At 45.5% G+C, this 72,089-nt stretch overlaps 1 pseudogene; it reads left to right on the top strand.

Annotated features, from left to right (window-relative positions):
• Window positions 1–16,599: 16,599 nt before the first annotated feature.
• On the top strand, window positions 16,600–45,039 carry LOC115327056 (annotated as a pseudogene).
• The last annotated feature ends 27,050 nt before the right edge of the window (window positions 45,040–72,089 follow it).

Genomic DNA, 72,089 nt, shown 5'->3' with positions numbered 1-72,089 from the left:
AATAAGTTGTCTGGTCGCTGAGGCTGGAAAGGTTTCCGCGATCTATGAGAACGGCGGCAAGCAGACAACCGGCGAACACAACACTCTGGACAGCTACCGCTATCTATGAACGACGGCGGCAACCAGGGTGTTGTGTCGATCACGGGTGTCGACATTTGCTTGGTGCCGGACACGATCCTAGGGAAACTAGCCCTTAACAGCTCCGCTGTAAAAAAAAAAGAAAGAAAAAGATACAGACCTTATAGGTTCATGTTTTGCTGCTTCTTTGTGGATATTATGGCGTCGCCAGCGATATGGGTCTATCATGACCGCCAACGGGAACCGCCGATGTACGCGTCTATGCGCCGCCTTTTACAAGCCAATGCATGGGACCTTTCCCTCTAGATTGTGAGATTACCTCTGTGAATGGAAGGTGCGCTGATTGACGTCAGAACGAAGACGATCACAAGCCTGTTCGCACTATCTGAATCAGGCGCAACGAGTTGGCCATTTCTAACAGTTATAATGTTCAACATCAACTTCTCTGTACTGCTTTACCCCTGACATCTTTCAAGTGTAGATGTTTCGGAGGCCTACAATTACTTGGCACGGCAATTAGCATAATGATGACCCGTACGCCGCCGACGTGAAGTGTGGGCCGTTGTCATTTGAAAGCGAAAATGCTCGGAACAAATTTCGAGTGGTCCTGAGCCCTGACCACTTGACTATATCCCCGCCTTCTTGTTAGAAGAAAAGAAATACATCTCATGGGCACCGAGTCTCTCTGAATTCAACTGTAGCAAAGCGTTTACCGCCCAGGCGATCGTGGTCTGAAGGTGTCTACTGGCGACGAGATGTTTCGGTGGCGCCCTCTTAATGTTCCTATCACTGACGTCACGACCAAGATTATTAGTAGCGAGTGACAAGTTCGATAATGCGTAAAAAAGTGCGGTGGAAGACTGGTCGTCACGTTCCTAAGTCCGAACCGTAAAAGTGGAGAGCCTGACTCTGCTGTTATTTCCGTCGATGAGAGCACAACTCATCCTGCTAAAGACGACATAGTGAGCGTTTGACCAATCGTGGAAGGCTGATTACAGCGATGCTTTTGGCCGCGCACGTCGCCAATAGGCCTTTCTAAAAATCGCCTTCTGCTGCTGACATCTTTGCTGGGCTGTGGAACGCCTTCCGAGCATGCGCCGTTGCTCCGTTGTGCGGTACGTCAGACGCTGCGCATGCGTCCGCAGCTTTGTGACTCGGCGTTTTTGCCCAGGCGACAAGCGCTGAAGTGTCCGTGCGCAGAGAAACTGAAAGAGAGAGAGCGAGAGTGAGGGAGGATTCGAGAACGCGTGGGGACGTAAGAACACCTAACTCCGGGGCCCTAATCTGGACTCATGGCGAGAAAGTCGGCGAGAAATCTGGCGGCCGTGATTGGCAAACGCCATACTTGACCTTGACGCCGGCCAATCATAGCTGCCACCTTTGCCTCCACCGTACTCGTCAACACGTACGAATGCGAGGGCCAAACGACGGACGCCGGAGTTCGGCGTTCTAAGGAGTTGGACGACCCTAGTGGAGACAAAGGCAGCTGTAGCTTTAGGTCCAGCCAGTAATCGTTGGAACCAAGGCTCGGCGTTCTGACGTCCCCTCTCGTCTCCTCCTTTCCCTCAGTTTCTCGGCGCATTCTCCGTTCCCCATGAAGTTCAACCGCAGCCGACGCTACGATTCGATGGATCCCACCAGGCAGCGACAAAAGTGCATCGTCATGGGGCTTCTTGTCTTTTGAGTATTCAAGAACGAGGTAGAGAGGCTTACCACTCATTCACACTGGAAGTGGATCCGCGCTCGCAAAGCGGTTGCGAACGCAGTTGTATAAAGATCCAGCACAGTTTCACGCGCACTCGATGACATCAAGTGCGCGTGAAATCGTACTGGTTCTTTATACAACCGCGTTCGCAACCGCTTTGCGAACGCGGATCCACTTCCAGTGTGAATGAGCGGTCAGAGCGATAAACTGGCCCCAGGCAAAGGTTACCCCCGCCCCCCACTCCTACCCCCCTGGCTTTCGCCATGTTGTACAATTTTGCCCACTAGACACGTGACCGTATCGAATCCCGAGGCTTTAACGCAAAACTGAGCCGAGATTTCTATTCTGATCGCTGTAAAATAAATGATGAACTATTTTTTCAGTACTGTTAGCCCCTGAAAGCAGCGTCTAGCTCCAATAAAATCCCGAAATACAGCGCTGCGGCTGATAGTATAGAGTGGAGCCTTTGCGAAGCTATACGAGTGTTTGTCTTAAAATCATATTTTAGACTTAAAACGAACGAAACCTAACTTATCTCATCGGTACTGTTATTAAAGATGAATGAGATCAATTATCCGTGCGCGGTGCTTCGTTAAAGTCTAGACGTAAAGCAATAAGGTCACGTGTCTAGTGGTTAAAAATGGGCAAGGTGGCGGCGCCCGGTTGGGGGTCACTTTCAGCCGGCAGTTTATCGCTCTGAGCTACTTTACTTCTTTGGTGTTCTGTCACCGGCTAAGCCAATAACGCAAAGGAAAAACAAAAACAATGCACCCGATCGCGGGTATTCATTGTGCGTGATCGATTTAGTCGGTGATATAAAAAACGCACAAAAACGACCGAACGGCATGACGATTTACTTTTGGCGCTGAATAATTGGCACCGCCCAATCATAGCGTCGTCCTCTGTCAAACATAAAAAAAAAAAAAAAAACCGGAATGTACCGACGTTTTTAGGCAGATTGGGCAAACACAAAACAGTTTAACAACTGAAATCGAAACTTTCTATGCGTCTTTTGGTGCAGTCCCACTTTGCGTAACGCTGCTGCGGCGTTTTGATATGAGGTCGAGTTTCTACCGAATTCTATCGAAACAACGTGGAAATCCCTAATTCGCCCGACGTTCTTTTTCCCCCCTCCGGAAGTGCGCCCGAAGCGCCAGCGCCGTGGCGGGATGAAAGAGGGATGAGTTGGTGTATAGGATTTTACTTTTATTCATAAGTTAATTAGTTCGTTAATCGCGAACACCGTTCGCAGGAAGGACGCGCTCGAACGCTCTTTTAATTTAGGCAAACGTGTATAACAGTTTCGGGGGTTTCAGATCTGGTTTAGAGTTTTGAAGATCGAAGTAACCAGACGTCAGACAGAGTTAGCGTATTGTATAGTATGTTCTAAGGCAGTTTTCCTATTCGAATAATTGTAGCGTGACCGCTGTCTATTCATTATTTCGGAAGAAGCCTCAACGGCGAGCTTCGGATTCACGAACCGGGCTTTGTGAAAAATAAAGAAATAACAAAGAAGGCGGAGAGGAAAATCGAGCGCGTGTGGACAAAAGAAAGAAAAAAGGACCACAACAAAACATCTTGTTTTACACGCAACGGAGGCCGAGACAAGCCGAGAAATGCATGCACGAGGAGAACATTTGGCGTTCATGTTTTAAACATGCAACATCCTCGCGCGTATTTTGCTGATGTGTCCTTTCTCGCTACCAGAAACCTGTTGTACCTTTGCGCCTTTTTAGTATTTTCATAAAGATGCCAGAGACAAGTCTTTTTATTTATAGATATGTATCTTCTTTCCAAGTTTCCATTATTCCGCCTATGTGTACACGCGCTGGCACGACCCACGGACTGTATATGCGTAACCTTGTTGCATTTTTATTTTATTATAATGTCGAGGTGGCGCTTATCTTTTAACGTATATATATATATATATATATATATATATATATATATATATATATATATATTTATTTATTTATTTATTTATTTATTTACAAGCTCAGTTTATGTTGCCGGTATATTTTTACATTCAGGAAACATGAGCGCTTTCTTCAAATCAAAGTTGAGGTGAGAAATAAATTTCGAAGCTAAGCCATACCCCGAAGAAGTCACTTAGGGACTCTTATACGTCGTATATGAAATATCAAAAAAGAAAACAGATATGACAATAGAGTAACATAAATGAGCGTGGAGTTATTTCTCAAGATACGGCCGCCTGTACACTTCGGCCACATTAGCTGTACACACGTTTTTAAGATACTCAGATGTCACCAGAATGTGGTGCAAAAAAATGCAAAATGCTGCGGAAGGAAAAAAAGATTTATTGTAAATGTGATGAGGCTAACCAGGCTCATTAATTCTGACTTGTTATTTAGTGCTGAAAAAAGGGGAGGATAGTAAAAAATAATGCAGTATTATATACAAAAATAAACTAAAAGAATGCGCAGAAATAAACACACCAAAACAAATAAATGTAAAAAAAAGAATTGATGTCAGGCATAACATTATTATTGGGCTCATCGTAAGCTTAACTCAGGGACATTTCCTTTTATTTTCTTGGTGCTGTTTATTAAACATGCAAATAAATGTGACAAATATACATTCCCTCGAATTGAAAAAAAAAGAAAAGAAACGCGTTTAGCGTTGCTAAGGACAAAAGTGAAAATACGCAAGCGAGCTGGTGAATTTTGAGACGTATTGTGTGCTTCAGTTTTTTTTTTTTTTATCGATATCCAGTCTGGGGTTTTTCATTATAAAGTTTGGCACTGAGTTGTTGCTTAAAGAGAGCTGCGGCCTCAGTACCCTTTACCCTGCCGTGGGCACGAAAGAATTTGCCTGTAAGAACTTGGATACTTATACAGCTGTTTATAACAAGCGAGCGGTGGACATTCGGTCTCCTAGCGTCCCATGCTCCCCGAGAGGGGCAAACTGTCTGGCTTTCTCTCGGAGTTTGATTTTTCTTCCACACAAACCCACTAGGTCGTCTGCTAAGCGCGAAGAATGCAGACGGCTCCGCAATGCTCGCCGATGACATAGTCAACTCTGTCCTGGATAGTACTCGTCCAGACACCAAACTCGGCCCTAGTCGAGGTCAATGATTAACACATTTGATTATAGTGCAATTAAATGCAAAGGTGCAAGCGAGCTGGACAAGAGTGACGAAAATAATCCCTGGAGAGGTCCCGGGTTCGATACCCGGGCCAGGCGGATTTTTTCGGTCACATTCCGTGCGACGCGACTGGCCTGCCGCCGCGCGGCCGTTACCGAAGGTAGGCAGTGAGAACGCCAGAGAAAATGAAACCAAAACCACGCCGCGTACGTTGGTATGCATTGAAGTTGGAGCGGTGCGGTTGCGCTGGTTTCAAAGCATGAAGTGCTGCCGGTGCTGCGTCGTTAAGTACTTCAATAGTTATGCGTCGTATCTCGTGGGGCCAAAGTTTCACAGTTTTTCACCTCGCCGATGTTTTGTGGGACAGCGACAGCGATGGACCCGTGCCGTACGACGCGAGAAATTTGGTCTTCCGATCATGTCTGCCACTGTGTCGGCACACCTGACATATTCTACACTGCATCTTTGCGCTCTGCGTTTGTTTTCGTACCAGTAACGCCTACATGTGTTTGCGCCGATGGGACGAACTAAAATGCCATCCCACACTCGCGGGTATGCAGTGCCAATTTCGTTGGAGGAATACCCTCCAGAGACGTTTCGTCCCCATCGTACGTGATGATGATATTTTCGGACTAGTATGACACGCAGTCTGTACTTTATGAAGAAAGATTCGGACGGTAAAAAAAAAATTACAAATATGAATCTAAGGAAAACTACAATGAAACTTGGAATTACTGGACAATAAACGTTTGAAAATGGAAGTTTATGTGGTGTGCTTTCTTTTTTGATCAGCGTCGCTTTGGATGTGGAAACGCTGACACTCCGAGTCTTGTAGACAACAATTTTTATACTTGGCTTTACAGCCACCTATCGCAAAGTTGTTCGATCTGGGAGTACCGTCTACTGGTCCCTTTCTACCTGTAAAGTGTGCACCTCCCGCGATGAGTGGTATTACCTTGACAGCCTTTGACGGTCAAAACCGGTTCCCATTTAGTTGCGCCGCCCAAACTAAATTTCCACCTGGTCTCGCTGTGCCACCTCTTTTTGGTATAATAAGTGCTGTGTCAAGTTTCGGTCATGTCAAAGTACCCGTGTGCCAAAAATCAGCACCTCGCACAACAGGTTACTACACAGCAGCTGACTGCTAAAGCCTCTGACGGCCAAACCATGTGTTGGCCGACAACTATGTTTTCTCGGCTTTGGAACCACCTCTCGTAAAGTTGTTTCAATTGTAAGTACAGTTCACTAGTCCTTTCCTACCTGAAAAATCTCCACCTCCCACGACGAGTTGTATTCTCTTGACAGCCCTTTCACGGTCCCTGCTCCCATTGAGTTACGCCGCCCAAACCAAATTTCCACCTGGTTCCCCTGTGCCATCTATTTTGGTATAATAAGTGCTGTGTCATGTTACTGTCATGTCCAAGCACCTATGTGCCCAAATCTGCACTTCGCACAGCCAGGTTATAACACAACTTTTTGGGTCCAATATTGGATATCTCGTAAAGCTTTATTTCTTTATTCGTTAGAAACATAACTTTCACACCTGCTGTCTTAATGAAACTTGGCACACTTCGTGCACAACCTTGGTGAACATCTCACTCGCCTCCAAATATCATCGTTCCATCAGTCCTACGTTTACAGCGACGAGCGAAATGAATTTCCCCCTCAGAGCAGTTATGATGAAGGCCCTCTTGTTTTTCGGAAAATTGCTCCAACTCCTTTTTTGGCCGCAACTAGAGAAAGTACCCCTAATAACGACTCAAACTCAATACATAAGACGTAGAGAACAGCTAAGTGCCCTTCTTAGGTCTGCCCCAGCACTCATGCAACGTCACCCTCAACGTATCGGCTCAAAAAGCAAAAGTTCCGTCCGTGCGCGCTTCCGCCGCCACAGCTTGGCATGCGAAAAGGCGCCGCAAGCTTCCGAACGCGCCTCACTGTCGAACGCCAGCTCCTCCGCTAGCGGCGCTACGCGCGTTTTTCAAAGCGCCCCCTATAGTTCCCGCACGGAGCGTTATCCCTCTTGTTCCACTTCTCCAGGGATTATTTTGGTCATTTTTGTACAGCTCGCTTGCACCTTTCCATTTAATTCCATTGTAATCATAACCTTATATTGCAATCTTTCGCCCTTGTTGGTGTTAGACTGGTGGTGTTAGACTGGTGATGTTGTTGGTGTTAGACTGGTCTCTTCTTCACTTGTCTCTGTCCCTTCTACTTTTAAGTTTCTGTTTCTACCCCAGTCTCGGGTTAAGTTCCATCATGGCAATAAAACCTGTTTGCTCTACTGACGTCTAACCCCCGGATAGCTCAGTTGGTAGAGCGCTCCACTGGAAATGGAGAGGTCACTGGTTCGATACCAGGACCAGGCGGATTTTTTCGGTCGCGCACCAGTCACCTAGCTGTGTTTCAAAATTTGTGTTTGTCCTTTGTCGCTCTTGTTCCCCTTCTCCATGGATTATTTTCGTCATGCTTTACAGGACGGTACAAGTAAAACACAAGAGTACACAGTGCGACTCTGTTAACGCCAACAAGCAATCGACGTTGTTTTTTTTTTTAGTTTTTTTTTTTTGGCTTACAATTGAAGGGCTGTTATCAAAACTACCAAAGTGGTGGAAAGTGCTTATCGGGGGCAGGAACCTAAGCGGTAAAAAATGATGCCGACTGATGCATTTTTTAAGTAAAATACAAAAAAATGATCGCCGATTTTTTGTTTGTTCCAAAAGTGTCGCGCAGTGTACAGTGCCCTCCAAACTTCTACGGAACATTCAAACTGTTTCTTATCTACTGGGAACACTATCCGGGTGACAACCGAAGAATTTCCCTATGACATTGCTCTCAGTGGTGCAGACCGATCGGGGGAGGCCGCTCACTCAACGTCGTAAGAGCGGTTGGACTGAGGACAACGCCTTGTCTGCAGTCACATACAAATCGCTGTGCGATGGGGTGGCGAAAAGCGCAGATCGCCATGCAGTAAAGCTTTCTGCATTATCCCCGTTCGATTCGCGATTTGAGACTCGAGCTAGTGGCTTCCCTCGCTCGGGCTGTTGCACTGAGAACTACGTCACGAAGGAAGTTCTTCGGCTGCCTGCAGGATATTGCTCCTATAAAATAAGACTCAGTTCGCGTATTTCGTAAACGTTTGGACTGTATTTTACTACATGCCGCAAACCTCCCCGCCCCTACCCGTACCTATATATAGCTTCCGAGAACTGGAAGCTATAGTGATAACCTCAATTTCGGACGTTTTTCTCGCGTAGAAGGTTACTCAAATTGACCAATGAGGTTCAAATTTTGCCTCTTCGCATTACACGAATCGCGGTACACGTAGTGCAGGGGTGTGCCCGATATCAACAAGGTGCGCGCTCTCTTTAAACAGGCGTGCCGGCGGACCGTCACCGCGAACGAACTGCCATCGCACGAAGTCGGCGCGACGCACTTCTCAGCCCGGGGGGACAGAGCGGAGGCGCGGGCCCCGTGGTCCCGGTCAAACAAAGCGCCAGGAAATTCCGTGGGGAAATTACCGAGTTGCAGCTATCGCACCGTGCCCCGTCCCGTACCACTCTTGGGCTTGTCTGTGTGTTCTTTGTGTCACGCGCTGTGGTCTTCTCGCTTCCTTCCCTGCCCGGTCTACCACTCGGTTTTGGTTGGGCTTCTTCGAACGTTGGACGAACGCGTGCTTTGAATGTTTGGGGGGAAAACGCGCGCGTTACGTATCCCGTGTTTTAATTCGTTTTAGGTGGCCATTGTGTCAGCTTGAGTGCCGGGGACGGGGAGCTGGCTCGTGAACCTCGTTTGATAGGCCGGACTGCCATACGCTACGAAAACACAAAAAAGACGGAATAAAAAACAAAACAAAAAAACGAGCAGAGACTGTTTTTTTAAGCTACTTGGCGTCGTATGCTATGGAATTTCGTGACTGCGATCACTGAAAATTCTACTATAGTACAACGTGTGACACAGCTAATGTCAACAAGCACGAACATTGAACGTTTATTCGGCGAAGAATCTGGTCGTAATAGGAGAAGGAGGGAGGTGGGAATGGGACTCAGGAGTTTGATACCATTGTCACGTCGAGTGAATGTGTTCCTGCAAAGTTTTAGTGGACTTTCTTTGTCACAAATACAACCTCAGACGCGTTATACACGAGACTGTACCGGCACGAGTCGTTCTACGCTAATATCATTGTCAGAAAAAACAAAGCTATTAAAATTATTCACTGTCTGGGAGGGGCACTGCCTTCACTTCAGACTATATACCGCGAACCAGTGTTTAGTAGTTTAAATGAGAAACGCGCATCTGTTCGTAAATATATATAAAAGCAAACGGGTGCCACTAGAAAAAAAAGTCCACTAATAAAACGTAGCTCACTCTGGTTCCACAAAGCTAACATGAAATTGATTTTGACCCTAAAGAGGTCCACCATGCAGCGCCAGCCGCAAGTCCTCCGTGCTGGTCAACGGTGATGTAAGAGTCGAAGCATACACATGTGTGAAGCAAACGTCCTGCGAACATGCTTAGCCCCTCCCGGCTTGTTTTTGTTTTAATATTCCACGAATTAATATTTCGACATCTGGGCTGGTTGACAAGTGTGTAAAGTGATACCAATTTTGGATGCTTGTAGACAAGGCCAACATATGAGGCTATGTCTTTATGGTCTAGCTTTTCGCGCCGTTCTCCGTTTAGGTATAAAAGATTAGTTGTTTTGTATAAACATCTGCACAAGTCTTAGGAACGTCTGTGAGAACTGGGAATACAATTTAGCGCTCAGAACATAAGGACACAAAGACGAGAATCAGACACCACAGTGCACTTTCGTCTTTGTGTCTTAGTGTTTTGACCGCTAAAATCTGTTCCAAGTTCCAAAACAAACTAACCCAACAACCTACTCGTCTGTAAAAATTATTGTACAGTCGCCGGCCATATGAGCTCCCCCAGCCGAACGCCGACCAAAGCAGCGAAAATCCCGCATGCGGCGCGTCGAGCGCTGCCGCGTTCTGGGAGCCGGGCTATTGGGACCAGACCATTCCGTTATCGAAGGGGTGGACGCAGGAAGTTTGATAGCATTCCACGTTTCGGAACGACAATTTGAAGCGCGGCCGATAACACACCCACTTGCGGTTGTAGTTAAACGCAGACGGCTTATCGAAATTCTTCACTGCATAATAAATCTGACGTGTTCTATGCGACTTTTTTTATTTGCAAAACCGGTTAGTCATTTGGAAACTTTCCTACCCGAAGATTGATCCTACGCACGAGTTTTCTTACAATCTTTCTTAAACCTAGACTACACAATGACAAGCGATTTCGAAATAATTTATTCAATCTATACGGATATGCTATAGATAACGAAAAAATAATTTTTGTCGGAGCAGATTAAAGGTGCAGGCGCTTTTTATAAGCCCGTTTTGTCGAGGAGAGACTACTGTTCTGGGCTCAGTAGCGTGTTGCTTCGCCAAGAGTTCTAAGAACGTCTCGCAGGCGTTCGGGTAGAGAGTCATATAAAGTTGGGCACAGCTCTGGGCTCTCTCTCAGCTTGTCCCATTCTTCGCAGACGGCCTCCCAAAGTTCCTCTTGAGAAGCGTGGTGCAGCTGACGCCTCGAGAGATTCTTCTTCATAATTCCCCAGACGTTTTCAATTATGTTTAAATCTGGGGACTTGGCGGGCCACGGAAGCTGGGAAATACACAGGTCCTCGAGCGTCTCCTTGACATGTCTCGACGTGTGCACTGGGCAGTTGTCGTGCTGCAAAATGAAGAGTCCGTCCGGAAATGGCCCATCCAAAAAAAAATGGCAGCATGTCGTGACCTATGATTTCGCCATATTTCTCTGCAGTCAACCTGCCGCCAATTTTAACCAGTGGGCCAAGTCGCTGGGAAGTGACGACGCCCCAAACATTGACAGAGGAGCGCCCGCTCCGTTCGACCGGCAGCGTGTATTCGGCGTCGTGGCTGTGAAGTAAAGGACATAGCAATTAACAGCAATAATATTGTCCCATAGTTTTTAAAAACAGTAGAAAAACACATTAAACTCCACCGTAACTCAAACATGTTTGATCGTTGCATTGTTAGCGTCTTTCATGCTTTGCTTTTACGTTACGGGCACATCGGTTAAGGACACCGACGTGTACGGAACTTTTAGTATAAACTAAAGCACGTGAAATAATGGTTTCACGAATTTAGACATTTTACATACACTTAAAAACTGATAAGAGCAATGTAGCAATAATATTTGTTCACTTACAGCGGCTCCCAGCAATGACCAACATTTTTATGGTTTCGGTTTAGTTCAGTCTCTTATATGATCGGGTATATTCTTAGGATATTACGGTAACGAGATCTCACCGCCTGAAGTCTGGCCGCCAAACATGTCGTTGCTGGTACCATACAGTGCAAAAGGCGCACTCGTCGGTGAACACGACCATCTTCCAATGATCCAGTGTCCATGTGGAATGCTCCTTAGCAAACTCAAGGCGCAGTTGCTTGTGCCTATATGTCAAAAATGGTTTCTGGCGTGCCACGCGCGAACGAAGTCCAGCTTGTCGGAGTCTTCTTCTTATGGTTTTTTCGCTCACCCGAAGTCCGAGCTCCTGCTGTATCTCCTTAATTGTAATTGTGGGTTTGTCAACCACCGCTGCAATTATCCAATGATCCTCATCCGGAGTTGTAGATGATGGTCGACGTGCGTGCGGTGCATCGTGAATACGGCCTTCGTCGCGGAAAGCGTGGACTATCCGAGTGACCGTTTTTACATCGCATCCAACTCTCGAAGCAATGTCTCTCCTGCTTTGTCCTATTTCAGCAAGCGCGATTATTTTACGTCTTGTCTCCTGCGGAATACGTGACATAGCACTGCAACTTTGTGGCACCCGGAATAATGCTTTCGCCTTTTATACCCCAACACATGTCTAAAATAGGCTTTTCACACGGAACGTGAATCATAAGCGACCAATAGGGTTGCACCTTTTATTTAAGCTCTTTGTGAATCATCTCGGTGATCAGAGCAATCCGTGCTTATCTGTGTCCATGACAGCAAAATAGCATGACGATATTCATATGCACAAAGGTGTGTAAAATCTAGCCGAAGTGACATGGTCTTTTGTGCTTATAACAAAAAATAAAAAAACAACAAATGTTTGTTCCTAGAGGGAACAAGTTGCATGATCTAAGAAAATTAAATGAAAACAATTAATGCGGTAGGCACGATAATATTTTTATGCACATCGTGGTTACCAAATTATTTTATATTAATCCCAATTATTACCGCTTCCCCCTTCCTCCGAATCAATCCGATCATGACCGTCACGTGCCGCTGTTGCGAGACATTCTCTACACGATGACTTTGCAGATGGCTTCCTGTTCGGCCACTCCCTCCCGCTTGCCGAGGGATCATTGTTGTCTCATGCCCGATATAATATCAAACATACGGTTCTTACATTGGTATGCATTGCCCGAAAACTGCTGCTTTATGTACGCCTAAAGATAGCTCCAGTTTATCAGCAGCTTTAACATCATCTCCGAACACTTTTGGCCAACACCCGAAGGCGGCAATTCTAATCGGCCGTGCTTTTGTGATTAACACTTATAAAGGCTGGAATCCCGATAAAAGCTAAACGTCCACCCCTTTGATAAAGGAATGGTTTGGTCCCAATAGCCCGGCTCCCAAAACGCGGCCACGCTCGACGCGCCGCGTGCGGGATTTTCGCTGCTCCGGTCGGTGCTCGGTCGGAGGAGCTCATATGGCCGGCGACTGTACATTGTAAAATACAAAAACAAAAAAAAAAAATCGTATAAAAGAACAAAAAAAATCTTGTCAACTCTCTTGCCATAAATGTTTTGTTTCTGTCTGTTTCAATATTATATTCTGTTCATTACCTTTCTGCAAAGGACCTACGTTCTGTTTGGAACTTCTTGAAAAACAGAGTTTCCAGACAAAAAACCATTAAGAAAACAGTTTGTTCTTGCAAATACGAGGCAGCTAGAGTTACGGAACTTAAAAAAAGAAAAAAAGAACTACGTTCAATTTAAGAACAATATGATATAGAGTAGTGTCAAGAGTAGTCTTTCTTCCTCAACGTGTGACAGACTAGAAAGTATTTCCATAAGGGAGCTGGCATTTAGGAAGTGAAAATATTACATCACGAAAAACCCCAAGATTAGGGTAGAATAAATACAAAAAAAAAAACAGAAACACGAAGTCAAGAATTTTTGTTTAATATTATGTTGAATTTACAGCACCTAGTTTTTGCACACTGACCTAGTTTTTGCACTCTATATTCACGACCTTGCACACTGACTTTTTGTTCAAACATATTACCCCACGTATAGCTGTCCACTCTATATTCACGACCAGTACCAAGTTAGTTAACGGTTTGATAAACTTGCGTTTCCCTCCCGTGCCCCGAATTATATCCTTCCGTAAGTTTGGGAGAGGCTTGATTAATATCCAACTTTTTGTGAAAGTAACATTTGGCCTTTGTTTATCGTTTCTTTATGACGCGGTCTTGCAGGAATAGCGTCAGTTGTTTCTTTTACATTTACTTTCAGTTTATTTACTATGTTTATTTACCGAATAGCTATGTTTCTTTATAAATGACGCAAGCTCTGTTTTTTTTTTTGTTGTTGTTGAAAATTTGTCACTTTCAGTGGCTTTTTAAGGAGTACATTTTTTATTTTTTTTATTTTCTGCCAAAGTTTGGCCTATATATTTGAGCAAGTATGTCTGTAATATAAGTTAACAAAACAATTCATATATTTTAGCGGAATGTATCTGCGCGTTTCTTGTTGTGATACGTACATTTCTACAGTGCACGCAAACTACGTTCAAGAATTTTGCACCGAGTCAACAAATTTTGTTGAATTTATCAGCCAAATTTAGCGGACGGTGGTCACGTGACTGAGGTATTTAGCTCGCCTTTTTTCTTAATCTTTTCCTACGTAGGCAGCTTAATAACATATTTCAACTTTAAACCTCCCCTCCTCCATCTTCAACCTGTTTTCAATATCGCGAAGATTTCTACAATCTCACCAGACCACGCTATTTCAGTAGCATTTTTTCTACTTGTTTGTAACGATCGTTTAGTCGTGACCGGAGTTTCCGATGCGGCTGCGTCTGAGCAGGTGCAAGGAACAAATAAAGTCAAAATCACAAACGATAAGTGATATGCATTCTAACAATGCATTTCTGTAGCGATCACCAGAACTAGTATAAAAGAGTGTGAATAATAAAAGACATTGCGTTCTTGTTCGCTTTCGAGCTTTAGTAAACCCGGAGGTCCCCTACAGTATCGCCAGTATCGCTGTGTAAATCCCAAGCCTCCTGGAAAAAAGAATGTCGAAAGCTATGCGGCAACCGTTATAGAAGGATGGGCGATAATGAGGACGCTCCTCCTAAGCAGTCGGTAGCGATTAGACGATGTCTCCAGGAGCAGGTGTTCTGGCGAAACCTCCGATTTATTTTAAAAAAACTTTTAATTCCGGTCAAAAAAAAAAAAAGGGGCTCGCTAAGGCACATATTTAGAGAGTAGAGGACGAGTTCAGAAAAAAACTTCTCTCACTATGGCGATGAAGATAAACAAAGAGAAAAAAAAAAACGCCCAATATGGCAAAACTAAAATTCACGGAGTGATTTTTTTTAATTATTATTTAAGCGATGCTGGAGTGACAAACACAACTTGTTCCGAATTCCGCGAGTGGTAAACTTTGTTACGTAGTTTGACTTCAAAACACGTGTAGAAACATTTTCGCGAGCAAAATTTCTGTTCGATTAAAAAAAAAAACTTCGTCGGAAGTGTGCCAGCGCGTGTACGTCGTTGGCATGCTTCTTATGTTTTGTCAAAACCGATACGTTCATACGTTGAGCTTGAGTGATAACTTAATTTTTTTATTGTGTTACAGTAAACATATGCAACTACGGAAGCATGTCGCCTTGAAAGAGCAGGAAGTTTATAGCATAAAAAAGAACACGTGACTTATTAGCTCCTCGATGTTCTCTTTACGTTCTTCGGCGTTCTTATTTACTAACTGTCATAGGCCGCAATGATAAAACGCTTGCGGGACTCACTTTGTGTTTCGCTCTCAGTGTCTATTGGCCACTCTTACGGCTATACATGTATTTATTTTGCCTACCAACAGCCTATGACGCCCTATAGATAGCGATATGGTAGTCCCACGACGGCAGACGGGAATAGATTCTCCAGAATTTCCCGTGCACCTGCTTGCTGACGCCTGGTCTGGGTTCTAAAATTAATTTATTTGGCTACAAAGTGTTCAGTGCAGGAGCAGATCACAAATGACAGAGATATTTACGTGGAATAAAAAAAAATGAGCGTGTTGATTTATTAAAAGTTGCGAAGCGGAACACTATCAATTGCTCTATTGGCGCATTCGTTTTTTTCCGTCTTAACTGCATGATGTACGAACACCCCGACCAGAAGCATGCGGTAACAGCAGCACCAAAGCCGATAGTCCTTGCCACCGTCTCAACCACCGTTTCCGTTCCTCTGGTGTTTGTATGCCGCCAATGTGGGCGGTACGCCGGGTCCGGTCAGTCACCACACAGACTGAACCGCGTACTTCTCTTTATACTTATTTACGACGCTTGCCTCGCATTTTGCTAAAATACCAACAAACTCGAAGCTTTCATTTTATCCGCGCGGCAGCTCTCGCGAAAGTTCCAACTTTCCGATCGTTCGAGCTTCTTGAAGGTCGTCGTTGCTATGGTTACAGCGCCAACCGCCCACGCGTGGATATCGGCGAACACCCGGAAATGAAGTCAGGAGCAGCCTCCGTCGGTTCTTGCGGATCTAAGGTTTTTACGGGGGCAACCACGGCCTGCGCCGTATTTTCGCACTACGGCTTTAGCAGGCTGCATACATACATATCTTCCACAGACATAAACGCCAACTCGGTATCGAAAGGCAGCTCCGAACGCAGGAAGTTCTGATTATAATGCAATTAAATGCAAAGGTGCAAGCGAGCCGGAGAAGAATGTCGAAAATAATCCCTGGAGAAGGGGAACAATAGGAACAAAGGACAAACACAAATTTCCAAACACAACTGGGTGACTGGTGCGCGGCCGAAAAAATCCGCCTGGTCCGGGTATCGAACCCGGGACCTTTTCATTACAGGTGGAGAGCTCCTGGGCTCGATACCCGGACCAGGCGGATTTTTTCGGCCGCGCACCAGTCACCTAGCTGTGTTTGGAAATTTGTGTTTGTCCTTTGTCCCTCTTGTTCCCCTTCTCCGGGGATTATTTTCGTCAAAGAGTTCTTTCGACGGTCGCTAAACAATTCGTCGCAATATTAATTAAAAGGTGTTCGCCGTAAACTCGGGTAGACGTCTTACATTCAAGACAATACAAAAGCCACTGGATCCTGTGAAAGTAGCGCCATTGCCTTCCCTATCTGCTTGCCGGAAACAAAAAGATACCAACATAAAGATGATCACACCTAGCAAAATAAGATTTGTCTCCGTTGCCATGGAAATTGCCATTTTTTCCATTAAAATCTTCGAAGCTTGAAAATAATGGTCATTCTGAACCAGTCCTGACAAGATCGCCATGGAGCATCATTGTTTTGAAAGCGTTCCTCGCCAATATACCCGTCCTTGGCACTGTGCACGCACTCAACTTATCAATCCTGTGTATCTCCACAGATATCGTACAAGTATATTGCTCTTCTTGCGTATTTCAAGACAAAACCAAATATCTTTCCATGCCTCTGTCGGGATCAAAGAAAAGAGCGACCTACCAGCTGGTGTTCTTTTTGTTCCCAACAAGTGGTGACTCGGACGTGCCTGCGACTTCGAGCATAACCGACAATTAAACCCCGGCTTCCACTCCAGCTTCAGTTCCGGCTGTTGCAGTGCGGCTCCCACCGTACTGGGACCGCAACCCGCGAGTCTGGTTTCTGCAAGCAGAGTCGCAGTTCCATCTCACACACATTACAAGCCAGCAACGTATGCACCATCACGTCGTATCGGTTCTTTCTCCAACTGCAGCCGATGAAGTGTACGACATGCTATCCAACCCGTCAACCACGAATCCCTATGATCAGCCAAAGGCGGCCCTGCTGCAGAGGACCGAGGCCTCCGAACGCACTCGCTGGCAGCAACTACTCTCCGCAGAAGAACTCAGGGATCGACGTCCCTCACAGTTGCTGCGGCGAATGACGCAGCTTCTCGGAGAGCGTGCTAGTACCATTGACGACGTTTTTCTCCGAGAACTTTTTCTTCAGAGACTCCCACCGAACGTCCAAATGGTACTAGCAGCAGCCGCGCCCCTCAACCTCACGGGACTCGCCGGCTTGGCCGACGCGGTAATGGAAGTCTCCACCCCGTCCACCAGCAACATCGCTGCCACAACCATACCACCGGCAAGCGATGCCCCTAGCACGGCACAAAATGTCCAGATACCGAACATGTCACAAGGATACGTTGACCAGCTCTGCCAACGTTTGAAACAAGTGGTACTCGCTGCAACAAGCCGTCGAGTCTCAGCGCGCTCTCCAAGCCGTCGACGACACTCTACATCGCGCCGACCTGAAAACGACCGCACGGGCAGAGACCACTCTTCCGGTTTGTGTTACTAGCACCGGCGTTTCGGTCCCAACGCACGCCGCTGCAAACGCCCCTGCGCGTGGCCGGAAAACCGGCCGGCCGACCGCTACAGGCGACGAGCGGTCCTAGCCAGGGGCGGATCCAAGGGGGCGGGGGGGGGGGGGGGGGGAGAGGGGCGGCCGCCTTTCCCCCCCTCCTCCAAACAAAGTCGACCCCCTCCCTCCCCCCTTCTCGGAGGGCAATTAGACATGGGTGGACCCCCCCCCCCCCCCCCCCCCTTGAAATAAAACCGACTACCGGCCTGCCAAGTGGTAGAAGGCTTGGTACTCGGGACGAAAGTTCAAAATAGGGTATGTCGCACCCTAGCGGGCACACTTTTTACTCTGAACTTGGAGAACCACTCCGTCGAATAAGAGAATAGTGTCCTTACAAATTTTTCCACCCCCCCCCCCCCCCCCCCAAAAAAAAAATGGAGTTCTGGATTTGCCCCTGGTCCGAGCCCACAAGAGAGTCGCCTTTTTTCTACGCGTGACAGAACGAGCCACCGGAAACCGCCTACTCATCGACACAGGGGCCGAGATCAGCGCCATTCCTGCGTCTCGTGCCGACCGTTCATGCAAGCCCATCTCCTGTTTACAGGCCGTGAACGGCGCGAGCATCCCAGTCTACGCAGAAGGCTCCATCTCACTGAATCTTGGCCTTCGACGAGTTTTCCGGTGGATATTTCTGGTGGCACACGTTCGTCAGGCGATCCTCGGAGCAGACTTTTTGAAATACTACTCGCTGCTGGTCGACCTCAAGAGAAAGCGCCTCCTTGACTCAACTACACAACTGTCCGTGCAAGGCGTCGCAACGACGGAAGCTCCAGTGGTCGTCTCCACCTGCACTCAAGTGTAACGAGCGTTCGGAGCACAGCTCGGCGAGTTCTCCTCACTTACGCGACCTCGATTCCGACTGGAAGAAACCTGTTGAGCATGATGTCATACATCACATGCCAACAACAGGCCCACCAGTTTTCTCTCGGTCACGTCGTCTAGCTCCGGAGAAACTCCAAACTGCTCGGGCAGAGATCAAACACATGCTCGAACTAGGGGTCATACGACCACCCTCCAGCAGTTGGGCATCTCCGCTGCACATAGTCTCTAAAAAGAACACGCGCTCTGAGCAAAAATACTGTTCCAGACCGGTACTCGCTCCCAAACATCCAAGATTTCACGGTCAGTCTTAAAGGCTCTACCATCTTCTCGAAGATCGACCTAACCCGAGCCTACCACCAAATTCCGGTAGCCCAAGAGGACATCCACAAGGCAGCCGTCACAACGCCGTTTGGCTTATTTGAATCCCTCCGCAAGCCTTTCGGCCTCAGTGATGCGGCGCAATCATTCCAACGATTTATCCACGGTGTGACTTGAGGCTTGCCCTTCATATACTCCTATATCGACGACCTACTGGTCGCGAGCTCTACTGCAGAAGAGCATACCACCCATCTCTGACTTCTCTTCGAACGGATCGCCAAACATGACATCATCATCAGCGCCGCGAAGAGCGAGCTTGGAGTGCCCGAAGTAGACTTTCTCGGCCACCGTCTAAATAGCTCAGGCCTTCTACCTTTGCCTGCTAAAGTCAGCGCTGTTCAAGACTTCCCGCCGCAAACATCACTCACCAAGCACCGTCAGTTCATCGGTCTCATAAACTTCTACAGACGCTTTATTCCACACTGCGCCAAGCTTCTTCAACCACTCGACATTCTCCTTGGCAAGAGTGGGCGACCCACTGCTCCTCTTCCCTGGAACGAAGCCGCTGAGAAAGCGTTTTGTGAAGCGAAACGAGCGTTGGCAGAGGCTACCCTTCTGCAACATCCCATGCACGACGCTCCGACGTCGATCATGACGGACGCCTCGGCTACCGCTGTCGGAGCCGCACTCCAGCAACACATTGATGGTCAGTGGCAGCCACTCGCTTTCTTTTCCAAGAAGCTGAAACCCGCAAAAACGTGCTACAGCGTGTTTGGGCAAGAATTGCTGGCTGCATACTTGGCTGTCCGCCACTTCCGACACTTCATCGAAGGAAGAACATTTATCATCTGGACAGATCATATACCTCTGACAAATGCCATCTCCAACACTGGGTTCCATTACACACCACGGGAAATTCGTCAGCTCGCCTTTTTGTCAGAATTTTTGACAGACATCCCACACGTCAGAGGCGTGCACTACGTATCTGCCGACGTCCTTAGCCGCATTGATGCAGTTTCCTTGCCTTCACTACCGGACCCTGCAGAACTTGCCCGTCTACTGGTGAACGACGAGGAACTAAAAACGTCACGTGCGTAATCGTCTCTGCAGCTGCAGGACGTCACCTTTCCAAGAAACATAATCGTCACGTGCGGCATGAAAACTGGAAAGCCACGGCCTTTTATTCCCGCTCCTTTAGGTCTAAAACTCTTCGACGCCGCTCACAGTCTGTCAAACCGGGGCGTTCGGGCAACGCAGAAGCTTATGACTAGCAGATACGTATGTCCCCGTATCAAGGCAGACGTCCGGGACTGGGCATGCTCCTGCGTCCCCTGTCAACAGGCCAAGGTACATCGGAACCCTGTGCCCCCGGCCAGGACCTTTCTCCAACCAGATGCGCGTTTAGACAAAGTGCATCTGGACCTGGTCGGGCCTCTTCCATAGTCACAGGGACACCGATACCTCTCACCTGCATAGACAGATTTACAAGATGGCCAGAGGCAACACCCATACCTGACATCACTGCCTCCACCGTCGCAGCCGCATTCATCTCGACCTGGGTGTCCAGATTCGGATGCCCTTCCAAGATTGTCACAGATCGCGGACGACAGTTTGAGTCCTCACTCTTCACAGAGATCAACCGCATTCTCGGAACGACAAGACTATGGATTACAGCCTATCATCCGCAGTCCAACGGTCTTATCGAGCGCTTTTACCGCCACCCAAAATCGGCACTAACAGCACATGACAACCCAAACGAGTGGGCTCTTCAAGTACCGCTCGTACTCCTTGGCATACGCACGGCCCTCAAAAAAGACCTTGGATGTCCCACCGCAGAGCTCGTGTATGGTACCCACCTCAGGTTACCATCAGACTACTTTGAGGCCAATCCAATATCTTCAACAAGACCGAAAGATTACGCTAATACACTGCGGCAAGTCTTCGAGAACCTTTGTCCCATTCCAACTCGGACAGGTCAAACCAAGTCGCCCTACGTTACCGAAGATTTAAAAACGGCCACCCACGTCTTTGCACGCCAAGATCACCACAAGAACCCACTACGCCCTCACTATTAAAGGGGTACTCCGCCGATTTCTTCAAGATCCCCGATTTGCTTGAAATTTTGCTAAACTCGCCAAACAACATCGCCAAAATAGTATCCCAAATATTAGGTCAAAATGATTTTTTTTTCACGAAGTTATTGAATTTACAATTTTTGTCCTCACCGTGTTTTTCAAACTGAAAGTCTCTACTGGCAACAATGAAAAAGTGACGTCAGTGGAAGTGCAGGGGTTCACTCTTTGGACTGTAGAATTTGTTCCCAACTGATTCGAAGGAGTTTCATGGTGTCAAATGAATGCTTTGGAAGCTCGCTCCAGTCCCCGCGCTCCAGCACGGAACAAATGATTGGCATATTCTATTTTTTAGACTGCTCGCCCGACTGGCAAGCTTACCTTCCACTGACGGCACGGCCCTGAAAAGGGCGGGTATATTTGAATGTTTGTTTTTGCATCATTTTCATTTGCCGATTCTGCAATAACTATTATGAATTTCACGATACTAAATAGCATACCAGAAAGGGTAAAGGCCGGGGAGTCAGAAAATATAGTTAGTTGAGGTAGCTCAAAAATCGGCGGAGTACCCCTTCAAGGACCGTTCCCTGTGGTTCAAAAAAGAACCGACACCTTTGTGCTTCGTATGAACGGCAAAGACGATACAGTTGTTCCACACAGCCTCAAGCCTGCACACCTTGACGCCGCACCCGTAAACCAGGTCAAAGCACAAAAGGGCCTTCAATGGAAGCATATAACAACTCCAACGTAAACCCTCCGAAAGGGGTGGGGGGGGGGGGGGGGGGGGGGGGCAAGCGCTAGCCTATTAAAGAAATAAAAGTTGATGTGCCGGTGGCGCGTGACACTCGCACGCCTCGGACACAGAGAAAAAGAACACCAACTGGCCGGTCGCTCTTTTCTTTAATCCCGACACCTCCAAGCATTGACGCCGCATGTGGTGACGATACGAAGATGTACGCTTGTTTCGCCGGTGTGTGAATAGCAAAACCTCGGTATATGAGAAACGTCCCTATAAACCTACCCGTCACCAGCCAATTTAGATAGACTCACCAAGAATGAAAAAGTAAGGGGAATATTGCTCATTCCATAAACCAAAATGGCGAGCTTGGGGCTACTTTAAAGAGGATCTAATTATTTCAGGCAACACACTGCTACGAATATTTATAAAGATTTTGCATTTAGTTAGGGTTCCGCGTCTTCTGTATATACTGATAAACCGCAAAAATTAACCACCGAACACGTTTTTATTAAAATCAGGGAAAACAGAAAGAAAACCCAAACTAAAACAATCCCTCGAAAAAAAATAAATAAATAAAACCGACGACAAAAACAAAATTCTAAGATACTTTTTTTAATCTTCAGCTTTTTTTTTGTGTTGATCAGGAAGAGTCACCACTAAACTGTCCGTGAGACTGTTTTTAGAGCGCAGCTCTTAGGCGCCCGTTTACGGGTTGAGCGGCGTCGGCGTCGTCGTCGTCGTAACCGCGTGCGTCGCATTATGAAAAAATTTCCCGCTAAATTAAGCGAAGAAGTTTTCCGCTAAATCTATCCGGAAAATTTTCGCACTAAATTTAGCGAAGAAATTTTCACAAAATTTAGCAAAAACTATTTTCGCAAAATTTAGCGAATTTTTTTTTTTTGCTAAATGGGAGAGCAGCAGGCGAGGAGGAGGGGAGAGTACAGAGGCGGAGGGAAAGGCACACCCTCCTCTCTGTTGCCTCCCCTTCTCCTCCTGAAGAGCTGCGCTCTAATTCTGAATTACAGAGAATTGTAAACGTCTTCAATTTTTATTCTTCATTCGTATGCGGAGGGCAAGTCGTCTGCTACTTGCGCAGGAGTTGCGGTGACGTCAGAACAACGCCGAGCTCTGATTGGCTATGATTGGAAGGATAGTGGGTGGACCTGGATGCTAGATGACTCGTGATCTACCCACTATATTTTTGGAACAGGGGATAAGGAGCTCAGCGTTCCAACATTATCGCAAACCTTGTGCAGGGTGTAAGATAGACAGGTGGGGAAACGGCCCATAGAAGCCTACTGCAGCGCCCTGACCGGATTGTGTACTCGTCTGCTTGCGGGTACCCCCGACGTGCGACAGATGGCGCTGCGGCAAGAGGAAAAAAATCGGAATCGGATTTGCGTGGAACTCTATGGGTGAGTGCACAAAATAAACCGAGAGCACGAAAGTCCTCCATTAAAATCCATGAGAAACCATCTCCGTCAGTTTAGCCGGTCGCGATCGGTCGCCCACCCGGAGCGAGAGTTCGTGGTGCTCCACATAGATGGCGCCACAGAAGAAGAGAAACCCCAGGGGGACACAATGCGGTCGCTCATTTGGCTCTCGGTTCCCCACCTGTCTATCTCACACCCTGACCTTGTGCAAGAAGCAGACGAACTTCCGCTCCGCATTACCACAATTCACTGTCCTTCTCTTACCGGCACCGGAACGTTTTACGAGTGTTCGGGTCACGTAAAGTACTGTTCACGCTACTCAAAAAAAAAAAAAAAAAAGGATTATAGTTACAATTACTGCGGTTAAAATTATTCAATTATATTACTCGATCGTGTATTTGAGATATGAAGAGCAATTGACCGTTACTTGAAAAAGTAACCGTTACTTTTCAGATTGCTTCGCATCTTCATCTTCAACAACAGATTTTTCTGCCGATTTAAAAAAAAGCAGGCCTTTGTATTTGTGGACATCGCACGTCTAGTTTCGGTTTCGCCACACGTCTAGTTTCGGTTTCGCCTCCGGCGTCTGGCAACTAGAGTCTGCTGAGGTATGCCGCCGGAGGGCGCGGTAGTTCGAGTAAACGGTTTCGAGTTACACTTTCGGGATCAGAGAGACACGCCCGCACTGGGGCCAACGCGCTCATGTATTGCTGTACCTTGTCTAGTCAAGTATAATAAATAGTTTTATGTACCGGACATCTCCACTACATACTTTCCATCATTGAATTAGAATCACCAAATTACGAGCTATTTTTCTTCTCAATCCACCACCTTTGATAGACCATCCTCCTGTCGGAGACATATAGTTCGAGGATTCGTTGATATGAAACTTGTAGAAAAATGGACGACAATATAAAAAAAAAATGTAAGTAAGACTAATAGCGGCTACAAGTAATTGTACTTCCAGAGGTAATAGGATTACTCTCGTGATTGCGATGTAAAAAGTAATAAAATAATTACCAAATTATTTTAAAAAGTGATCAATTACAATAATTTAAATACTTGTTATGTGTACTGTACAAGTCTGGGACTCACGTGCATGTTCCCGGAAAAAAAAAAAGGGGGGGGGGGGGGGGGTTAAAAGTGCCATGTTCGCGCCGTGTTTTTTTTTTTCATAAAGGGTTTTAATAAACGCAGAGTTCTACAGCGAAGCTGTTATGCGCCAGGATCTGGGAAAAAAATTAAGCAAATTGGGTTATGGGGATATTTATACAGAGTCTAGTTGGTCAGCCATTTAAAGTTGCGACGAGTCACTCGCTGTAGATGAGCGATTTAGCCAGTGCAGTAGAACCGCTAGCCTGGGGTCTTTAACGTGCACCACGCAGTAGTGATACACGACCGCACGCCGGTGCGATGCCCATCCAGATCGATACGGGCAGGGGTGCGGCTCGAGCCCAGGATCCCTGGGTTTTGCAGCGCGAGCTTTCGCTCCACGCGCGTGGAGCTGGGTGTGCGCTTTAGCCAACTCGGCCACCGATCCCCCCTAGGATCTGAGAAAAAAATGCGTCCACGGATGTTGACAGTAAACTCCTTATTGGTCGTGGCAAGTATGAATAAAAAAATAAGAGAGGACAGCCAGCGTGAGTCAGCCTTCCTTGGCATTATTATAGTGAGGTCCTAATCCCTTGTCATCATCTCTGGGCATCGTCCTCGAGGTCGCCCCAGAAGTCGTCGTTGCGGTCGTCCGAGAGGTCCTAAGTGTCGTCCTCGAGGTCGTCCTAGAAGTTGAGCTTGAGGTCGTTCGAGCCGTCGTCCTCGATGTCGTCCGAAAAGTCATCCTCGAAGTCGTCCGAGAGGCCGTCCGAGAGGTTGTCCTCAAGGCGTCGTCCTAAAAGTCGTTCATTCATTCATTCATTCATTCAATGCTTTATTTTCAAACTTGCTTTCAAAATACACAAAAACTGTTTGGATCGATAGCCGTTCAGGCTAGTCCGGGGTCCAATCGTAATATAGGTTCAAAAAGCGGCAGAATACAATAGACTCATACAATGCGCAAAAAAACAAAAGAAATCACGTTCTAGAAAGTAATTAGCTTAACAGCATTTCATAATCACGAAAGAATCTCTTTAAGGAGGGCAGACAGTTGTTTTCCAACTTTATAATAATAGCTGTATCTCATTCCAAACTAGAGCACCACAAAATTCTATCAGCCTTTGTCCATATGCATTATGGCATGGCGGTAAATTAAACCTATAATTCGCTGCAGCCCTTGTTTGTCTCCTGGGAGATCCAAATAAATTCAAAGAAAGGGGTTCATTAGACTCTATGAGTTTACAAACTGTTTGAGCTATTTTTAATTTGTAAATACAATTAAATGGCAACACGTTTAGCGATTGGAAAAGTGGTCTACTAGGGTTAGTGTTTTTTGAAAATGTTATAAATCGTATCGCCCGTTTTTGCAAGCGAGTTACCGGATCTAAGTATGTAGCGTAAGTATTACCCCAGGATTCAATACAATAGACCAGCTGACTGTGGACGAATGCAAAATAGAGTATGCGCAAAATAAATAAATCGAAACATTCGCGTGCCTTTAATAATGTATAACAACCATACGCAATTTTCGAACACATGTGCTTAATTTGGCTTTTTCAGTGCATGCATATCAGAATCAAACAGAACACCTAAATATTCATAACAAGTAACGTGTTGTAATTCCGTATTATCTAATTTTATAACTATCTCGTCGTAATTAATCACCCTTTTCCTGGAATGAAACACCGTATACTTAGATTTATTTAGGTTGATTGTAAGTTGATTGCTTGTGAACCATGACACTACCCTAATCAATTCCTCATTGATTTTATCCTGCAATTCGCCTAACGTATCCCCAACAAAAATCAGTGCCGTATCGTCGGCGTACATTAATGCTTCTGAATATTTTAAAATCGATGGAAAATCATTTACATAAAGAGAAAAAAGAATGGGCCCAAGAACTGAGCCCTGGGGCACACCAGTTAACACCGTTCTTGAGGTCGTCCTACACGTTGTCCTCGAGGTCGTCCTTGCGGTCGTCACAGACGTTGTTCTCTAGGCATCGTTCTAGACGTAAAAATAACAGCTTCGCTGGTTCTCCATCTTCGCGTAAAATGGAAGGGCTCTACAATATTTTTACAACACCGAAAGAAGACTTAAAAAAATCACCAAACCTGTGGGGGAAAAGCATTTGAAGAAGAATAAATTCCGAAAATCCGCAACTCTACTTATTTGTTTTAACTAAGTCGTAAAACTTTCCAATAATTCTTAAAAAATAAACAGAAGAGAAAAAGGTCGGCGGATGTTTATTTCAACGTTTATTTATGTTTCAAAAATATCGGTGTGTTTCGGATACTTGTTTCATCTAAACGCCGAAAGGTGATTATCGGCGAAAGAAAACTGCATAAACTAAGAATTAAAGGTTAATTTACAATTTGTGTGACACCCTTATTCCACCTACCGTAACATGACAGTGGTTGCAAACGACGGACAACGGGTCCGAACACGGGCCAAAGTCTCGATACTCTTTAAAGCTATCATCAGCAGTTTTTCGTTTTCGTTATATCCTATTACCCTCGTCCGTCCGGCGACAAAAACTGTACAACACTTCTCATTAAGACTGGTTCACAAAGTTCCGGTTATTTTACGTTGCATTACGTTACGAAAGCTTACGTACAAGTCACCTGGACAGCTGTGCTTCATATTAAGCGTAGTTACCAGTTCAACGAGATAGCCTGGCTCACGACATTCAAAACACCAATGTTTCAGTGACTTGTACGCAACGTAAGAAAACAAAAGAAAAGGGTGCTGCGTGAAGCGACCTTTTCGCTCGATCGGTGATAAACATCTCGTATTTTCATTCCGAACACTGCAAAAGGAGGTACCCGTTGAGAGCTTTCCATGTGACTCGACTGGCCTACATTAGTCATTCATTAACCAACACCGAAGAGGCACGTGCATGGGCTGCACAAACAACCGAAACATGATTCGGCTTACTCTTTTTGTGGGCCGAATTCGGCTTACTCTTTTTTGTGGGCCGAACGTGCCTTTTCGGAGACTCCCCGCTCCCTCTCTTTTTTCTGATTGTGGTGTCCCGTTTCCCCTACTTCCGGAGGCTCCCTACCCCTCGTACTCCTTTCAGCTCTGAGCGGGCACTGCGATGGAAGCTACGTGCCCGTTTGACCAGTCATGCGTCTGCCTTTCGCCACGTGATCACGCTCTCGATCATACTCGCGCGCAGAGATAGGGAACAGTTAATGCGAGGGAGGCTGTTGATTGGTCCGGCGAGTGCGTAGCTTCCAGCGCACTCTCGGCTTGGCCTAATGGTGAGCGGGGTATAGAAAGAAGTTGTATAACAAAGCGACGAACGTCGCAATCATGCCTCGACAAAAGATGGCCGCTGTGCTGCGCCTCGACGTTCGGCCACTTCGACCCGCCTCTTTGATCAGAGTCAGATGGACGCAGCCCTCATTAGGCCTCATCTGCGGTGGCCCAAAGTGTGCTGCGAGTTATGACGGCGAGGAAATAAAAATAATAAAACAAAACCGAGTTCCAGCACGATGGGTCAAGGATACCCGCGAAGCAAGTTGCAGAGGACAACAGAGAAAGCATATAGAGCGAGCGCAACGACGATGGACGAGTCACCGCGAATAATGGTGTGCGGCACCAGTGTGAACCGATGCTCGTTTGTCGAAAGCTTCGAGATGTCGTCTGCTATGTCTTCGTGTGTTATTTGTACACACTCTGAGGTTTACTGAAAAAACGCAGTGCAGTTTTGGTTAGGGACTTAAACTGTAAACATAAACCGAACCGAAAACTATGTAGGAGCGAATATTTTTGGATAGCAGGATAAGGGACGGAACCATTATTTTCATTTGACACTAACCGTAACCGAAAACTGAACCGTTAAAATTAAGTGAGGGCAGTGAGCGCTGAAAATTAAAGGGTAACTAATATATTATATTGGTCACACATGTAAAATTGATACGTCGAGGCGAGATGGCTCAACTGACATGCGACGGTCTAGAAGGTACACGGTGTCGGCCAGTGTTGTTTCTGGTAACAAATTCAAGTAAAGGGTGAAACGTAACTAAAAGATTAATTGGAAGTTTATTTTTGGCGGACATGCATTGACATAGGAGACCCTTTTTTTCTCTCGCTCAGATGTTTGTACAAAAAAGTACGTGAAATGTGTTTTATAACTCTTCGTTTACAGTCTACTTCTGAGTATAAACTTTTAAGTGACAATCAGGAGATGTTAAGACAACTTCGTCATATTCAACTGCCAACGTTCTTGCACGACATAAAGTGTGAACGATTTAGCTAAAGTAACCTTCCAGGTCTGGTGGTCAACGACATGTCGCATTTAACATCACTTTACTGCTACAAGAAATGACGGCCTTTCAATAAAATAGAAACGAGTAAAAAGTGTAAGAAGTTTGACAATTCTGGTTACATATAAAAGCACTGACTGAGCTTCCTTTTTTATGTTTTGCTATACCAAACATAGTTGTGTTCGTATTATTTATCCGTCATTTTTTCCAGTGTAACCGATGAAAGGGTACACCACTTGGGTTATTTCGAGTGTAGTATAATATGAAAGTTTACGAGCACCAAGGTGCAACGAACAACCAGAAGAAGCGAACAGCGCTCGAGGATTATTAGTTTCTTTTCCTACCCCGTAGTTTCTTGGCGTTGCTATAAATGAGTGAAAGCAGTGAGCGCTGTACAGCAAACACCACAAGCTACGGGCCCGGTGAGATAATACGAGCATCGAAGTGAGACATACGAACACGTGCCGGAGAAAAGAACTCTAGTAGGGCGCCGCCATCTGCCTTGCGTCGATGTTTTTATTCACCCACAGTGGGATCAGAGCTTTAGGATTGTTCCAAGGTAATGTTCTCGCTATGTTCATGCTAAGGTCGCTGCTAGATCCGCTGTAGTGATTTATCTCTGGTGAGAGTAATACGTGTCGGCTTCAATCATACTCCCTTTAAAGTTCCCGCGCGTCTACTTGCCCATAAAATACTCGAAGAGCCAGTCTCTGCGATCTACTAAATGAGCTCAGCGAATTATGAGGCGGAACATCTGTTTAGGTCTCAAAATGAAGTCTGCGCTGAGGCATTACGCAATGCAAGCATGACACTGCATTGTGTAATGCCGCAGCGCAAACTTCATTTTTAGGTCTAAACTGATGTTCCGCCTCATAATTCGCTGAGCCGGTTTTGTAGGTCGCAGAGATTGGCTCTCTGAGCGTTTTGCGGGTAAGTAGAGGCGCAGGCATTCTTTAGAGTGTAAGGCAATAAAATCGCGGCCTCACACATAACTTTGAGCACAAACAGACGCCGTTTACGTCATTCTGACGTCAGACCGACGAAGAGCCATCAAAACAACATATCGCCTAGCCAGTGTGGCCGGAGCGATCGCGGGTAGGTTGCTTTGTGTCGCCATTTTTAGAGTAATTGGCGAGCAATTTTGGAGGCGCGGAACGTTGTCTGCTCATAGTTGTGATGTTCCGCTATATTATTGATTGGTTGCATTTGTTTATGGTACGTAACAATTTACGCTTCGAAGTATTCAAACGAATACGGTTGTCGGAATAACAATAGAAAAAGAAATAAGAAAGTCACCGCTAGAAGGATCGTTTACAAAAACCTTCGTACCATCAGAAAGCAATGTTTTTGAAAACGTTAAAAAGCGCGAACTGAAACAAAACTAAAAGAGGACGCACGTACAACAAGGACAAGAGCCAACATTTAACTGATTTAATGTAACAGCCTCTCCAACATATTCTCAGATTTTTTTTTACTGTGAGTCACCCAAATTCATTTAAAATTGCCGACTCATTGTTTGGTATCTAATATTTATTTTAAAAAAACAAATATCTATTCTTGAAAAACAAAAGGACTTTTTGAGGGCAAAGACAGTTTAAAGCTAGATTAACGGTATTCTTGATACCTATACCGATATTCTAATAATCACATTTCAACTTCCTCCTCGAACCGAGAAAAAACATGTTTTGAAGGAACTGTTATAAAACAACGCACAAACCTGGAATGTAACCGATTTCATAAATAAAGGATAGCAGTAACCGGTAACCGAACCGTTATTATTTTCGGTTAGAGCCCTTGGGCCTTGGCTATGATAACAGTTGCAAAAGGTCGTCAAAGCTGGCTTCCCCTCCAGCGGTATTATAATGCGGCAGAGCCTCCCCCGTTTTGAACCGAAAGACACGGTGCTTTTGCAAACATTCCATATTTTAGGAGAAGGAGAACACGGGGAACAAAGGACAAACACAAATCTTTAAACACAGCTAGGTGACTGGTGCGCGACCGAAAAAATCCGCCTGGTCCGGGTATCGAACCAGGGACCTCTCCAGTGGAGCGCCCTACCAACTGATTAACCAGGAGTTAGATATCGTAGAGCAAACGGGTTTTATGAGCTGCCACCAGTCTAACACCAGCAAGGGTGGACGGCCTGCATTTTAAGGTTATGATGATAATGCAATTAATGACAAGGTGCAAGGCAGCTGGACAATAATGACGATAATTATTTCTGGGGAAGGGGATGCCAGGACCAGTCAGATTTTTTCGGTTGCGCACCAGTCAACTAGCTGTGTTTGGTGATTTGTGTTTGTTCTTTGTCCCCCTTGTTTTCCTTCTGCAGGTCTAATTACCGTCCTTGTTGTTCCTAGCAGCTTTGAATTAATTGCATTATCATCATAACCTTAAAATGCAGGCCGTTCACCCTTGTACGTGTTATACTGGTGGCAGTTGTTAATAGCCGTTTGCTCTACAGATGTCTAACTCCTGGTTAGCTCGGTTGATAGAGCGCTCCACTGGAAATGGTGAGGTTCCTGGTTTGATACCAGGACCAGACGGAGTTTTTCAGTTGCGCACCAGTCACCTAGCCGTGTTTGGAGACTTGTGTTTGTTCTTTGACCCCCTTGTTTTCGTTCTCCAGGTCTAATTATCGTCATTCTTGTCCAGCTTGGTTGCACCTTTGCATTAGTTGCATTATCATCATAACCTTAAAGTGCAGGCCGTTCACACTTTTTGGTGTTATACTGGTGGCAGCTGTTAAAAACCATTTGCCCTACTGACGCCTAACTCCTCGTTAGTTCAGTTGGTAGAGCGCTCCACTGGAAATGGAGAGGTCACTGGTTCGATACCAGGACCAAGAGGATTTGTTTGGTTGCGAACAGTCACCTAGCGGTATTTGGAGAATTGTGTTTGCTTTTTGTCCCCCTTGTTCACCTTCTTCAGGAATAATTATCGTCATTCTTGTCCAGCTCGCTTGCACTTTGCACGAATTGCATTATCATCATTTCATATTTATTAATGATTTTCCTGTAAACCGCGTTACAAAATACGGTTATAAAATTTTTTCTAAATATTAGATGTACCGAATGATAGGTTAAAAAAACTATAAAATGAAACTGTTTTGCTCATAGAAAAACTAAACTTCGCACCGGCGAACTTTTCGTTTCCACCAAAATGTATTGCCAACGGCCGTTTCGGGATTAAACATTTACAGGCGATTCTCGCAAATTAATAATGAGAAAACTGCGGTCAACAACGCCCATAAATACATAGAGATGAAAGTCGTGAGCTACCCCGAAAGGACCCACCCCTTGCTCGCGTTTCAAATTTCGGAAAACCGCGCATGCGCCGAAAACCGATGGAGTGGAGGAGATGTGGGTGCCTGGAGACGTCAGTGAGGGTGCCCGGAGCTGTAATTGGAACGATTAGTGGGTAGACCTAAAGCTAGCTGCCTTTGCCTCCACTGCACTCGTCGAACGCGTGAAAACGTGAAACGCCGCGTCCGGCGTTTGGTTTTTGCATTCGAACGGGTTCGACGAGTGAAGCAGACACAAAGGCAGCCTTTTCTCCACTGCGCGGGTCGAAAACGTTGAAATGAGGAACGCAGGGATCCGGAGTTTGTTCTTTCGCATTCGAATTCTTTCGTCGAGTGTAGTGAAGACGAAGGCAGCTTGCTTTAGATCTCCCCACTATATATTCCAATCAGAGCTCTGCACGTTCTGACGTCTCCGGGCGGTTTCGTCTCATCCTCTCCATTATTTCTCGAGAATAATTTTCGAGTCAGGTAACGGAAGGTAATGAAACTTTAAAAATCTGCTACAATTCGCTATAACTATATCTGGTCGAAGGAGTGCTCGGGAAAGCGTAGATAATTTTTCTGCGAGAAAAATGCGGTTCATTTTTACCCCAAACACCCGGTACTTGAAAATGTTTTCTTGTCTTTCTTTTAATTTTAATCTGACTCGTTTCAATTTGTCCAGTCGGAAACAAAAATATTTTGCGGCATAAGAATGAGCAAACGGAAACTCCCCAATGTGTACCCAATACATCGAGGCACACTGGAAATGGGAGGGAGCCTTGTTTTTCTGGACGCAAGTCTTGAAAAAAGTCCACTGAAGAATCCTTTTTCATTTCCGCGACGGCCAGATAAATAATGTTGGCTTTAAGCTGCGTTTGTTATGGCACCGATCTCTGGCGATTCGAGGGGTGGAACCTTGGATACAGTTCTTATGTTTGAACAGAGCATAGTTACGTCCAAAAAGGAGTGTTGTTTAATAATGTAGAGATCTGGTTTATCTCAAAGTTTCTTTATTTTTTTATTATTGAATGTACGAATAGACTTTACTGAAGTTGAATGTAACGGTAATTCCAGTGGTTATCCGTAAAGTCATTACAAAAACCTTTGATAAAAATGTTGCGTAAGGAAACTGTCTAGAAGACCGCCTTGAAAGGTCTGACGACACCAACATCGATATGCTGCGTAGTTTCAAACGACTCGAAATGAACCTTAGCCACCACCTTTAAAATCGTAAGCGTTGATAATGATGCCTCTGCAGCGAAAAATAATGGTAAAAATACATATTCGAAACTACCCCCTAAATCTAGAACGTAGATGGCGAATTAGTGCACTCATTGCCTCTTTGGTTAACTGAACACCGAAAGTGTCGTTATATTTTATTTCCTCTCATTGATCGCAACAATCATGGGCGCGCGCGCATTTCAACCGGCCAGTAACGTGCTCATTTCACTTTGCACTTGTCAAGTGTCCTTTCTTCACCTGCAGACTACGCTTCACTTCTCAGTTCGAATGTTTTCTTTTTGCAGAGCTTTATTTAGTTTAGTTTAATGCTTTTTTAAAAAGGTAGAGACGAAAACAACGTGTGAGATGAACCCAGCTTCTTTATCATTCGACAACTGCATTAAAGGCGTCAACGCCATTGATTTATTACCCCCCTTTCATTGTCTTAAAGCTGTCTAGATAAACGTTTCTACTACAACCGCTCCCTCGAAAATATAAAAAAAAATATTATCCAACACATGCAAAAAAGAGGGCCGTTAGAACTCTTGTTGATTTTTCCGTTTTCCCTCCTTCTTCTGAAGACCCTCAGTCGAGCACTGCCGCGGGGCGCCACGTAATAATAGTAAAAAGGAAGTAAACCAGACGACGGCCGAATTCTTGTTACTAGCACTTTTGTCCTCTGAGTATTTATATTTCAAATTAACGACGCAGTACGTTTGCAATTCTCGTAAAAAACACACGAGGAATGTCCTAAGAAATACTACAGGTGCGCAACTTGAGAAAAATTACTTCACGATCTACGGCATGGCAAGGCAAAACATCGAGCGGGAGCTTGACTGGAGGTCAAGGATGAGCATTTGTGACGGAGTCACACGCCAGAAACTTCAATTTTAATGAATAGTGTCTTGTTTATATCACACCCCTGAAGCAATTCAAATAATTAAAAAAAGTAACTTAGAAGAATGGATAGTCGGGCAAGTTGGTGGGTATCCGTCATAGGAAAAAAAAGTAACTTTTTAACTCCGTGTACCTACGTAGACGGCCACCAGCTCAGGATCGGTTAAGAACATCAGGTGGTTAGCCAAACTGCCAAAGCACATGACCAACGTGGTTTGTGCCTTCATTCTGACAAGGTTTGTGAGGCGTAACTCGGACCGATTTTCGGTCGGTCGATTTACGCTTCCCTAGAATTTACCAATTTGTCGCCAGCTTCACGCCTACATCCTCTTGGTAAACAAACATAAAACGCCACGCAAAAAACGAAGGAAAAAAAAAATCTCGCGAAGACCGAACTTAGAAGCCGAGAAGCCCAGCCCGAGTGCCAGCATTCATTCGTGTGATGCAGGCCACTTTCACGAAGGTCATATCCGGCCTCGCGTTTATCACCTTCCTTCCCGCGCTCTTAGCGACCTTCCACCTCCCGTATTACTTGCGCTATCTCGTATACGCGAACATAAAAGGGCCTGCCGCGGACAAGAAAATCGCCACATGGAAACACCCAGAACCTCGTACAAAAAACAACCAGATCCCGCCTTATCAAGCCCCACGTGACGCATGTATGACGTTAGTGGTAAGTAGCGCCCCCTGGGCATCCACTCTTTCAACATGGCTGCTGTCATGACGTGCGTGCTCCATAGCCCGGAACCAAGATCGCTTTGCGTCGCCCGGGCCGAATTCGCACTTTGCACCTTGTCATTTTGTTCTTGCCGCTGAACGGAAAGCAGGCGCGAAGAAACGTGGGTGGAACACACCCTACCTAACCCTGTTTCTCTTTTTTTTCTTTTTATCTCTATCTGCGCTGACGACACGGCGTCGTTTTAGCACCCACCGAGAGAGGGCATTTGTAACGGACATCTTTTACGGTGACTTGGCTGGCGATGGTGCGCTGTCTCACGACGTGCGATGGGGGCGCGAGGAGCGAAGGAACGAGCAGGAGATTTGTAACCGTGACTTCTCGGCGTGTACGCCGGGCGCTGGAGCTCTTTGGGACGGTGGAGTGGTTTGTGGTCCCCGTAATGACAGTCTGTCGAGAGTACTTTTGGTTCTGATAACCTCGGCGACCTGGCTGCTTTGTGTCAGCTCTAGGAACCGGCTTCGCAACAATACAATGGAAAAAAAAAATAGGGGGACCACAAGCTGAAAATTTTGGGGGCAATAAATGAAGCATCGCGAATCTCTTGGGTTTTGGCTTCAACGCTGAGTTTTTTAAGAGTATAAGTTTTTTTTTGTTTGTAACCTGATCTCGCGTGTAAGCACGTATTTCTTGCGTCACAAAACTATACAAAATATTTAGGCTGCCGACTTACATTTGCGAGCCCTGTTACAATGGAGGACTGTGTTAAAAGAAAAGGAACAGGCGCCGGTAGGACACGGGCCTATGAAAAAAATAGCCCATGAAAAATGAACGGAGTGAACAAAAGGTGCAAACGGCGTGTTCACATATGCCCCGTTAAAACCAGCTGTTTCTTATTTTTTTCACAGAAGGCTGAAAATTGTGACGTGACAGTTCACGTTCATACACATACTGCAGGAAACCTACATCCGGCTGAAAGTTATAGTCATGGACAGAGGATAAAAACATTCACGATATCATAAAAATTACATACATAACAAAACATACAACAATAAAAAATAGGTATATAAAATACAAAAGGGAACATCGCATACCTTGCTTGTTTTACTTACTTTTCTTTTTGGTTCGGGGAAATACCACTATTAAAAATAATCGCACCCTTCGTGTATTGCAGAAAAAAATGTGGTCCACATTTTAAGCAATGCAAAACTGTGGCAGCCACACGGCACCAATATTAAAAAAATTAGGTGTTGCTTCAAGAGCAATTTTCGATGATTGCAAACTTATCCTAATGAACAAACCAGCTTTGAGTAATCCGAACAGTAATTTTATCACTCATTCTTCACTTCAGTTAAAACGTCCTTTGCATTCCATACTTCATTCCTTTAGCTAAACGGCCCCTGACACCAGGGCGAACTATGGAAGCCAGAAGATTAGGTATCAGCTCCCCAAAGTACTCAATTTAATTTTGTTACTAAGAATGGACATTGGAGGCGTTTCTCGCAAAAATATACGCTCGTCGCTCATTTCATCAATCTGATTATAGTAATTTTTAAGTTTGTATACATTATATATATTTTTTTGGCTCCTAAGTTTTTTTGGTTTTTTTTTGTATTTTTTTAGTAATGCTGATGTTGCTGATTTCCCCCCCTCTTCCATCTGTTTTTGTACGAAAAGAAACAAATAAATTGAACTAAATTGATTTAAAAATATATCTATATAAAAACAGACAACACAAACAGCTATCACCGCCGAGATGTTTTGGTGGCGCCCTCTCATCGTTCCTTTCGTGACGTCACGGACGGGATTTGCCTAGTTTTGATTGGCAGGATTTGCATCGCCATGAGCCGGCAATTGGGCGCGCGTTATCATAATAAAGAAAGGTATGGTTTGGCAAATCATAAACTTCGGTCATAATGACGCTTTTGGTCGCGCACGTCAGTACTACTGTTTTTAAAGAAAAAGTAAAATATATTCATTCGCCTTCTTTTTTTTTTTTTGTAAAGCAATGTGAACTGCTATTTACTTTTTTTTTTTCGCTGCCTACATCTAATGCTCTGTATGATTTTTTAAATATCGAGAATGATTGTGTAGAGTTTATGTTAGGTATGTTATAAATTAAGTTTCTTCTATGATATTTTTAACTTTGCTTCACGTAATTTGTCCGCATATGGAGTGTCCTTTCTTTAACATAATACAAGGGGTACGACGATCTTGTTCCTAATTCACCGGCAGTGACATAAACAAATATTTTATAAATTAACTGAGGTAAAAAATACAATATACTTCATTTACTATTAAGATACTGCATTATATTAATTTCAAGCATGCCATATGTTGCTTTGTTCTTAGGATATTTTACATGATGTACCGAACAGCTGAAAACTCATAAAACATCTTTGATAGGGTGGTGTTTTCTTCGCATGTTAGTAAAGCAGATAATCCTATATAAAAGCTTGGACGGTAGCTAATTAAAACAAATACTTCCGTGAAAATAAGACAAAACAAAAGAAAACATTTCCCGTTTTTTAAGCGTTGCTAAGATGCACACTTACATTTTCTAACGCCGCTTTGTGGTTCCGAACACGTCCAGATTGGAGCGTAGAGGAACCGTGGTTTACAAATACATTGACGTCCAGGGGGAAAAAAAAGTTCTGCTCGTTTACGTTTTAAACAGCTCACCCCACACGAGGCCACATAAATTATTTTGCTCGACTAGAACGCGATAACAAAACACAGACCCACAAACACAGCAAAAAAATCAATACAAAAATTTAGCGGATCCTTTGGCCCGTACTTGAGATCTCTCTTGACGTGCTCGGCGATCTCTTTTTCATTTGTGGAGCTGCGCGACTTTTGAGCGGATAAAAAGAAATGATAGTTCAATTACGTGGTATAATGGTATAAATGAATGAATCGCCCCGATGTAATTACACGCACGAATGATCGCAACTGTCGTTAGCAATATCGCTCCTCATAATATAAATATATGAAACACTTCGAACCAGGGGAGAAAGAAAGAATAGAGGAACTTGAAGAGAACGTTAACCTCTCGTCCCACTTTGCCCCACTTGGATGTTCTACTTGCTTCAGCCGTGCGCTATACTCAGAGTCAGGAAGGCGTCGCTTTCTTTTTTTGATGAGATATATTTTGTTAATGAGGCGATTCTTCAAAAGCGAGGGTCGCTCGTGCGAAGAAAGTGGCGCCGGAGTCGTCGTCCATTCTGAATTCCTATTAATATTCCCCTTCGGGAAATTTCGATAGTTCGCAAAAAATTAGCTCCGCAGGAAGTGGTCATAGTTCAAGGATCTTGGAGGATTAGTACTCGCTTCCTTTACAGCGCTGGAGTTGTATTTGAAATAGTACAAAAAAATATTAAAAGCGTTTCAACGCTTATGGTCTGATTGGACTGTGCCAAGACCAGATTGGTATTTCTTTCACGACAAGCTGCATCAGAAGAGACACCGCGGGCTTTACAGTATTAACGACATCGAGCGAGAAATATAAAACGTGTAAATAAAAAGGTCACATAATAAAAAAATACGGCCTTTGATAAGATCCTCCCGAGATCGGAAGCTATAGCTGTACTTTCTTAGTTTTGTAAGTGTCGCCTTCAATTTCACGGAGGTGGATCTTCTGTGGCCTCTGCGCTTTTTGCAGAACAAACGATGAAGCAGTTTGATTAACTGGTGCAGAGCAACGTTTTGTATTTTCTTTAATATTATTTCGTATCAAAATTGGAACAGATTAAAGGAATTTAATATAAAGAATTCTACTTAAAACGCGTTTTACGTAACGTTTCACAAATCTCCTGTGAGAAAGAACAAACCTATGTTATATTAAAATTCTGTGCGGTATGTGGGCATGCATAAAAAAAAAAGAAACTTTCGGATTTTTTTTTTAACGTTTTCTGGTTATGTAGCCGAACTGGTTAAATCCCCGTATCCGCAAATCAGGCTTTGCACGCCGCACGTAATATGCTAAGCCTCCTGGTTAGAGTTTGACCTTTTGGAATTGGCAGTATAAATTCGAGATTACAATAACGCGTGGAAAATAACGTTTCTCTAACTTCTACTCAGTGATGCCTATATATATATACTTTTTTTATTAAGCTTAACATATTTCTTTAAGAAAACGTGAAAGCTACACCCATGCAGTTTGTGCAGGTGAGTTATACGACTAGGGGAACATATTATAGGAGGCTAATCGTAACAATGAGTCAGTAATTATTCTAAATTTGTTAGTTAACTTTTTAATGAGTTAAAATAGACATATGGTTCCAATTAGAAACTTGCTGAGCGTCATCGAAAACCAATAAATTAGTCAACATCAGAAAGACTTAGAGCGCCTGAGCAGCGCAGTAGTGCGCTAAAGTTACCACTCGTGCTGCAGGAGCAAGGATAGCGGTGCGATAACGCGCTCGCGCCCTTTTTACGTCTCTTATCGTAGGCTCAACCTTGCACCTCTTGCACCAGTGGTACCTTAAGCGCACTACTGCACTTCTCATGCGCTTAAAGTATTTCTAAAAATTATTGCCGTAGTGGTTTTTCACGACGCTCAGCAAGTTTCTAATTGGATCCATATGTCTATTCTCACAAATAAAATGAATAATTAAAAAACTTTAGTTAATTACACGACTTATGGTGGCGATTGGCCCTCTATATTGTGTCCATTTCGCCGTATTGCTCATCTTTAAAAACCGCATTAGTGTAGCTTTCACGGCTTTTTTTTAAAACAAATGTGTTAAGCTTAAAAAGAAACATTATGTATAAGTGTCAAAAACGAGAGTTATTGGGCCTTTGTTTATGATTGGTTGAGCGATAATAAAACACGTACAGAAACATGATGAACACCATATTAAAGCGCTTTGGACGTTGTCTGGTTGGTCCCATTATCCCGTAGCGTCGGCTGTGTTTGGACCTAAGACGAAGCGAGGTATAGCGGCAGCGGGCCGAGAACACGAATTTCTAATGCGAATATTTTTTACTGCCTTGTCAACGAGAAAAAACTTGCCAGGTTAACTTCTTTAAATTCAGAAACCTTTTAATTTAACCTAAAGTCACTCAATGATCGGTAAGTACCGCCATTTCCTGCAAACCTGCTAGCCGGCACAAACTGATACTAACATACAGACGACCAAACCTCGCAAGGTGATTGGCTAATCGCTCTCAGTTGCCATGGCAATTGCCATTTCGGTTCATTCAAATCTTCAACGCTTCGAAAGGGTCGTTCTGAACCAGTCGCGCTAAGATCGCTATGGAGCACCATCGTATTGAAAACGTTCCTCGCTAATATAAGCATCTCTGGCGCTGTGTACACCATTCACTTATCAATCGTACTTATCTCCACAGGCCCCTTACAATTGTATTATTGTTATTGCGTATTTAAATAGAAAAACATTATTTTTCAATGCCGTCAAGCACCGGCGCAGCATCTGGTGGCGTTGCGAAGAGCAGCACTTGTTTAATTGGTGTGTGGGTAACAAAAATCTCAGAATCTGTTCAAGAAACGTCTCTTTAAAGCTGCTTGTCACCAGGGAAGTTAGGAAGTTAGACCGCCTCACCAAAAATGAAGAAGTCAAAAACGAACAGCCCATTCCATGAGCCAAAACGCGACCAAACGTCATTTTGGTTTCGAAATTTTGTACACTGAAGATTTTGTATAATCATAGTTTACAAAACCTCAAGCCTTTCATTTTGATCTTCCTCACGATTTTGACGCAATTAGTCCGAATTAGTTGTTATGCGTAAAACATTTTGTGCTTGTTTTACTCATGGTAATAAAACCCGAGACTCAGGAACACAGTCTCGGGTTTTATTACCATGAATCATCACCAGCTCGTTTGTTCTTTTAAGTATTATTGTGTTTCACTCGGATGCTTTGTGCACAACTGAGTGAACCTTGAATACCAGACTTCGACAATTTTGCAATCCGTACGCTGTACATAAAGCGCAGTTGTAACATCCCGAACCAAGTCTTTTAAACCGGTTCTTGACTGCGGTCAAATGAGAATCATGATTTCTGTTGCTCTCTTTTCCAGTCGGCTTTTGGATTTCAGTAGTAAATTGAACAAAACTGGATCCTGAAGCGTTGCCACTCGATTGCAGTTTGTGCTGATGTCGGGATACTGAAGATGTGATTCGTGAGTAGGAATATGTAAAAACTTGCTAAATAAGTTTTTTCTAAACTTGTTATGCTGTCGTTTAATAATGACGCAAAAAACCGCAACAAAGCTATGTTAGCCTGCTTAATAAACATGTAGGTGAAGGTGGTCTTTTACAGATATGTTAGAAGTCCTATTGGTCTTTCTTCGTTCCATCGGGAAATGCAACATATATTTTTCCCTGAAAAAAAAAAAAAGCTTTATAATATTGTACGACTTTTTAGATACATTCTGATTATGTTAGTTTTTATGCTTACGTACAAAACGCGACACCGTTAACGCAAGCAAAGGATCGCCGTTTTATTTTTTCCTTTGTTGCCATTTTTATAATTGGAAAGTTGCAATCGAAGTTTCATTACTCCGATCCACACTTAGTACACAACGTTGCGAAAGCTACCGGCGCGTAAACGTTGCTTTATTCAGCTCTCATTTTTACAAGAGTACATGAAATTCAAACGGTAAATCAAGACTAAGTTTTGCGCCAGAAGCTTTCAGAGCATTGTGCACTAAATGTGCTAAATGTGAAACGCAGTGTAGTGTGCTGTAATGTGCACATCCGGGACAATACCTTATAAGCTGTAAAATTTAGCATTCACCAGTAAGACATCTAATTAAAACAAAAAACAAGCTCCGGTGCCGCCCAATGCACACCAGTGGCCGGGTGCCTTGAAAGTATAGTGCAAATCGAATCTTACACTTGGTTCACAGACTTGCGTGAGTCTGACCGAGTGCGACCGGGGCGGGCTTGCGACGTTAATCCTTATACGAGTTGCTACGGCAAGAGCTGCGTCGGCTCCAACAAAACGGGGTAAAAACCGGTTTTGTTGGAGCCGACTCAGCTGTTGCCATAGCAACCCGTACGTCACGAGCCGTTGTATTTGCACTCCCTTTTGCTGGACGCAAGTGTGGGAATGGCCTTTAAGCAGAATGTGGTGTCAGTTTGCTTCATGCGTAGAGAGGCGTAAGAAATGCCACTAATCGCCTTACTCATTTACATTGAGATGGAGCGGCAAAGCGCTGAGCTTTGCCGCTCCACGTACGGGAACGAAAGAACACTGAATGAAAATAGAGGACAAGGATGCACAAGGCTGCACGATCCCAAGCATACCCTTGTGTACTGCTGCCTGCGATGGACAATGCTCTGTGCCAACCACAAATAATTATATCGCTAGACAGCGCCGCGGTTCCGTACTTTGTGTCTGCTTACTCAACCTAGGCACACCGCTCTCCACACAGCCATGACACTCGCAATTTGACGACGGCTTAGAGTTATGACAATGTGCTTCCGTACGCACGAACAAGATGAGACTCTAACTAATCCTGAGTTTTCCACTAGAATCTTAGAATACATCCGGTATTTCGTTCGTCATACAGCTACCAGAAAGCTCATCAAAATGCTCGCCACAGTGCCACATGTCTCTGGTCTATTTTAATATCTTCTCTCTTTTATGAATCCTTATACCTCTGTCAGGCGGGCTAATTTAGTGTTATTTCAAGCGAGAAGCGAGAACAAGCGAGAAACTTAAGTCAAGAGAAAAAGTCTAAGTAACCCGGCATGAATCACTGAAAATAGAAATGAAACCTACACACATGACTAACTTGTTTTAAGCCTTACACGCTACGAAATGCATGTTATCTTACGGAATAGGCCGTACGTGCACAATATTCCTAAGCGTCAGATACAAAATCATACATATGTATATGCACTGCATAGGTCTTTGACATAAGAAAATATGACAATTACATATCAAGTTCGGTATTTCAAACCCAAAGCCGAAAGCAAAAGGCCCTAGAGGAATTTTCCACCGATCTGCATTCCGCGTATTGAGAGGAAGTAAGCGCTGTACCCACACTTGTGGATACGGACTTCTAAGTAACTTTTTTTTAAATACGTTACTCCAAATTTTCGAGGGGGTCCTCACAAGTTGATCCCGCAGTTCAACGAGCGGAGAGACGACCTCAATGCATACCTGCAGCGTTCTGAGCGCACGGCGACAGGTTTGGGGTGGCCTCAGGACCTCCTGTGTCTGACAGGAGAAGCGCTCACGGTGGTTGGTCGCATGACACCCACGGACGCGTTGAACTATCCTAAAGTAAAACTGTCTCTGCTCCAGAGATTTAAGTACACAAAGGAGGAATACCATGAGATATTTCGGGATGCTAAACCCGAGGAGGGTGAAACTAGGAGGCAGTTCGCTGCAAGGCTAGCAGGTTACTTTGACTGGTGGGTTGATGTGTCAGAGATCGAAAAGACATTGGAAGCGCTATGAGACACTGTTCTGGTGGAACAGTACCTTGGGACCTGCTCAAGCAAGCTAGTTGTATTCCTTAAAGAGAGAAACTGCCGAACTTTGGATGAAGTGGCAGCGAAAGCTGACCTCTTTTTAGAGGCGCAAGTGCAATCGAGCACAAATGGAAAACAGAAAAAAGAGACTGGAGAGAAACTGAGTGCAGGAGATCCAGCTAATAATGATAAAGGCGAGGCCAGGAGAAGTAGCCGCTGCTTTCTTTGTGGGAAAGTGGGACATAAGGCACAAAATTGTCGGAGTAAGGCTCACGCAAGTAAAGCACCAACGTGCTGGAACTGTGGATGAACGGGTAAAAGGGCTAATCGGTGCAAGGTAGGAACGCACGGAGGACACCAGGCCTCTTGCCTGTGGACAAAGCCACCAGCAGATTGGGACGAGCCAGATGACTCCCTCGCCCCTCTGAGGAGCGGATATAAGGTATCGCTGGTGAACGCTGCCTTTGGGAATCTTCCAAAGCTCTTAGTAGATAAAATGCTTGTGGTTGAGGGACGACTCGGAAACCGACGAATAAAGGCACTCAGGGACACCGGCTGTAACACTGTGGTGATCAGGAAGGACTTGGTTCCTCTCGACAAATTCACCGGAGAGTCGAGTGCCGTCTTTTTATTGGTGCTGCACGGCCAAGTATCTACCTGAAGCGAAAATTTTGGTCCAGACGCCGTTCTACACAGGTACGTTTCTAGCGAAGTGTATCGATAATCCATTGTATGATCTGGTGCTTGGGAACATTCGGCAAGTTCAAAATGCGGACGATCCAGGCCCGGATTCGGAAAAGGCAAATGAAGTGGCACCTGAGAGCCCAGAAGACCGGGTCGAGCTGTGTCGACGGTCCGACTGGTGGTCTGATGTTCACGGAGGGTCCGGCTCAGTCAAGAACAATGAGGAGTCATGTCACGTGATTATAGCGGAAGTTGCTGCCGTTCGCGGTACGAGCGTCACGCGAAGTGGAGAAAAAATAAAAAGAGACATGCCTGAAGGTACCGCAGGTATCAATGATCGATACAACTCTAGAAGCCCTCGCTAGAGAGCAAAGAGAAGATGACACACTAAATAGGTGTTTTGATGTGGTTGGGCAAATCACGAGAAAGCCTAAGACTACGACAAAGTTGCAGTTCGTCGTGAAAAACGACCTGTTACACAGATCTGTTGAGTGCTCGTCGGGGAGAAAGACAACTCAACTGGTACTCCCGAAGAAGTTCAGACCGGCAGTGATAACGCTCGCGCATGATGGGATAATGTCCGGGCACCAAGGAATCAAGAACGCTAAGCCTGGTCACAGAAGAGGTTTTCTGGCCCGGGATGCAAAGCGATATCAAAAGGTACGTCCGATCATGCGACGCCTGTCAGCGCACGGTGCCAAAAGGCAAAGTGGGCAGGGCGCCATTGGGGAATATGCCCACGGTTGAGACGCCATTCTAGAAAGTGGCAATCGACATTATTGGACCTATCGCACCAATGCCAAGCGCCGGAAACAGGTACATCTTGACCATGGTAGACATGGCAACGAGAGAGTTTTGCAAAGCATCGGATCTCATCAGGTGGCCGAAGCGTTAGTAGAAATGTTTACACTCTATGGGGTACCGACAGCGATACTCAGCGACTGCGGGGCTAACTTTACATCTGACCTCATGAAACAAGTCCGTCGCTTGTTATCGATGAAACACCTGCCCACCACACCCTACTACCCCATGTGCAACGGGCTATAGTGGAAAGGTGTAACGGCACTATCAAGCAAATGCTAAAGAGGACGTGCCAAGAGCAACCAAAAGATTGGGACAAGTACCCTCCAGCGCTGCTGTTTGCATACAGAGAGGTGCCGCAGTCGAGTCTTAGGTTTTCACCATTCGAACTACTCTACGGCAGAAGGGTGCAAGGTGAAGACGTCGTACAGCTATATGCTTGAGCTAAGGGAAAAACTGGAGAGAACGTGCGAGCTGGCGCACAAATTCCTGGACGAAGCCAAAGCTAAATTTAAAGGTTACTACGACAGAATGAGCTCAAACCGCAAGATGAGACCAGGCGACTTGGCTTTGATGTTTCTGCCAACAAATGCCAACAAGATGATTATGCAATGGAAAGGGCCCTTCGTAGTGACGGAAAGAAAGAACGAGGTCGATTACGAGTTGGACGTGGGAGGGAAGACGAAGGTCTTTCACGTCAACATGCTAAAAAAGTACGAGGAGAGGGAGACGATTTGACAACAGCAGACTGCCTGTCATGTCGCAGCTTTGATCAAAGATGAAGCTCTAGTAGAGCTTCAACTTTCATACTGCTGGTTTGTTAAAAAAATACGCTGTCATAACCATATATAACTTGTACAGTTACAGGTTGACGCTGGTTTTAAAAGAGATCAAAAACGAAACTCACTATTCCTGACGACTCTCGCGATGTTAACTAGAAATGTTGCAACCTATCCTACACGGCACGCTGAATATTGGAGGATGGTACCTCTTAGGAACTAACTATGGCTTGCAAATGTTAAAATATACTTTACCACATATACTTAACAGCTTTATTATTCGTAACTTTCAACTGGACCTGCTCTCCATGAATGAGCTTTGAAATTACTATGTAGATTAACCGCACAGTGGAAAGGTTTTTGTGACAATCTGTCCTGCCAGGGCTGTTTCTGTAGCAGCTTTTTTTTTTGTTTGTTTGTTTGAGCTGTTATGTTTCTGCCACTGTAGGAGGTCGGGGACCCGTCAAGCTGTTTTCGCGGCTTTTTTCCCCGACCAACCCGTCATCACCTGATGAAAGAAAATAAAGGCATTATTTTTATTATTAAGCTTCAAAGACGCCGGAGTGGTTCCCACACCGAGCTAGACGAAGCAACAAGGATGGAAGGACGTTAATGTAAGCAAGAGTTTGGACGCGAAAAAAAGTGCCGAAGTGCGTGCGCTGATTGAAAACTTCAGTGAGATCTTCTCCGATGTGCCGGGAAGAACAAATCTCTTGACATGCGACCTAGAGGTCACCACGACGCGCCTGGTATACATAAAACAATACCCACTGCCACTTTCAGTTCAAGAGGTGGTCGAGCAAGAGACCTCAGAGTTGCAGGCGCTAGGAGTAATCAAGAGTTGCTCGTCACCATACAATGGACCGGTGGTGATCGTGAAGAAGGACGGATCAAATAGATTTTGCATGGACAACAGGAGATTGAATAATGTCATTAAACCCGATGCAGAGCCTATACCGAGGATCGACGTCACATTTGCCAAAACGGGGCAGAAGCGCTTTTTCTCAATGGATGTGGCCAAAGGTTATTGACAAATTCCTATGGAGGAGAGCGCAAAAGAAAAGACAGCGTTCTCATCAACGAGCGGGCTCTTCCAATTCAACTTTATGCCCTTTGGAATAAAAACTGCTTCAGCTAAATTCACGAAGCGGATGCGAAAGTCGTTGGACGGAATCCCAGACGCGCATCACTGCATAGATGGCGTCCTAGTTGCTACGAGTTCGTGGAGGGAAGATATGGAGCGTCTTAGCTATATCTTTCAACGCTTGCGAGAGGCCAACATCACGATCAAGCCGATGAGGTGTGAAATAGGATTCTTGAAAATCAGCTTCCTAGGGCACGACATCGGAGTGGGCAATAGATCGCCGGACCCTAAAATAATAGAAAGAATCCAAGATGTTTCGAGGCCTCGAACAAGAAGACAAGTCAGAATGTTCCTCGGTCTTACGGGGTTCTATCGAGAATTTGTAGAGAACTATGCTCGTCTGGCTGCACCACTAGTGGAGCTAACTAAGAAGGGATCGCGGAATGAGGTTGAGTGGGGGCCAAAGCAGGAGGAGGCTTTCGAGCAGTTGAAGTGTAGATTGAGGCAGTCACCCATCTTATTAGCCCCGAACCCAGAAAAAGAGTTCGTACTAAGAACTGAGGCCTCTGATGAAAGCGTGGGTGCAGTCTGGCTTCAATAAAAAGATGGCACGCTACATCCAGTAGCGTATGCAAGCAGAAAGCTTAGTAATGCAGAACGGAAGTTCGCAACGGTGGAAAAGGAATGTTTGGCTCTAGTATGGGCCGTTGCGAGGTTCAAGTTGTTTTTGTATAATAGGACGTTCCGAGTCCAGACCGACCATCAGCTTTTGGAATTTCTGAACAAAGCCAAGCACACCAACAGTCGAGTGATGAGATGGAGTATGACGCTACAAGATCAAAGTTTTCATGTAGAATATATTAAGGGTAGTGACAACGTGGGGGCTGACTTTATGAGTCGCGCGTGAGGAGTCGTGACTAGCCTATATAATTTACCAGGGAGCTTTGAGTCCATTTGGAACAAAGTTAAAGAAAAGTTACCAAAAGGTTTCCAGAAGCAGACGTCTGGCCGAAACTTTCAAAGGATAAACTACTGAGCCTGAACAAGTGTTATGAACAGTGTAAGACTGGTGCGTGGGGTCTCATTTTGTTTTTATGTGTGCGTTGATGTTATTATGCGTACGTGTGTGGTGAGCGTTGTCAGGAAGACAAGCGACGTCAACGACGTGACGCACATCTCGTCAGAACTTTGACGTTTCTCCGCCTGAGGAAGTGAGGCTCTTGAAGAAGGGGGGAGTGTCACGTTCCTGAAGAGACGGTTAAATCGGAAGGTGAAGAAGGGGAAAAAGCTCGAGGACAAAGGAAAAGGATAAGCTCGCGGGGAAAGATGACATTCGACGACTGAACCTGAAGGGCGGAAGTTGACCCGCCAACGCTCCCGGCAGACCAGGCTTCGCACCTAATGAACCCTGGCTTCGCTTCAGGTCTTTTCGCCACCATCGAGCCGGAGCGACGTCGTGCTTGCTGCTCGCACAAGAAGCTCGGAGCATTGACTTTTTAGCTCGAAGACGGACACGAAGGGGCGGCCTCGCAGCATTCCTGTTCCAACATTCGCAACATTCGGTTGGTCAACACCATCGAACCGATGCTGGGTGACCCAGAGCTCCTAGCATGCTTGGGGCCACACCCATGACATCGAAGAACAAAGCCTGCTTTCGTCCCAAGCAAGATCAACGCTCGAGACTGTGAGTGTTCTCAGCTCCCATTTAAAGACGACCGAGACTGACTGTAGTGACTGTAGCCATTTAATCACTTTTTTTTTCTTTCGCTTCTGCTCATAATTTTTTTTCCTGTTCTGTTTTTCTTTTTTTTTTTTTGTGTGTGCTTGTGAGTAAATTAATTTTCGTTCGTCTACTTATGTGTCGCTTCGTCTTTCGACCTGCCCTCGTCCCCTCGGAGGAACATGACATAGGGTATTAGCCCTACAGTTTAGTCTTAAATGTATAAAGATTTGCGCTACGGTGAACCAATAGAAAATGACGTCTACGCCAGTCATTCCAATTCCGTCTTGGTTAGCAGAGAACGGCACGGCCTACCTCAGTTTCAGCATGTAACTGTTGGAGACACCACGATCCTCACGATCTAATAAAGCAGTATCAGGGGCTCCTCACGTATCTCCATCAGACGGAGCGGAATGACAAGGTTGGTTCTGCTTACTCTTGGTCTTGGCTTTTGATGATCGATGATAATCATCGAATTGGTTTACAGATCGGTAATTAATGTCACATTGTTCTGTAACGTGTCTCGATTAACAAGAACAAAATATTACTGAGAAATTTAAGCTTATAACTTTTTATTGCACACGTGTACCCTTTCAAAAAAAAAAGTTTTTTTTTTTTAAGCAAACATTAATTACGCATTACCGAACGCTCGTTCTCAGCCCAAATGTAGCGCTAGCGGCCCAAACCAGATGTCAAAGTTTTAGAACTAACCGTTATCTCATTGAAATGCTATAAGTCTTTTTTTTTTTTCAAGTTCAATGAAAACATGCAACTCGTTTTTCTGCAACTGGCAACATTCAGCTCCATGTATTCAAGACCTCAGACGGCCTCCAATTTCCAAGTAGAAAACAAAACAAAAACACATAACTTTTGAATAAGATACCGGTTAGTCCTAAAACTTTGGTATCTGGAGCGAACCGCTAGCGATAGATTTCGGTGGAGAACGGGTGCTCTGCGATAACTAATTAAATTTTGCAATAAAAAATAACAAAAACGTTTTTTGTACGTTTTTTGATGGGACACCTGTTGTCATTGCCATGATTTCCCAGTGGCACAAAGTTGTCCTGTGTGGCACCAAGGCACCGGAAGTAATACTCAGCGAGCTGAAGTGCACTCGCTTGATGTGCACTAAATTAACCAGTCTGACGGGGATATTACAGTATTGGAATAGTGCCCCCGTTTTTACCCTTCTATAAAGAAAACAGAAACAAGACACTAAAAGTGAGAACAAAAAGTAGACAAGACTCATGAAAAAAAAGAAGAAAAAAAAAAGAAGTCGTGTTTACGCGTTAGAACTACCATGTACCTCGAGTCAAAGCTGCCGATGGAACCCACGACAGCAATCTACAAACATTACCCCTTTCTCCAGCGAATATTTCATTCACGTAGCTCCGCGCAATTATTGCAGCGCTTCGAAAGCCGCGCTGCAGCTGACCTGGTCAGTACCCAGACACGCTAGCAAACCAGAAGCTGACGGCGGACGGGCGGCGCAGGTGTCTTCGCCAATAAGCGCGGCCTCCCAAATACCGGCGCATTAGCAAAAACCCGCTGACAGCTCGTCGCACAGCCTCCTCGACACGGGCAAAGCCGGCGCTCCGCGTTCGCCGGCCCATTCACTCGGGCCATATATTACCGGCCCGCGCTAATGCTGGGCTTCCGTTTATGCTCGCGCCCAAGCTCGGGGCTGCTCGCTCCAAATTCGTCTTTCTAGGCCGCCGTCTGCCAGCGGCTCCCGGCGTGCGAGAGAAAAGGAGTCTAGCGGAGGAACTCTGCTCGGAAGACCCCGCCTAGGTGCGAGGGTACCCCGCACGGACGTCTCCGGGCTGCCGGGTGGACGGGGGAACAAAGACCCGAGGGCGAGGGGGAAGTATCGACCCGGGGCCGGCAGCCGCTCGCAGACCTCGCTCCCTCCCGCTCTTTATGCTCTTCCGATCCCGCCGCGTCGGGAAAATCAATGAAGCTCACCTGGGCAAGCATTCCTCAGGGGCAATTCCTTCGGTCGCTCCACTCGCCAGCTTTCTTTCTCTTTCGCTCGCTTCTTTATTTTTCTCGATTTCATCTTTATTCCGAGTCGCTCGCCCTCTATCTCTCCTTCTCTCGTTGTGGGGCTTTGCTCCTTGGGTTTTTCTTTCTGTCGTTCTTTCCACTTCCCCCCGAGATTTCCCTTTCGGTCCTCTCCCGCGCTTCGACGCTGCTATCGGTGAGACGCCATGTTCGATTGACGCTGGTCCCTGCCAACGCGGGCAGGAAACAAGGAGACCAGAGCGAGTTCCTGAAAGGGGAGCACTTGAGGTTGCACTGATTTGCCCCGAGCAAGAACTCGACTCAGCACGACCGTCGATCTTCTACCTTCTAAGCACTTCGCTTTTTAAGTTAAAGGGACCATGAAAAGGTTTTTAATCTTGTTCCTCCTTCTCTTACCTTCTCAAATGAAAAGCGACATGAAAAATCAAGAGCTTGTGACGTAGTATTTCGCCGGAACCGGAAGTTCTCCCAGCCGTCTGAGGGTTGTCGGGTTTAGCGGTCCGTGTTCTTTGCGTCTGATGCAATCGTCGATAAATGTTAATCTACAGCGACAGCCCTCCAAGCCTAATTCCCGACGTGGAGTGGCCAGTCTGATTGATTTTGCTTTCATCAACGTCAATATTAGTAGTCCCAAGTTGTAAACATTGACGGTGTTGGTTTCGGAATAAGATCACTGCAAGTTTCCACCGTGCTTCTTAAGCACACTATGAAACTTGTCATTTACCAACGATAATAAGTGCAATCACGACACTCATTGTCCAGGAACGCGAGTCCAAATATTCGTCGATGGATTGACTCTGGACGAGCCCACACGTCCGACTGACGCTCTGCTCTTGTCCAATACGTGAGCTGGGTTCTACGGATGCGCTTGGATACTGCGGATGTATCACGGTGAAAAGGTGGAGAGCTTTCGAAAGGAAACAAGAAATAGTTTTCTGTATTTAAAAAAAGTTTTTTTTACCAAAAAGCAGGCCTTTGGCTCACTTCTCTCGTATACTAGTTTTCGATTAACCCTCAAACGATACGCAATTAGTAAAATCCCAATATAAAATAATTTATTCCAGCCTAGAATTAATTTCACGGTCCCTTTAATAACTTTCGAAATAGGCGGGCCAGCTTCGAGACAATGTCGTCAGAAAATATGGGGTCTGTGGAACGTTAGTCAGTGAGACGTCAGTGTGTCTAGCCACTGTTGTCTTGACTGTAAAGGCGCTATTTGGTCAGTGCAGCGGGACTGCTAGAATAGGTATTGTACGCGCACCATGCAATCGAAAGTTTACACGAATGCATTACCGAAGAACGCCCGTTCATATCGAAATCGACGGGAGTTGGTTTAAGCTAGGGGTTTCTGAGCCAACGCAATCGTATGTTGAGTAGCAGAGCTACGTTATTTCATCGATGAGTCTTTACACTCGACAACTGATTTTAATCAACCACGCTGTACTTATGTATTTTTTCCCCTGTTCAGAATGGCTTTAGCGAACATTATTTTTCAACTGGGTTTTTGACTGACGGGTGCGAACGGTAATCAGCAAGTTACGTCACACATTCTCGAATTGTAAACAAAAATATCATGTAACTAAATTCTAGATGCAAGTTTTCTGTGATTGCGAAAGAGAACACTTTAGACGATACGTGGTTCACCTAAATATCATCAGCACGACGTCACCTGGTCTGCTGGTGATCAAATTCTTAGCAACATTTATAAAAAAAAAATAGGTCAGCCTTGTTTCTTAACAAATACACCTTGGTTAATGACGAGTAGCACATGTATATCAACTTAAACATTACGTCATGCTTTAATGTGCCAGTTAAACAGCAAGTTGCAGCGCTGCAAGTACAAATACATGCAACGATGCCCTTTCTGTGCCTGAGAGAACACGGCAGAAACAGGCTTTAGAATTTTCTACCTGCCCATGCAGTTTTGTTTTTCATTCCACCTTGCTTTTATTTGCAACATTACCGAGATTCTCTGCCGCAATTCGTCCATGAAAACAAGCTGCTCCCCCGGATCATCTATCCAGACCCCTTAGAACACGCCTTTATACAAGAACCACATAAAAGATATTTATCTATTATTCATTCCTTCCTATAATAGAACACAGCGCAAAAGAGAGAGGGAGAGAGAGAAAGATGGAGATGATGAAGAAAAATAGAGGAGAGGAGTGTTCAAATGCTCCCTTTTAGGGAATATTTTCGCACACAAGACCGTCGGGCGCTCCAACGAAAATCATTTCATTTTATCGTGCACTGGCTACCTTCCGTTTTTGCATCATTCCCGTAAAAGTCTAGCCGTTTTATATACGCATATGAGACGGGCATACGGACACAAAAGAACACGCACAATGGGATGCTTCCTTCCGATGCTTTTGAGGCTTTTTTTTTTTTTTTTGTACCCCTTATTTCGTTTTAACGTAAATTCCAAAGAAAATATTGACTTTAAAGTCTGCAGTGTTCGTTTTTCTTTTTTAATTTTTATTATCAGTGAGGCCGCATCGTTGCTCTTCGTGTGGTTACTTTTTGTATTTGTTTTTTGGCCGGGAAAGTGGAAGCCGATGAATTGTTCGCTGATATTGGTTCGATCGGCGTGCGCCCTTTTCAATACGCCCTCGGGGTTATTTCGGCTGCTTACATTTTGGTGTCGTTTCGATTTTCCTCTTTTCCTTCGTTTACTTTTTTTCTGTACTTAACTTGAGGCCCACCACTGAGTTCGATCCGCGATGGGACTGCCGCTTCTGAACAGATACAAGCCGCGCTGCCATGCCCCTAAAATTGTTAAAAACAAAACGAGTTCCAGGTGCTGCCCATCGGACTCTCCATGGCGCCGGAGACTTTCCAGTGGGTCATGAATACAGTGCTAACGGGACTAAAATTTAAAAGCTGTCTTGTCTACCTCGACGACGTCATGGTATTCTTGCGTGACTGCGACGAGCACTTGGGACGACTCAGAGCCGTGCTTTAAAGCCATCAAGACCGCTGGGATCACTCTCAAGCCGACGAAGGGTCACAAATCAGATTTCTAAAAAAATCCGCCAGGATTTGTGAGAAATACTAGTGGCCCAGGCTGCCGAGGACCGTTTAATTCTACGCCCAATCACTCCACAAGTGCTAGCGACGCAAAAAGCCACCGACAAAGACGGCAGGACTCCTCCAGCGATTACTTCTCTGACGACGCCATTCCAACACAGCGGAATAGACTTGCTCGGGATGCTTTTATTGTCGGCGCTCGGGAACCGCTGGAAAATCGTCGCCACAGATTATCTTACGAGATATGCCAAGACAAAAACCCTTCCGTATGGAACCGACGTAGAAGTCGCCAAGTTCTTTGTTCAGTCCATCATCCTCCGGCACGGCGTCCCCGAAGTACTGATAACAGACCATGGATCATCGTTTATGGCGTAACTGACTCAAGAGGTTCTTTGGCTTAGCCACACAGGCCATCGTTGGACCACTGTGTATCATCCGCAAACCAACAGACTCACAGAACGGCTTCACAAGACCATCGCTAGCATGTTCACCATGTACGTTGACGTGGAGCGCAATCCCTGGGACGAAGTGCTATGCTACGTCACATTTATCTACAATAAGGCTGTGCAAAAAGCCACCCGAGTGACGCCTTTCCAGCTGGTGCATGGGCGGAAGGTGACTACTATGCTAGACTTTATCTTGCCGCCCAAGCCATTTGACGACGGGAGCGACGACGACCAGGTGGTTGCTAAACGGGCAGAAGGAGTCCGCCAGCTTGCCCGACTACAGATTCAAGGCCAGAAACGTGTCAACGCCAGTACAGTCCCCGCAGTCGTGACGTCCATTTTCAGCCCGGGGCAAAGTATGGGTCTGGACACCAATTCGGCGCCGCGGACTCAGCAAAAAACTCTTTAAGCGCTAATTTGGACACTAGAAAATTCTTTGCCGTCTGGGGACTTAAACTACGAGGTACTGCCCGACGGAATCCGACTATCATCCCGCCACCCGAAACGACCCGTGGTTGTTAACGTCGTGCGCCTCGAGCAGTATACTACGCTCGAACGGACCATAGACGTTTGGTGTTTAGAGCTGCACAAGGTGTTTTTGTTTTGTTTCTTCAAAACGTATAACACCGGAACAATGCGACTTTTTTAGGGGAGGGTAATGCCGAATTATCGGATACAAGCGGCAAATGCAGCGCAGCAATAAAGGTGGGACAAAGAATGTAGCGCAGTGGCTAACGTGCCCGGGTCTCACGCCGTAGTGCTGGGTTCGAATCCGAGCCGCTAACCTTTCTTTAATTCCTTCGTTAATTTCTGAAGCACTCAGAAAGAACTCGCAAGTTCCCTTTAATGTCCGCTTGTTCATACTGTTATTCTAGTACTTTTTGGGTAGTGCGCGATGTAAGCTACCCTTGCAATAAAAGGGCCTGCACGTTGTTGTAGAGGTGCGGCCTTTCGCCAGCGCTCGGTCCAGCTGTCACGCCGCTTCCGACGCCTACGACGCCTATACCACTTACTTTTTTCTGGGCAAAAGTTTGACATAATAAACGCTTAGTTTTCCACTGCACTTACCGTGTCCCTACTTGTCATTCGTGACAATATAAATAGTGTGAACAAGAACGGGTTGCTAGAAATAGAAACCTTGGCAGGATGCATATACGGGAGCCTCGGGAGTCAGAACTTGGCGTTTTCCTAGACGACATTTGTTTATACTACCGTCAATCCTCCTTGTACCGCTTATTTTCTTTTGTTTGTTCTTCTGGATTCAAAGTCTATACGCACCCAAATCCGGCACAGAACCTTTCAGCACACTTCAGAGGGGCTTAGCTTTTCTCCCGTCAATGTTTGTAAGACTAGTTTTTGCTATCTTGTTACCGAGCTGAGTTTGTTTTAAGGAATACACCGAAACAGCTCGCACACGTGAATAACAAAACCGAGCTTTCGCCGCGTTGAATCCCGGCGAGCTGTCATAGAATAAGCAGTACGAATGTCCGCGGCGCCTCTGATCAAGTCTCGTTCTTTCCAATATAGGCTTCGCCTACCAGCCCGGAGCCAATCCAGGGAGTATAAGAGAAAACGCCAAACCCATATTCCCCGACATGAAGATCTCCGTCCGCGGGCCTGGCTTATTCCAGTCAGGACATGTTCGTAGACTAGGGTGCCTTATGTGTACGTGCGCCCGATGACATCAAGCCATTTTGTGGCTGAAGCTTCTCTCTTTTATTTGCTCTGAAACAAGGAAAAGAGCGCCTCCCGACTCGAGCTCTCGAATTCGGTCGGTACTGCGTCGCCATTTTGAACCCCCGTAGTCTTTTTATTGAATTATTTACCTAATCATGCTCCGTATAGAAGTGCATTACATAAGAATAAAAAAGGAGGGGGGCTGCATGGTGTGTATAGGATGAAGACACAACGCTGTTCAAATGAATAAAAGTATTTATAGTAAAACTCAGTATACCTCAGTGCTTTGTGCTTTGCCCCAACCCCTGGGCTTGGCGATGAGGAACATTTGCGGCCTATAATCGGCCCCCAATCAGAAAGCCGCATGGTCTGGCTGCGACTCGAGCGAGTGAACGCAAATAGTTTTTACCGAATTTTTTTACGCGATGGCCATTGCTTGGAGTTGAATGACTAATCCGCATTTTGTAGATTATCAACGTCAAAGATGAGTTCTTACTTAGCGGTATTTACTGAAAGTATAGAAAAAATAATTACATCGCGCTTTGGTGGGATTAAATTTTAAAATTTTAGCTTAAAGGAGCTGTGCAACGATATTCAGTTGGAATATTTTTCACTGTACACGAGCTTACTGGCACTAGTGGGACTCAAGGATACTCGCGCGCAACTCCGCTGGCCAAGAAACTCCTTTTTTTGCGGTGTAATTTCAAGGAGAAAAGCGATCATTTTCATTCAATCTCTCCTTTGCAAAATTTGATGACGTAACGTGGGTTTCGCAGTACACCCATATGACGATATTTGAACGCTGTTCATAGATTCGACCCGAGCGTTGCGTGGGCACTCGATTTGGGCTCGTGATAATTACTAGCTCGAGAAGCATTCGGCTAGTGGCCCGTGTCCAATCGCTGCTACGACGACAATAGCCGAGCCATAACAATATCTGGAACTCAGCGCGTGCCCTGTGCTTTGCCAACCCCAGCGCGTGGCTATGCTCTACATTGGCGGCATATAGTCGGCTCCAGATCACGTGGCTGCTTGTTCGGGCTGCGAGTTGAGGGGACAAACGCTGCTCTTTTTTCTTTAATTTTTTTCTGAAACTTCTATTGCGTGGGGTGAAAAACGAACGCGTGTTTCATAGGTCATTAACGTCAGGGATCCATTCTAAGTGGTATTTGCGCAAAGTACAAAAATTGTTGCATCGCCCCTTTAAGACTTTACGTGTAGATAGTCCAGCAATCCCGCTTCACGTGGTCCGGGCCATGTTGAGTTCCAAACATTGCGTTCTGGAGGGTTCAAAATTTAGAATGGAGTAAAAAAAAAAAAAAAAGGAAAACTGCACCCGATCCAGCACGCAAATGCACAAAGGTGATTAGCATATGCTACCGGCAACTGGCTCCATTTCCTCATTTAAAATTTTCGAAAATCGCTTATAACTTTGAATCTGATAACGTTAAGTTTTGAAACTTTGGCATCTGGTCTCGACCGCCATAGATACATTTGTTCAGAAACATTGGGGTCAATGACGCGTAGTTCATTTGTAGAATAAAAACAAATAATAAAGTGTTTTTGTTTTTGGAAACCTTCAGTACATGTGACGTCTTAAAACAAAATAGGTACTTATTTAATTTTTATTTCCAGTAATTCGATTGGAGGTAACGGCTGTTTTTCCGAATTCGTGCTCAACGCTCAAGTTCATCCAGAGCTCTATAAACAGAAACCTTATGTTACGTTATTTTGAATTTAAGAGAAATCTAATCGCGCAGGATTTAAACATCGTGGCTGCTTAATAAAGTTTTTCATGTTAAGAGTTCTTTTGAAAAAGGGTTTCAGCTTAGCGTTTTGCTCGTGGCAAGCCAAAATCCCAAAAACGTAAAACAGTAACTTATGAACTCGCTAGAATTAGTCAGTCTCCCATCTCTTAATTTTTAAAGTAGTGACGCATTTACAATATGATTTCCAAAAATAAATTAGCTAATTTCAATTTAAGTTGCAAACTAAACGAGGCAGTGCTCAAAAAAACGATTAAATATAATTATTGTTTTGGTGCTGCCTTCGTCTCTTCACTTCATCAACAACGTCTAAGTTCACGACGGCCAAAATTTTGGGTTCGCGCAACTGGAACCGACTAAAAGCCTCAATTCAATATGAAAAAGGGTAAACAAAAAGTAAAAAGAAATTTCGAAAGGGAACAGACACAAAACGCACTGCCTCAGACATTACTAAGAGCCGCCTTATTTTTCTTATTTGTTTTTGCTTAAGGGAACAGAATAAAGTATATAAGCACCCCAACACCCAGTCACTGCCATCTAGCGGCATGAAGATCCCTCCATGTACTCGACGACTACGTTTATAATATCGGCTAGGAGCCCTCGAAAAAAGATTCAATCTTTCACCCTTCTTGCCGGCGTCCACCGGCAACAAAGTTAGACATGAAATACGCACACTCAAAAAAAAAAGAAAAAAAGAAGAAAGCAAGGCACATACCGAGCAATAGAAACGAGAATCTGAGAATCAATCTCGGTGGGTCCCAGCGCTTTTCGTTCTTGAAGTTTGTGCTTCGAGAAGTTGACCATCCTTTTCCCTCTCTGGCTTCGTTTTCCGCCACACAAAGGCGCGGAGAGGTGATAGAAAACACGGCGATTGACGAGGACGAACCTATTTCGAAATTCTGTAGCAAACTTTTTATCTCCGCTTCAGCGTATATATGACGCTTAACTTCTTCCATGTATTTTTATTTAATCTTTATTTGCGATTTTTTTTTTGTTCTGTACACTTGCAAACCGTAGTTTTCATCACGCAGACGTCCCCAACTCATAATAGGGTTGTGTCTTGACGAGCTTCTTTTTTTTGGTAAATGTTGCCGCCCTTTGTTTCCTTGTTTTTGTTCGTGTCCTCCGTCAGGTGAAGATCGCAGATTGGGGTCTCTCCAGCTTCGATTGTCCGCGCAGTGAACCGGGAACAAAATCAAACTTTGTCTTTCTGAATGCCCGTGGGCTTCGATGAGTTTTGTTTGTCATGTTCGGTTTCGGGGCGACTTGGCGGATGGGCGCGCCAAATACAACCGGCCCAGATCGACTCTAAGCAACTGCGTAAACTTTTAATCTCAAATCTGCAACGTTTTTGTGTGAGGCACTCGGAATTTCGTTCCGCTTGCCTGTATGTATGTATATATATATATATATATATATATATATATATATATATATATATTGCTGCATTATTATTACACTTTCTAGATAGCTATCTTCAAATATAGCGATTATGCGCTTGTGTTCAACTGCGTTTTATTTCAAGTACGAGCGCTACCAGCGCTACGAGCCAATGGGGGAGAATCAGGCTTCTCGGAAAGCGCTAGATTACAGCACTTTTTGTGTTTCTACCCGTGTATTATACGAACAATTGATCCATTCAAGCGCGAAAAATGTGTCGTGACATCGCGTTTTTATAGTCCTTACGTTTGTGCTTGCGTGGCGGCTAGTTTTTAGTCCCGCTCGGACTTGAGACGAAACGAAGTATATAGTTTCGTGCTATCGCATAATCTGCGTTTCCATTCCGTCAAGTCGTACCTTGAGAACGACGAAAACCCGCCGCTTCGAACTACCAAAGCAGCGTATCGATAGTCTGTTGCCACAAAACACGCGCGGGAGAAAGTGCGCCCCCGAATTCCCAAGCACGAATAGCGTCCCAGCAGTCCCTCACAGCTCAAGAGACGGCGGGTCTTTTCGTACGTTCACTCTTCTTGCTCCGTGATTAGTTCTTCGGGCGTTCTTATCGCCTAATACCGCAACCTCAGTGGCTGCCTAGCGGTAATAAGGGCTCAGAACTACGTCCTGCGTTTATTAAGCTGTCAGGGACTATGCGACGAGAGACTGCAGGGGGAGGAGGAGAACGCCAAGCTCTGGATCAGTGGGTGGACGTAACGCTAGCCACCTTGGTCTCTACTCCTCCTTCGAACGAGTTCGATTGGCGTCCGGTAGGTTGGCGTTCGCTTTCGAACGCCGTTGTAACATGGAGGAGAGACAGAAGCAGCTTAGCTTTGGGTACACCCACTAATCGTTCCAACCAGAGCTCGGTGTTCTGACGTCTCCGCGTGATACTCTCGTCCCCTCCTCTCCCCTTAGTGTCTTGTCGCATAAACCACTTAGTTAAAATATGGCGTTAGTCTGACGCTACAGAGAGGCAGAAACATCCATCAGTACTTTTCAATTATTTATTTATTTACAAATACCCTCAGGGCCCCGAGGGGCATTACGGAGGTGAGTGGTGGATTAGTGCGAGGCGAAATTTGGTGTTATTTGTGATGGTTACGATGATATCGGGAAGGCCATTCCAGTCCATAATAGTTTCGGGTAGAAGTGAATGCTGGTGGGCTGCAGATTTAGTCTTGGGTCGGACAATCTTACATGTGTGGTTCAATCTTGAAGAAACATAGTTGGGTGGGCTAAGGAGAGACTGATTTTAAGAGGGAGAGTAATACACTTTATGTAGGAGGCAAAGCCTGGAAATTTTGCGACGCAGAGAAAGGTCAGGTAAGGTTAATTGAGATTTAATTTCAGTGACACTGGAAAAACGGGAGTGATCGTATAGAATGAATCGAGCTGCTCGGTTTTGGACATCTTCTATTGCTTTAGTGAAAAATGAATGGTAGGGATACCAGATAGATGAGGCGTATTCTAAATTAGGGCGAACAAGAGTAATATAGAGAAGGCTTTTGAGGTTAGAAGGAGCAGGCTTGAAATTACGCCGAATATAACCAAGAGAGCGATTGACTGAGAAAATGATCTTATTGACATGCACATTCCAGGACAAATTATTAGTCAAATAAACACCTATACTTCGTCTCATCCTACGATGGACTAAAGGCCAAAGCCACGGGCCGCCAGGTCCAATCACGTTCCACGCTAAACTATGACACGCTTAGCGTTGCTTAGGTTTGAACGAATAATGCTCCGAATTCAAAAACGCTGCGCCATTTTTATAGCATCGACACTGCAAAGAGCCAGTAAGCCGTGGCCTTATTTGCAATGTAAAATTGTTGAGTCACTCATTTCTCGATCCGAACCACTGTCGGCCCATTCCCATCGGTGATCCGAGGCGCGGTACCCGATACGTGCTTTGAAGCGGAATACCACACAATGTATAAGTGGATCGTGATTGGATCTGGCGGTTCGTAGCTTCTGCTTTTAATCCATTGTAGGGTGAGACGAAGTATAGACATTCATATTCGAGAGTGGTCTGGAGGGCGGTGTCATTCAGTGTTAATGTTATTACGTGGTTACCAGCGTGTGAAACATACGTGCATGCATTTATTACCATTTAGACATTTGCCAAATACGACAGTCGGCAAATTTTGATGTCGCTCTGGAGTAGGAGATTGTCGTCGGGAGATTTTGTTAGTCAATTAGCTTTGTTTATAGATTGGCTCTGCCAATCTATAAAACTTTGTCTAATGCCCAATGCGCCTAGGTGCATTTAGCACGGAAGAGGACGTTCATATTGTGGCCGGACCTTTGTTGTATAGTTATTTTGTTGCAACAAAGGATATATATTCATGAAATGATTTGCACCTAAGACGTGAAGGGAACTACGTGACATGTTCCTACAGGGGTTTGCTTTTCTAAGCGAAGCAATACCATGCTGTAATCCACAGGGGTTAATGAAACTTAGCAACCGCAAAGTTTGGCAAGCTTCGATCACCTTGTTGTCTCATTATTATTTATTCGCCTACAAGAACCCTGGATTGTTTGGTAAAAGCCATCTAGAACCCACCTTGACACGTCCAACGACGTTTTAGTTTGCCCCTTCTTCCAGTTATACAACGGTTGGTTACGATACCGAGGCTCCTTTCATAGATTATTCACTTGTTGCTCTGCTGCTGTAGCGCTATAACGGGGATTGGACCCTTGTCAGGCGGCTTTGGTCGCTTTCTGCTCCAGCCTCCCAGACTTCTGGTCTAAATAAAGAAACAAACAAACAAAATAACCAGCAAAGAAAGAAAACAAAAAGAAACGGTTCACCAACATGTTATTTTGAGTACAATAGGTAACACTCAGGAGTAAAAAGTGTTAAAGATGCCGCGCAACAATATTGGGTAGGAATGTTCTTTTTTACTTTACACAACCTTACTGGCACTAATGAAACCCAAGTATACTCGCACGCAACGCAGTTGACCACGAAGCTTCTTTATCGACGTGTAACTTCAAAACAAAAGCGGACGTTTTCTTTCAATCTCTCATTCGCAAACCTTTATGACGAGGTTGTGAGGATCGCATTGTTGGCGATGTCAACAGTGCAATCCCCAGGACTTTGTTATCAAGCTCTGCGATCCCTGCGGTGATGATATTTAAATACGGTATACAGTGGACAGGAGCACTGCATGAGCATTCGATTTGGACTCGTGACCATCAGTGTCTTGACACACGTTCGGGTAGTGGCTCGTGCTCAATCGCTGAAATGACGGGAGTAGCCGAACCTTAACAATGTGTAGAGCTCAGCGCGTTCCCTGCACTTTGCAAACTCCAAAGCATAGCTATGATAAAAAATTGGCGGCATAAAATCGGCTGGAGATCACGTGGTCTCTTGTTCTGGCTACGATTTAAGGGGGTGAACCACTGATCTCTATTGTAGTAGGCTGGATAGCGGACCGCGGCCTCGGCAGCTGGGGCCGAGTGTCGCCACCGGTGGCCATTGATTGAAACCAGCCAATGCATGGGATTCTATGGGAAGAACGAGAAAAAGTGCCGTTTTCCCCCGTTTCTAAGTTGTTGTCGGCACTGAAACTTTTTGGATGCTGTTCGATAAGACCGACAAATAGCTTGCGTAGAAAGATTAAAACTGACAGCCCTCGCAGTTCTTATAAATAAATATTTTGTGGTCGAGAGTGACTCCTCAGTAGTGCAGCTTAATGTGGCGAGAGTTACCTAGAGTTACAGCGGAGTCGGTGGCGGTTTCGTTGAGTTGGGTTTAGCAGACGACAAGCTCGAAGGCTTTGCTCCGCGGAATTCGCTCACTCCCGGAAAGCCGCTGTCGAGATGGCACTTCTTTGTCATTCATCAACTTCTGGGCTTCCCCGAGGACGGTCTCATTGACAGCAAGTTCCTCTGTTTACTCCACTATGAGAACAAGCTTGCCAGCTCAGCCGTAGGTGCTCCGGTACGTTTGATTTTTTTATTCGGCGACCGAACGTTTGACAAATACCGAATCGATCTCCAAACACCCGACATGAGGATTGCAGCGCACCATAAAATACTCGCCTCCGAGCACAGCGTAAATGCTTAAATATTCTTACTTTTGTGCGTTTCTCCCATAGACTTGCGTGTATTGCCTGGTGTCAAGCTATGGCCGCCGTTGGCGACACCGACGGGCTCCCGATCCGTGATCCAGCCTACTAAAATAGAGATCAGTGGGGTGAACGCTGCACGTTTTTTGTTGTTGTTGTTGTTTTTTTTCGAGTTTTTTCTGCCACTGCAATACTCCGTTTCACCTTATGTTGTACCGCAGAGAAGGCTAGAAGCGCGAGCTCATAGCTTTGGGAGCTGCTCTTAACGCACGAGAGCTTGTGCCGCCGAGATGTGCTCCAGAGCAAGGAGCTCGCGCTTGTAGCCTTTCCTGCGGTACATCATAAGGTGAAACAGAGCATAAAGACCTTTCCAAAAAAGAGCGTGTGGCCGGTGCCATTCTCAGTGTTCGTGCGTATGGCGCGTGCTTTGCTCTCTTTCTGAAGCGACGAACACGCACGTGCTGGGTTGTGAAGACCGCACGTTGGACTGTGATTTTGTAAACATTGGAAAAGTCTATGCGTGGAGAAAAAAAATTCTAACGTATATTTCATAAGTTTTAAACGTCAATGAATAATTATCAGTGGTATTTACTGAAAGTACAAATATTCTTGTATCGCACATTTAATTCTTTGTGTAAGTGTATTTTCTTAAAAAAAAGAAATTGGCACCGACTTTTATTTGTATTTATAATGCATAGAACGCAGTCCTTAAGGCACGATCGTTTCAATTTGTTTAGAATACATTAAACAGTCTATTAAGGAGTAAATAAGAATCAATGATTTTATAAATTTCCCTGTTGACTTTAGCGAAAGAAATTAATTATTCTATATAGGCCACGTAACGTCAATTTCTTTGCTAAATTTAGCGCGGAAATAGCTGTATAGGTCATCTAACGACAATTTCCCCCCTAAACTTAGCGGGAATACCAAATCGAAGTATAGATCACGCTACCTCAAGGCGCGTGACGTCACTTTCACCACTAAATTTGGATGGGAAATTTTGCACAGACGGACGGACGGACAAGATACACCTGGCTAGAAGGGTAAGGCGTTAGCGGGTTTTAACCTGGGGCCCCCAGAGGCCAAGAAAGGCGACCCGTGCCGGCCCGCGGTCTGGGCTCCTTGCCGAGTCCTGCGTGTTCGAGCGACGCTGGGCTCGACTGTTCACGGCCGGTGGCGCGGAGAGAAAGCGTCCGCCTCGAGTGCAAGACTCACAAGCGGGGCCTTCTCGCGCCCTCCCCGGTACGGACATGCGCGTGCACAGTGACCGCCCGGGCAAAGCGCCCGGGCAAAGAACACGCTGCGCAAACAACTCGGCCCGGAGTGAGGGGGGACCTGCAAATTTCCTGGCTCTGTCGAAAGGCGGGTGGAGGGAGGTAGCCGCCGCCACTAGTGCGGCTGTTATTTGCTCTCACGGCAGCGGTCCTACAGGGTTATTCCATCGGCGTAGCAGGGATTTCCTTACAAGACCGGGGGTCTTTTGGAAGACCTATAGGTGCATGGTCGTGCACAGGGTAGTTGATTGGGAAAAGGCGACCGCGTCACATTGGCCGCGATGTGAAGACGTCCGCTTCTAGTCTGCTTTGATTTCAGAGTGTTTACAACTGCTCGATCCCTGTCGCGTGATTTAAGGGTCGCGTTTGTAATTCGAGCTGCGAGGAAGTGACGAACGCGTTGACGCAACACTCTGAAAAGACTATAGTGCTGCGTTTTTGAACGTCACCTTGAGGAGGCGGTCCCGAGTGCTGCGTCAGCCTTGGGCTGAAACTGGGGTCCTCGCTGAATGAGGAGGGAATGAGGAAAGATTGTTCCGGCGGGTTTGCCGAACTTGTTTGCCTAGAAGAATTAGAGACAGAAAGAGAGAGAGGTAAATATGAAAATAATAAAACGGACTGAGTAGGGAGAGATGAGAAATGGGATAAATTGCACTGGGAGGATTGGAAGCTTCTGCAACTATCGGCAAGGCCAGTTGACTCGAGGAACGCCAGTAGATAATTCTGAATTTTCCCGCGACGGCGGTTGGAGCCTGAAGGGAAGATGATGGTCTTTTCTGAAGGATTGCCGATTCCGATGGTGGAGAGCTTGGCGAGCAGGACTTGACGGGCATCCGAGTACAACACGGCAGAGAGTTGGGCGAGTTGGTTAAGCATCTTAATAGGACACGGCAGAGAGTTGGGCGAGTTGGTTAGCATCTTAATAGGAAACAAGACACTACCACGCCATATCACTTTCACACACGTGTGTGAAAGTGATATGGCGTGGTAGTGTCTTGTTTTATCGGGTTTCCTCCTCTTTTTTTGGCTTCTGTGTTTTTTTCCTTTCCACACCCAGTGTTTACTTTCTGGTTCGCTTGAAAATAAACATTCAGTTGTTAGTCAGCGCTGTGTCTGTGCACTTCTTCTACTCGTCCTTCGTCGGTTTTTCCTGCGCTGTTCCCACCTATTAACATCCGAGTACTCCGTACAGTGTAGATGATGTGGGCAGATGTCTCGTCGTCGGAGCAATTAAGGCAGTCAGGGGTTGTCGACAGCGCATATCTTCTAGAGAAACGCTCGTGTGAATCCACCTATTGAGCGAAGCTGCGGGAGAAGCATAGCCTCTTTTCGCTCCAGACCCCATGGCTGGTGTGCCGCAAAGGTGGTCGGTGCGAGGTCACTAACGTGCCACCTGACTGCTCGGCGTGGTTCCTTGACATAGTGCTTAATATTGAACGTGGTAAACTGCGTGCGAGTCCAGCCAGACGATCCGCCTCGGTTTTGTCAGGTAATCCCACCTAAGATGGCACCCACTAAAACTCTACCGGAAATCGCAGCCTTTCAAAGTATTTCTTGTCTCGATGACAGACTTGCCGTGAGATCCTGGTATATATAGCCATTGCAGCACCGTTCTAGAGTTCATGATTATGATGAGCAGTGTTTGGGGTGTTGGAGTTTAAATGAAGTCAAGGGAATTACAAATAGCAATGATTTCAGCAGTTGTTGATCTCACTTGTTCTTGAAACCGTTCGCTCCAGCTTATGCGTTCTGCTGGAATCGAGAAAGCTGCTGTTCAGCTGAGGGTGCCACGATTTACAGAGCCATCTGTGTAGATACGAAGCGTGTCCCGACATGACTTCAGCGATTTCTTGGAGTACGACATCCCGCAGAGGTTTTTTTTCTCTGCACACTGGGGAGGTACAAATCTCTGACAATGTGAAAGTCACTCCAAGGTGGTTCTTCTCAGCAGCTCAATGGGAAAGTGAGTTCTAGGGAAGGTTCGAGGTCGTATAGGCGTATAGGGTCTGGAGGAGTTGTACAGACCGAGACTCACTTCTTGTAATCTTCGTATGAGTGATGTTCTACTTTCCGTCTGATAAAGGCGTAATGGTTGCATGAGTATTAAGTAGTGGCTGTTCGATTTGAAGTTGTAACTGAAATGATGAACTCGCCGGATAAACGGATTGTTTTGATCTTGTTCTGGGAACATTTAGCGCAGCACCCAGTCCACGACGATGGATTCGTTCGAGCCGCAGGGTTTGATCATCTGAATGGTGCGCGTACGCGAGTGAATAAAGCATGCTCCGAGCAGCAGTTGCTCTGTGAAGACGAATCATTGAACTAGGTTCGTTGCCCCAGTTTATGCCTCCGGTGTGACGAGCAAGCTTCAGAAAATTTGTCGCAGCTTCTGCAATTGCATCAGCTTGGCGTTTTACTTGAAATCTTGCGTCTTGTGTTGGGCCCAAAAAATTAGTGTTTTACTCGACGAATAGCGGGATGATTATTTGTCGAGTAAGAGATGGGACAAGACTCAAAACAAGTACTTCAATTTGGCATTTGTTTTTAAAGGCACGTGACTGCAGGTACTCAATTTTCTTGGTCTCTGGATGACAATGGAGTTGCAATTGATGTTCCTCGTGGTCTTAAACATGTGAGAAATGAGCGTAAAAATAGTATTAATTTTTCATGAAGACAATCTGGTTTTGTTTTCTATTTTGTGCTGGGACGTGTGCATTTGTTAGGCTTAGCAACAATGTGTAGACGTGCCCGGCCAGGTGGGGATGCCTGGGCCAGCTTGCTTGAACCGCGTCTCATGTGAAACTAGGTGAAATAAAGCACTGCAAAGGCTGGGGCGCGCAAGCGTCTTGAGATGTGGTTTGTGTACCACTCAGCTCGTGCGCTGGCCTTGGTAGTGCCACGAGGAGAAAGACACGTGGAGAAGTTGCCGGTGCTGCTGCACAAAGAGCAAGGAAGTCTGAATAAGATATCTTTGCCGCGTCTGGAATGTCCGCCTGTGTGTCGGGACCTCCTCCTCGTTTCACTAGGTCACGTGAACTGTTACGAAGTAAACTCACCAGTTAGTGTTAATACCTTGCATGGGCAGTGGAACAGAGGCTGTCGCACTTCAGCTTGGTGTGCCTGCTGGTTGCTGGGAAATACGTTGTCCCATCAATTCACGCTAGAAATTGGTTCCTGAAAAATAAGAAATTGTTTTAAAGATACTCTTTCTAGTTTATTAAAATAATCCTGCTATAACATGGTCAGAATCATAAATGCCTGCTCGCACCATATAAAGGGCAAAAGAGTCTCTAACGCGAACTTGGAAGCTCCTGTAGCTACGTACATCAAAAATAAAACATTGTGCACGCCCTGCAATTTTTATGACAGGTAAACGAAGAAGTACACTGGTGATTTTTACTTTATCAAACGCTCTTACAACGTGAAAAAAGAAAGTGGTGTGTTGATGTTGTCTGGCTTCTTCGACACTCTAACAAAGTCGAGTAGGTATGTTGTCTACTGAACTGATCGCACGGCGGAATCCCGTCATATTATTTGGCAATATTTGGTGTCGCTCTAGTAACCATATTAATCGACTATGTTGCATAATTTGTTTTTCTCACATGGCGTTAGCGCCACAGTTCTGTAAGATATTGTTAGCGCTGGTGGTCTTCCTGGCTTTGAAAGTGAAACTATGACAGGCATTTTCCACTCAGCAGGACAATTTCACGACTGCCATGTGCGGATGAACAATTTGAAGAGTAGAAGAAAACCATCTGGACAAATATTTTGTAATGCCTGCCAGCTTATTTCATATCAGCCCGACGCATTGCGGCAACGACATTTATGAAGCCCCACGGCGAGTTCATTTTCAATGAAATCGTCATCGAAAGGGCCAGTACCTTCGTTTACTGTTCTAAGGTTTCTGGTGATGAAACATTGGTGGAAGCATATGTAAGAACGAAATCTTCAGCTAGATCTTGTAGTCTTTTCTGCTGGCTAAGCGCAAGGGGTTCGAAAGGCCTCGTGGCATGGCCGTCACCGGTCTTGCATCGGACCAAGTTGCATAGCTTTGCTATCGAGGTGGGCGTGCTCATTTGGTTTTCACAAAACCTCCAATGGGACCTTAGGAGCTGATTGGCGCATCTTTTTATGACAGCCGAGATACAGTTAAAAGTTGTTTCGTTTTCGCTTGAAGGGTTTCGTCGACAGCGTTGTTGTGCTGGACGTCGAGCCGCGGACAGGTTCAGTAATGTCAAGTCTGGGGAAGGAAAATGTTCTGGAAACCGGACTATTCTTGCGGAGATATTCAATTGTCAACGTGTGTTTAATAACTCCTATAGTATCGTCATTCGAAGAATCGAGGACAAACCTACACATGTCACAGTGAACAGCATGATGCATTTTTTTTTTTGTGAACTTTGAGTGCCTGAAATTTCAATCTATATTGGAAAAATGATCACTTCCCATCGTGTCGGGTGCTGTTCTCCACGCGATAGTGATAGTGCAGTCATGTGGAGTGATGTCTATTGCCAAAAGTGACGATGTCAGTCCAGGAAATGTAGGACTACTGGTGTTGACGATGACGAAATTTGTAGACTCCAGCATATGCTTCTATTCGTCTTCCTCAGCGATCAATGGCGAAATTGCCCCGAAGGGTATGGTGAGCGTTGAACATGCCGCAGACAATTATGCCTTCCTTACGACGCTTGCACCAGTCTTCGAACAGGTCAAACGTGTCTGTACTTCCGCCAGGGTTTGGGTAGATAAACAAAAGAGTGATTGGTTTACGTCTTACTTCCATTCACACCGCAGTAAATTCTGCATCATCAGTACAAAGATCCTCGGTTGAATTTTAAAACTGCGGCTGCTCACGACAGACATAGAGAGCTGTGCTACCGTATGAAAAAAGTACGAATTGTAGGACAAGTGTAGGCCTTGTACCCGGATGTAGAACGGCCTTGTGGTAGTTGAGCTTGAGAGAGAGAGAGGTTTTGAATTGGTCAACGGCGAAAATATAACTTTATTTCCGCTAGTTTAGCTTGAACCGCTCTACAGTTCCCTTAAAGTATTACTGGACATGTGTGCTATTTTTGTGAAGCGGTCATTGGAGATTTCGGGAGCCGTGTCTATAACGCCAGGAGCGCTTCTAAGCAGATAATTCTCTTGATGGCATGATGCAGCGGCCATTGTGGCAGATCAAGCGGGAGATTCTTAAAGGGCCACTGAAAAGACAAATAATATATATATATATATATATATATATATATATATATATATTGCTAAGGTGATGCTGTCGGCAGCAGAAAGGGCAGGACAGTACACGATGATAGAACAAACATACGATTTATGGAGGCCGAGCCGGCCCGTGGGGCCTGGCGCGAGGTGGTCGTGCACGCCACTGCCCCGTCGTCGTCTTCACCTTCCTAACAGTACTCCCTCCAACGAAAACGGCCGACCCGGCCGGTAAATAAATGAACACATGAAGCACACTTACAAAGCCACACACACAGAAGAGCAAAGGGCGGCTGCCGAAAGCGAGGGTGAGGATTAAGATGAAGACGTCGAATTTCGGCCTCTTCCGCAGCGTCACAGACCTCTGCACCAGCCACACGACGGCACGGTCCGGGCTGGGGGACTCACGCCACTGAGAAGCGTCGGGACGTGGGGGGCGGGGGATCGTCTGTCGGCTTCGTATGGTGCGGCTTCGTCTGATCGGGCTTGTCATGGCGTCTGGGCGGGGGCTGGTGTTTGATCTGCTGCTGCGGATGACTGCCTCAACGAGGCGGGTTCACAGGATCATAGCGGCGCCGATGTTCAATGAAGGAGATGAGTATGGCTCCGCACAGAGCCGTATATGTAGAGAGTTTGGTCAATGGGAGGCGCGGGCAGAGCCAGGGCGTGTGGCAGACTCGGAAAGAGGGCTTGGCTAGGCTTGGCATGCTCTCTTGACCAACCAGAAGCCGAAAAGAATCCCCTAGCGGTGGTAGCGAGAAACAGTTCTGAGCCGATCGATCATCGAAGGTCTCTGTTCGTATATGGTTTTAATAAGTGCGTAAGAGTGAAGTGTAGTAAATCTTTGTGGTCGAAAATAGGGTTCACATGTTCTTTTATCATGATCATGCAGAAAGATGTAAGAAACGAATGCGCCGCTCGACTCTGTTTTGCGCGGACAGAGTGTGACCGCTCGGATGGCAGATTCCCGGCGCTCGGCGTTTGGCGTAAGGATTATGTCGATCTTTCCGCTAGTCGCACTCTTCCACCATCATTTTGGATGAGTGTGATTGAAACATCACGTGTACCATATTTTCAGCCATCGAGAGTTACTCCAATGCAGTTATCAGGTTTGTTTCTCGCGACCACCGCCAGGGTATTATTTCCGGCTTCTGGTTGGTCACATTCGAATTTCTGAAGACGCCCTGGAACACGCCCAGCCCGCTTTCGGCCAATGGCGCCTCCTCATTTGTCTCCTATACTTCCCAACGAATGGCCAAACTCTCTACATATACGGCTCTGGCTCCGCACCTCCACCATACTGTTAGGGTGACGCTGTCGGCAGCAGAAAGGGCAGAGCAGTACACGATGATAGAACAAACATACGATTTATGGAGGCCGAGCCGGCCCGTGGGGCCTGGCGCGAGATGGTCGTGCACGCCACTGCCCCGTCGCCGTCTTCACCTTCCTAACAATATATATATATATATAAAACTGAGAAGAAAAAAACCCTTAGTGAAAACAGCAACAACGGACGATTTAATCTTCGACGTTTCGGCCGGAGTCCGGCCTTCGTCAGGAAGAGAGTCTTCCTGACGAAGGCCGGACTCCGGCCGGAACGTCGAAGATTAAATCGTCCGTTGCTGCTGTTTTCACCAAGGGTTCTTTTCGTCTTCTGTACCCACGCCTTCGGCCCCTCCGCCACCATGCCCGTTGTATATATATATATATATATATATATATATATATATATATATATATTAGCAGTTTAATGGGGACACGCGTGTCAGAAAATAAATTTTACGCGACAAAAAAAGTTAGGGCAATTCTGTCGGCGCGCGATTTATTTTACATTCGGCACGAAGAGTCTATGACGTCACGGAATGGTCATACACTCTCTCCCCTTCAACGAGGTGGTCATACACTCTCTCCACCTGAACGTGATAGCCAAGCAAATCCACCTCTCCTCCACGCGCTCGAAATGCCGAGAGAGAAAACAAGTGGAAAGGAGGTGACTACCGACTAAATCACGTCTCGCGCCGTCAGTATTGCATAATTTTTTTTTTCGGATTTATTTTTTGACACGCGTGTCCCAACCAGACTGTTTGAAATTTTGTTTTGTCTTTTCAGTGGCCTTTTACGTGACGTGAATACCACTCTTACTATAGCATTCTTTGAGGGTTCTCACTTTTTGCAGTGTGTCCTTGGCTGGCTCGCACAGATTTCCACATGGTATTATTGCCTTTTCTGGTGTTTTTTTATTGTAAAGCGTTATGATAACCCATAGTTTCATCCTGTGTAATGGTTTTCTCCGAGGCTGACGTTTGGGAGGGTCATTCCTCTTGATGATTTAACCGAGACTGGGGCGGAAACTTAGAAGCATCAAACGTAAAAGAGAAAACAAAAATTGGCAGCAAAAAAAAAAGTTTTATATTCCGCCATTTCTACGTATTAAAGCTTTCGCGCCTGTCTCGGGTAATTCATTAAAGCAGCTGTGCAACAATTTCAGTGCTCTGCTTAAATAATTTGGGAGTTGGTGTCTCGGGCTTTCTGAAGTAAAAAACAGAAAACCGCTTTTGCCTGAACGCCACAGTTTTCATTTTAAAAATTGACAAAGATTAAGGTTTTCGGCTCCTCTCAATCCCTTCACCATCTTCCGAGTCACGTGCGCTGTGACGTCAATGGGGGTCGCGCGAGGTTCCGGTGGAGATCCCTCCCTGGAACCATCGCTCGCGACTACGTGACCACGTGGTTGCGCAGCGCGATTGACATGGCGAAAGGTGGAAAGTCTCGTCCGGGTCCGGCCATCCCCCTCCAGCTCTACCCCCGTCTCCCTCCGGCTTCTGGCGGCTGTTCACGGTATCAAATATAGCTGACCGATTTGTTGACTTCGGATAGATGGCGCCACTAAAACTCGGTATAATAAAAGTTTAGTACATTATACCAGGTTTTTGACGCATTTATATTTATGTTGGAACGACAAGATTTATAGAAAAATTACCTTTTATCGAGCAAGTATTTCCAGAAATTTCTACCTTTTATTACAAGTTCCCCATTACGTCCTGCCGCGTGGTTCTCATGGCTGCCGCTCGCGGCTGCAGGTGGGGAAATGTTCTAGCTTTTGCCTCGCGATTCGGCGGAATTGCAACATTTCGAAGGAAGATGTTTTCTCTACTTTGTGAGAAGATAAACAATGTCAAAAGTAGAAGATGTAAATTCTTTCAACGTTAAAATTGTTGCACAGTTCCTTTAAGGTGATGAATATCTATCACCTCACCTGCGCTATC

Source organism: Ixodes scapularis, unplaced genomic scaffold (assembly GCF_016920785.2).
Source record: "Ixodes scapularis isolate PalLabHiFi unplaced genomic scaffold, ASM1692078v2 PGA_scaffold0__279_contigs__length_252992795, whole genome shotgun sequence".
Classification (NCBI taxonomy): Eukaryota; Metazoa; Arthropoda; class Arachnida; order Ixodida; family Ixodidae; genus Ixodes; species Ixodes scapularis.
This window is presented reverse-complemented; position numbering and strand designations above follow the sequence as displayed.